General features: G+C 40.0%; 6 protein-coding genes across 9 annotated transcripts; 3 read left to right on the top strand and 3 right to left on the bottom strand.

Moving 5' to 3' along the window:
- Positions 1-8,166: 8,166 nt before the first annotated feature.
- Positions 8,167-11,479, top strand: LOC147857008 (delta(12) fatty acid desaturase FAD2-like). Of its 2 annotated transcripts, none has more exons than XM_087328422.1 (2): positions 8,167-8,233; positions 10,124-11,479. In XM_087328422.1, exon 2 carries the CDS (start codon positions 10,141-10,143, stop codon positions 11,278-11,280), a length of 1,140 nt encoding a protein of 379 aa, XP_087184548.1. In that variant the 5' UTR covers positions 8,167-8,233; positions 10,124-10,140; the 3' UTR covers positions 11,281-11,479. The 2 variants fall into 2 exon arrangements, with proteins under 2 accessions (XP_087184548.1, XP_087184549.1); XM_087328423.1 differs by lacking the exon at positions 8,167-8,233 and adding an exon at positions 8,357-8,381.
- Positions 11,480-15,554: 4,075 nt separating this feature from the next.
- LOC147857007 (endonuclease 4-like) lies at positions 15,555-19,422 on the bottom strand. Its single transcript, XM_087328813.1, has 9 exons — positions 19,215-19,422; positions 18,109-18,283; positions 17,375-17,476; positions 17,204-17,259; positions 17,009-17,092; positions 16,818-16,910; positions 16,653-16,723; positions 16,356-16,429; positions 15,555-15,855 (listed from the first exon to the last, which is right to left on the bottom strand). Exons 1-9 carry the CDS (start codon positions 19,341-19,343, stop codon positions 15,740-15,742), a joined length of 900 nt encoding a protein of 299 aa, XP_087184939.1. The 5' UTR covers positions 19,344-19,422; the 3' UTR covers positions 15,555-15,739.
- A 24,913-nt stretch (positions 19,423-44,335) lies between these two features.
- Positions 44,336-48,328, top strand: LOC147857006 (acetyl-coenzyme A carboxylase carboxyl transferase subunit alpha, chloroplastic-like). 2 transcript variants are annotated; one of them, XM_087328765.1, is made up of 10 exons: positions 44,336-45,133; positions 45,696-45,770; positions 45,880-45,987; positions 46,400-46,560; positions 46,822-46,936; positions 47,037-47,191; positions 47,306-47,357; positions 47,465-47,533; positions 47,697-47,774; positions 47,865-48,328. In XM_087328765.1, the coding sequence occupies exons 1-10, from the start codon at positions 44,690-44,692 to the stop codon at positions 48,084-48,086; spliced, it is 1,479 nt and encodes a 492-aa protein (XP_087184891.1). In that variant the 5' UTR covers positions 44,336-44,689; the 3' UTR covers positions 48,087-48,328. The 2 variants fall into 2 exon arrangements, with proteins under 2 accessions (XP_087184891.1, XP_087184892.1); XM_087328766.1 differs by lacking the exon at positions 44,336-45,133 and adding an exon at positions 45,553-45,597.
- Positions 48,329-59,532: 11,204 nt separating this feature from the next.
- Positions 59,533-61,235, bottom strand: LOC147857005 (uncharacterized). The gene is made up of 3 exons (XM_087328519.1): positions 60,725-61,235; positions 60,322-60,437; positions 59,533-59,989 (listed from the first exon to the last, which is right to left on the bottom strand). The coding sequence occupies exons 1-3, from the start codon at positions 60,803-60,805 to the stop codon at positions 59,872-59,874; spliced, it is 315 nt and encodes a 104-aa protein (XP_087184645.1). The 5' UTR covers positions 60,806-61,235; the 3' UTR covers positions 59,533-59,871.
- A 1,003-nt stretch (positions 61,236-62,238) lies between these two features.
- LOC147857004 (uncharacterized) lies at positions 62,239-63,640 on the bottom strand. Of its 2 annotated transcripts, none has more exons than XM_087328518.1 (2): positions 63,466-63,640; positions 62,239-62,798 (listed from the first exon to the last, which is right to left on the bottom strand). In XM_087328518.1, the coding sequence occupies exon 2, from the start codon at positions 62,662-62,664 to the stop codon at positions 62,257-62,259; it is 408 nt and encodes a 135-aa protein (XP_087184644.1). In that variant the 5' UTR covers positions 62,665-62,798; positions 63,466-63,640; the 3' UTR covers positions 62,239-62,256. The 2 variants fall into 2 exon arrangements, with proteins under 2 accessions (XP_087184644.1, XP_087184643.1); XM_087328517.1 differs by lacking the exon at positions 63,466-63,640 and adding an exon at positions 62,887-63,415.
- A 303-nt stretch (positions 63,641-63,943) lies between these two features.
- LOC147857003 (putative pentatricopeptide repeat-containing protein At3g01580) lies at positions 63,944-70,885 on the top strand. Its single transcript, XM_087328507.1, has 2 exons — positions 63,944-64,096; positions 67,602-70,885. The coding sequence occupies exons 1-2, from the start codon at positions 63,989-63,991 to the stop codon at positions 69,933-69,935; spliced, it is 2,442 nt and encodes an 813-aa protein (XP_087184633.1). The 5' UTR covers positions 63,944-63,988; the 3' UTR covers positions 69,936-70,885.
- The last annotated feature ends 609 nt before the right edge of the window (positions 70,886-71,494 follow it).

Here is a 71,494-nt window from a genome sequence, read left to right as displayed (position 1 = left end):
GGTCATATTTGAACTCGAGACCTCGAGAACAAATACATTAAACACTTGAGCCAACCAAGTAGGTTGCTCTTCTTAAATGTTTAATATTTAATGCGTATAAGAGATATCCGAGGCATTTGCCCATATATGTTTTTTTAAAAGAAACATATATGTCAAGAGTCCTTATTTCCCCCTCATTTACCACAAACTTTGTTGGTATGTTACCTAACCTCAAGTCTCATCATTACGATGGCATACGCCAAAGTGCAACCTAATGGTCAAGCCAAATGAGCCCTCTTTTCGTAGTAGACCCACGTGGCCCATCACATGGTTATGTCATTACAAATGCCTTTCGTAAGAATGATCTCACATTGGCATCGTATCCATGTAATGAGGGAGGGATGTTGGATATGTGTGTCATAAGAGCAACCTTACATCAAGTGGGTCAAGCCCTACGTTCTCAACACCATTGTGGCTAAGATTGTTTCATTATGTAACGAAATCGAAGTCACCAACGGGGATGTCAACAATAAAAATTTGTTGAAAAGGGATGCTCACAAAAATGTGAGGACGGCCACCAAGATCCTTTCCCCGAAAAGGAAAACATTCGATATTGAAATCATGTAATAACTTATATACACATATGTATATTATCACATATATACGATCAAATACGTATACACATGACCATATATGCATATATAAAAGAAATTGTAATATAAAATAGCCAAAAATTATGTAATCGAGGCATATACCCTCTACGCACACGAAACATCTAAAAATAAGGGTTAATCGTAATATGCAATTGAAGTATTGACCTCATACGCATACGACACCAAACACATATCATTTACATACAAATCAAGGTAATGACCTCATACGCAAACATAGCATATGTTTGTGAACGTAATACGTAATTGAGGTATTAACCTCGTACGCATACGACACTAATGACATATTAAATATATGTCAAATGAGGTATTGACCTCGTGCATATATGTACACATTTTATATAATCAATTAATTACCACTACAACATCATTGAATTAATAATAAAAAAATTACATATGACCATATACATGATTAGAAGTGAGAAGAAAAAATAGAAAAAAAAAACAAGAAAGATTACCGAAGTTCCTTTGTTGATCGTTGTCTGGATCAAGGTTGACCGCACATCGATCGATCACCATCGAACAAGAAGACAAAAGACAACAAAAGAAACATTAAAACATGAGCTCTGAAACTAACTAGAGATATGATCTAATGTAAGTGTATGATAAGGAGAAAAGATAGATAGATAGAAAGGAGAGAGAGAGAGAGAGAAAGAAGGGTGCCAATCCACCCTACCACCCCCGAGCGAAGGGATCGAGACGGACTCAAGCCTCGATTAGCGTCCCATACCACCGTGTCGTGTCGAGTCATACCTGGTGCTGGCGCGCTTGCTACAAGAGTTGAACCACCACGAAACAGAGTCTCGACTTAGTCAAAAGATGATGAAATGAGGGTAGCTAGGCCTCTTATTTATAGCGATATCCAAGGCTCCCAGGGCAAGTTCACATTTGGCCTAATGGGTTGTCTCAATCCCGAGGATTAAAAGTAATCCTCCCCTTCTTTACACTCTCGTTTAACCCTCACACTTATCCACGTGTATAAAATACTACGGTAAATTCTCACCACGGGATATTATATGGTCATGCCCGTAACATATCAGGAGGGAGATTCAGACAAAATGCAATGCCATTGATATGGTTAATGATAATGTATGGATCAAAATGTTGATAATCCAATGGGATGCAAGTTCAAGTGGTTTTTATGTTACTTCATAAGAGCCACACATGATCTCCCACTCAAAACTTAGGTTTTTTTGTTGATGAGTTGAGACAATTACAATATGAAAATTTCTTATGTGTGGCTTTACAATCATCTAAATGGTGAAAAAGAATAGTTCGAACTTATTGGAGGTGAAGTACACGAGTTTCTACATCACGGTTTTTTGAGATTTCTAGATGTTCAAGTATTGTCTAACAGGGATGACATCCTGTGCTGGCAAAACATGGAATATATCTAGTAGAAGAATGAATGGAATTGTTGTAAGCAAAATTGCAAAATGTAAAAAGTCAACCAAACCATCCTATTGGTGGTATTTGATAAAACAAAAAGGTATTGCTCCAATGTTTGAATATTGGTGTGTTTAGATGACTGCCATGGAACATAGGGAACTAGTAAGGGTTGGAGTGATCCATATTGTTGTTGGTTAGGACACTTTGACTGACAAGATGCATCACAACTATGAATATAGTCCTCGACAAAGTTATGAAGCTACAGTCAAGTCACTAGTAGCTTAGAGAAATTAAGTCCAAACTCTCGCAGACTCTAAAATGTCCAGTCATTAGCAAGTCATGGTAGTGTTGTAAGATTCATAATCGAGAACGACCATTAGGGACATATATCTTAGATTATTCCAAGATAGCAAATTGTTATGCCAATTGAACTAATTATAATCTTTACAAGAACCCTTAGACTCAAACAAGAAGCATGATTTGGAATAATATGATTCCAAATATTCCACGCGAATTTATATGCATTATTACAAATGAAATCAATAATAATTGAATTTGGTGTGCTTTAATTCATATCTCAAGCTATGGTAATGGAGTCAATAATACATGATCGTTTTGATGGCACAACCTCTCTTGAAAATCTACTTCATATTAATTTGTAAGACCATGTACGCTTAAGAGCACACTCACTCCTAACACCATGACTTTAAAAAGAACTTTCCGTGCCATTAAATGTTGGAAAACAATACCAATATCGCTTGTAAATACCTTAACAAGAATAATTATATGTTGGTAATAGAAGGGTATTTACCAAAATGTATATTGAACCCTTATTGGACAACATAGTTTGCCAAGCATTTTAAGTGGTGTTTTATGTCTATATAATCATTTCTATAGCAAGTTAAAGCACCAAAGCTTTGACTCATTTATACCTATGAATTGCCAATCGATTTCCACATATCGTCGATCAACATATGTAAGGGCGATTAAATTTGTTTATGAATACTTGTGCCCAACAGAGAAACATTTGAAAGTATGGTTTAATTTCGCGCCAATATACACACTACTAGGTCATGATAACTATATTGACATTAGCCTTTGACGTCCAAGATGCAACTCTTGGAGGAGGAGAGAAGTGGAGTGAAGTTGGGGTTTAAATAATGTATCACTTCTAGTTGAACTAGTTATATCTCCATCATTTCCATCACACATTAATTCGTCTCCATTTCTAGTTGTTGAAATATGATGATGATGATGATCCATGTTATGTGTGTCCTCACAACATGACATGTAAGGATTACCAGCATTGTTGTTAAGGAGTAAGGATTGGAACCTCTTGGACCATCCCCCATTCGAATGCTTGTTAAGGCGGGCATAGCATCGCCGAGCGGACAAATGCAGGGGGGTCGGCCATTCGCCACGCCGTGACAATGCCAAGACGGGGATGGCCGTTAGCCTCTCCCCGGTGTCCGGCTTACTACTCGTGCCGGCCGGACATAACATGCACGCGGTGGCCGCCTTGTAATGGCCATCCCGATGGGCACTACTACTATACTTCTTACCACGACCGCAGCCCGTCGTTGTCGTGATGCGAGCTCGTGATTCCTTGGTTCTTCTTATTATTGTATCCGCGTGGGATCCTCGTCGGGGACATGGAGATGCTGGGCGGACGGCATGGTCCGGCTCCACGGGAGGCTCGGCCACCGCCCGGGCATGGGCCGATGGGCCGGCCACATGTGGCATCGAGGAATAGGGCTCCGCCGGCTCCATCACAGTACAGTAGGGTTCCGCAGATGCGGTCCATGGCTCCGCGATCGGCTCCGAATTGTAGGGCTCGATGACGACGATCCCAGGAGTATCATGAGATGGCATTGAATCCAAGGGCTCCACTGGCAGATCACTGGCCCGCCATGGATCTTTGGATTCTGCATTCCAGCTTCCATTAGCTTCTTCCCTCACTATTAGCTCTACTGGTTCATGATCTTTGGATCCTGTATCGGTGGTGGTAGCGGCAGCACATGGTGATCGTAGATGCTCCGACAGTAGGCATACATTTCTGTGTGATTCGCCATGGCGGCTGCGTTGGCCATGGCTCACATCCACATGAGGGTGTCGAGAATCAGAAGTACAAAATACAAGATTGTCGCTGGAGCCGAAGGAGCATCCATTCAACATGATGCTACAGAATGGGGCATTCCTGTCATCCTTCTTGTTGCAGACATTCCCTAGGCATCTGAACAACCGACCACAATTGGATTTACATGACGATCGAGAACGCCGCCTGCCATTATGCTTCGGCTTGGCCACATCATGATTCGGAGGAGGATTGGCATGAGTCCGTGCAGATCTATTGACCGATCCATGGCTTCCGTATAAAGATGCGTAGTGGTTATGATCCGGGTAGAGCTTCACATGATTCCAGGGGCCTGCACACCATTCCATGTTCATGTTCATGTTCATCTTCTTCTTCGTCATGATCATCGTCATTTTATCCTTCTGCTTTAAGAATGATGCTGGTGGATATGGTGATGGAGATGTGGATGATGATGATGATGATGATGATGATGATGATGATGATGATGATGATGATGATGATGGAGATGGTGATGGTGATGGTGATGGTGATGGTGATGGTGATGGTGATGGTGATGGTGATGGTGATGGTGATGGTGATGGTGATGGTGATGGTGATGGTGATGATACGCTTTTGTGCCTGCAATCGCCATGGATGCTGCTTCCTTTCTTCTTCTTCTCCTGAATCTTCCTCCTCCTCCTCAGAAACAACACATCCGACGACATATTTTGACTCTGCTTAACTTTGTTAATTTGTGGGCTGTGTCTCCATGATCGTTAAACACGGATTAGGAATGTGCAACCAGGAATTAATGGCGCCCTAAACATGATTAATTGATCGATTAATCACTTCATATCTTATTTTCATGTTTCTGGTAGCGGAAGTAACCATCGCGGGGTGGGGGAAGGGGTGGCAACTCTTTTCTTTTTTTTGCTTTTTTGCTTTTTTATTTCTATTTATATTCAATATTGTTATTTTATTTATTCCATAAGTTTTAATTATTTATGTATTTATTCCATAAGTTTTAATTATTTACTAATTTATTTCCGTAACTTTTAATTATTTACTAATTTATTCCATAAGTTCTATTTTACTGTACAAAGTGTCTTTGGGTAGTAGCCATTAGGACTTAGAAAGTAGTAAAGGATAGTTCCCCACGAATTATATAATATGATTCATATTGTTATAACTTATACTATAACTTAACTATTCCAACCTTTATAATCCATTTATATCCTTTGGGCCCCCTCATGTGACAATGTCCATATGGTCATTGCCTCTCTTTTTTGCTTATTGGGCCCCCTCCCCCATTTTCCTTACATCTAGACTTTGTCCCCTTGGTACAATTGTCATTGTCGATGTAGTTCACAAAGTCACGGAACGCGAAATGTACAACATGTACTTATCGCTACATGATAATAATGGTTTTTAATAACGGAGCAATGCCTTTTTTATTATACTTCTTCCATAAACATCAAAATGGACGGTTGTTCAACAAACACTCGACCAACCAATGCAATAGATTTATGACGTCCCTCAGAATATATTTTGATCCAGCGTTCTATTCACAACTTTTATGTTGTGTTTGATATTAATATCACGCGGCATTAGGAATGTCTCATTCGTTATACTAGCATGTTACGTTCTTACAAGATATGCAAGGATTCATAAAAGTAAATCCCATGGGTTTAAAATGCCTTACTATCCGAGCACTTGGCGTAAATATGGGAGATTTAGTCATATTTATGATCATTTTTATTGTTCGGTCACTTTGTCCAAGAGAATATGCAACAATATTCAATGTTAGAATGCAACTAATCAAAGCATCATTGTTTGTTGGCATGCATTCAAATCTATTTACCCTCTTCTCTCTATTGTCATATATGTATGTGAATTGTTTAATGATGTGAATTGCAATTTAGACTCGAGTACCGATGAACTTGAACACACCTCTCTTGCAAAGGCTAGAAACTGCTTAAAATTTATTGTATTGTAATACGACAATTACTCTCCAACTTTTCTACAAAATATAACGAATAGATTCGAGAATCTTCAAAAATTTATATATGTTTTTCTTCTTCCTCCTCCTCTAATTGGAATGCTGGCAACATGCAATTCAAAATCTTGTATGTTTCAACATCGCGACAATGTAACAATATAACAACAATTGGTATTGCAAGTTATAGACCCATTGTGCAAAAACTAGAAATAACATAACATTTATTTGTGGAAATAAAACAATGGTTACACACAATCTTAGTCATATTACTAATGAAATTAGGTTAATAACCCTATTTCCATGTCACCATAAAAAGTTTTACATGGAAAGCATAATGGTGGAAATGTTTGTTTTGTATAAAGAAAGTGTCTTGACATGGCGGGCATGAAGATGGTGCTTGTCCCACTTGGAATCAATGGTGTACCCTTAAATTTCTATAATCAAAGTGCACATTGTTCAATACAAAAGTGGCATGCTAAAAATGATTTTAATACAAACATATTGTAGACGAAAGTTCACAAATAAAACATGCATACTCAACTCCGTGTCATATAGTCTAAACATAGTCAATTAATTAAGGACCCACTTCTACAATATGTTTTCCTATTGCTTATACGCGAAATACGACATTTGGAGCAAAGCACAATGCGACTCTTATTCCTTGATTCACTCAAGGGACGTGCTTGGCTCTTAAAATGTTAGCTTTGATCGTATTGGACAATTTTCCTTGCAAAAGTTATGCAACCACGCAATGCAATTCATATTTTTTGGGGGCGCCTGTTGTAAAATATAAATAGGTTGAACATTGGTTTGAATAGCAAATTATTTAACATTATAATCATTCAAGTGAGTGCTTGATAATTTCAAGAACTCCAACAAATATCTTGGACCAAGTTGCCATGGCAAACCAAAAAAGTACAATTAAAATGACATAATAATGGAACACCTGTCTTCTTTATGGCCACAGGGATGAATTAACTTTAGAACCAATAAGAGAGGCTAACAATTATAAGAGGGGTACTTTAGTGCTAATCAATGAGGTAATATATGTGACATGGTTGTCATTAACAAAGAGGGGTAAGAATAAGAGGGACAAATTTGGAAGATTAAAAATGACACATGAACATCATACTTCTAAGGATTTTCAAAGTAGACTCTAAAAACATGAGGGGTCTCAAAGGATACATGCTATATATCTCCTAGACGCATGTTGCATCTTATACCATTTATAAATAAATGACTCGTACACATTTGTCAAACATGGTTGAAGAGCTAACATGGATTCCACATATGTGCATACCTTGATAACATTGTTGAAGGTGGGTCATGGCATGTAATGTTTTAGCAGTTTCATGGATGAATTACAAACAACTCCATTTCGTCTTATATCTTTGTCTCACCATATCACTCAAGCATTGGCCGATGAAATGGTTCACATTGCATGCTCGTCATGAGCACAAAGCACGCCAATGTCCGAATGCCATATCCATTGGAGTAAAGAGGAAGGAAAGTTCGAACAACGGCTCATGGGAAGGTCAAGAAGAGACGAGTGAGAATGGGCAGGACAGGTACAAAGGGGCTTGCTTCTCCAACGGAATCATGGACTCTCAGATCAATGGTGTGGGTGGTGGCAATAATGGGAGTGTGTGATGATATATATATATATATATACACATATAGGATACCATAGCATAGATTGATAGATTGAGAGCCATATACCATAGCATAGATTGATAGATTGAGAGCCAGATAGATATAGATAGATATGTATAGATTGATACATGTATGATGTATCCTATACCATAGGAGAGATAGATTGATATACATAGATATGAATATATGTATTTAGAGAGACCGAGAGAGAGAGAGAGAGAGAGAGAGATATTTATGTATGTAGTTGGAGTTTGTGTGAAGGAGAGAGAGTCCTTTTTTCCTTTATATTTTTTAGTGTGATTTTGTATGGTCTTTGTTTCTTTGTGTGTGTGGTATTTTTTTTTGTCCGGTTTCACACTGCCCAACTCCTCCTCCTAAAACCTTTCTTTCTCTTCTCTTCTCCTCTCTCTCCAGACAGACAGACAGAGAGAGCTCGCCATAGCCATAGAGCTACCCCCCCACCCCAAGGTATGTCTTCCCTTACTTATTATTTGTAGCCACACAAAGTTATTCCTCCTCCTCCTCCTCCTCCTCCTCCTCTCTCTCTCTCTCTCTCTCTATGCATATGTATTTTCTTCTTGCTTTGAGCTCGCCATAGCCAAAGATCTTAAGCAAGGTATGCATTTGTTGTAGTTGTAGTTGTTGTTATTCTCCTCTCTCTCTCTCTCTATTCATGTATATACACGTTTATATATAGTTTCTTATGTCTTTGATCTCTCCATAACCAAACATCTTCAGCATGTTATGTGTTTTTTCCACATGATCATCTTCTCCCTCTCTCTCTCTGTCGATATATATTCATATATGTGTATACATTTAACATTTCCTTTTTTCAAGGAAGCTTTTTCCTCGTTTTCATTACAGAAATTCTCTCTCTTTTCTCTTCCTTCCTTCTTTCATGTCTCTGTGTAATCACTATTTTCTGTCTCATCCTCATTTTTTTAAATTTTTGATGTGTAAATCCAGACATTCCTGAGCGATTGTTTTCTCTTTCCTTACGATACTCATTTACGTTCTATTTTCTGCATTTCTTTTATTTTCGGTCCTTCCTCTTGTTTCTATCATAGAATATCGAGCATTCCTTTCCTTTACCATCAGCTTTCCTTTATTGACATACGATCTTCTTTCTTGTTGAGTTTCTTCTTGATGGTTTTGGTTTATGTTCAAAAGTCTTCTATTTGTGCCATTTTTCTCTCTGGCTTTTACCTCTTCCTTGTATTTCTCTGTGGAAATACATGGAATCTTGTTTCGCACCTATACCTATTCATATATATGTGATTTTTTGAGTGTAAATCTGAGTTGCTTCGTGTGTTGGTGTTCTTTTTAATATACACGTACCTTTTTCTTTTCAGTCCTGCCAAAATAACTTCCATCGATACTCAAGTAGATATAATTTCATTGACCACTTCATAGATCTGTTCGTTCCCATGGCTTGAATGGACTATATAGGGCCTCTTGTCTGATTTACGTACATAGTTATGATAAAAATATATTCATGCATGCTTATCGATTTGATAAAAGGATATTTGCCTCCGATCTGCTTCGTATTTCAAGATTTTGCATGCATGGCGAGATAAAAGAAGAATATGGTTATTGAATTGTTGTGGAATGTGTGCTGCTTGATTTTCGTTCTCTGTGACGGGCTGTTTGTTATTAGAAGCATCAACATGGCCGCAGATCTGTTTAGTTTATACGATTTTGTCCGTTTCCCTGGGTTCAAAGTTAAAGGTTTTGATTTTCCTTCATGTTACATGCATGTTTAAGAGAACCAAAATTGTTTGGCTGTATCAAACATAAAGCTTTTAGTTCCCCTCGATGCTAGATACATGTTGAAGGATCATGTTTTTAAGAGGACAATATGGTAGCTTTTTCGTAAAGCTCGTGTCTGAAATTATGTTATTTTTTCTGGGAGTTGTTTTTTTTTTATGTTAGATAGATGTATTCTCAGGGTATATTTGTGTAAGAGAACGTTATCACTATCTAATTATGTCATATGTAGGCATTTTACTTATAGAATCCATATTGATAAGAGAACAAAATGTTTTGATGCTATATTTTATATGGTGGTAGGACATCTGACATTGTCTGGTAGGAAAGTTTAAAATTCGATGATGTTAAGATGCATGCTTACAGTCCATTCTGTAAAGAGAGCAACATGATTTCTCATTTCAGGTGCATTCTTAGGATTTAGTTTGACCAGTTAACGGTGTGATTCTGTTGGTTTCAATTTCCTAATGTTTACATTCATGGATAGTGTCCATTCTCTATGATAAGAGACTGAAGTATATAAATAAAGTATTAGCTCACTCAAATTATGTTTATATAAGGTATATAAAGCCTTTCTTTTGTTTATGGTAGGAAGAAAGGGTTCAAACATGGGGGCAGGAGGGAGGATGATGACAGTTGAGAGCAGTCAAGAGAAATGGAGAGCACCATCGGCAAGGCCCCCATTCTCGGTTGGCCAGTTAAAGAGAGCTGTGCCACCACATTGCTTTCACCGATCAATGTTGAAATCTTTCTCCTACTTGTTTGTCGATCTCGTGGTGGCGAGTCTTCTCTTATATGCATCGAGCTTCATAACCTATGCACCAGGTATTCTTGGGCAGATTCTGTGGTCTCTATACTGGATTGCACAAGGATGTGTTTTAACTGGAATTTGGGTCATTGCGCACGAGTGTGGACACCATGCCTTTAGTGAGTATGCCCTATTAGATGACATTGTTGGCTTGGTTCTTCACTCATGGCTCCTTGTGCCATATTTCTCTTGGAAATATAGCCATCGAAGGCACCATAGCAATACCGGAAGCATGTCAAGGGATGAGGTTTTTGTGCCGAAAACTAAGGAGATGTTAGGGTTCACTGCCATATTGTTTGGAAACCCTATCGGAAGATTGCTGTCTATTGTTGTCACTTTGACACTTGGGTGGCCGTTATACCTAATGTTCAACGTGTCGGGTAGGCCCTATGATAGGTTTGCTTCACATTACTATCCGGATAGCCCCATCTTCAATAAACGAGAGAAGCTACAAGTCATCATTAGTGACATTGCACTTGCTGCCGTGGGGTTTTGCCTTTTCAAATTTGTATCAGTGTATGGTCTTATGTCAGTGTTGAAGGCCTATGCAGTGCCTCTCTTGATCACGAATGGCTTTTTGGTGCTCATCACGTTCTTACAACACACACACGTGGCTCTTCCTCACTATTCAGACGATGAATGGGAATGGCTTAGAGGAGCATTATCTACGGTTGACCGAGACTACGGAATTTTGAACCATATTTTTCATCATATAACCGATACCCATGTTGCCCATCATGTCTTCTCTACAATGCCACACTATAATGCTGGGGAAGCTACAAAGGCTTTGAAGCCCATCTTGGGAAGCTATTATCAATTTGATAGCACTCCTGTTCTAGAAGCACTTTGGAGAGAGTTCAAGGAGTGTGTCTTTGTTGAACCAGATTCGCCTCAAGAAAAGGGCATCTTTTGGTATACGAATAAATTAAGCTCCGATTAAGTAGTGGGGCATTATTGATATTATTATTACTATTATTATTAAGGAAAGGTCTAGGTTTCTCTATGATGTGTACCAAATCCAATTCGATGCCTCAATGTGGAATTGAAAGAATCTGTGATATGGTCATTATAAGTTGTGAAGACTCTTTTTGACATTATTGTCATATCTTTTGAATGTTCCAGTTGATGTACTTCCTTAATATTTTTATAAGAGTCAAAATGAGATGTCATTTCTCCAAATTATGGATCTCTTATGGTATTGACACGAGTATACACTACTATTATTGAAACTGATATGTTGTGTTTGCTAGTAAATTCTATTGGTTCTATTAGCCTTTATAAAACTAGCATAATTAAATATATGTGCTTAATATTATAAGTGAAGTGTCAACCATCCTTAAATAATTCTGCTACTGGTTTTATTAGCCTTTATAAAACCAGAATAACTAAATATATGTGCTTGATATTATAAGTGAAGTGTCAAACATTGCAAAATAATCCTGTTGCGTCCTAATCTTCACTTACTAGTGTGTTGAAATTTGAGAGCACCCGAGCCATTAGGAGAAAAGTCATGAGCACATGGAAGAAACTAAAAGCTTGGATTCTTCATAGTTTTTTTCTGTGATTTCAAATGTTGCTCACGAGTGTTCCATTCCCAACTTGTTCTTTAGAGGCACACCTAACTCATGATGGGACCCTAAGGAACAGTACCATGCTTCCATTATTGTATTTTGTAGACTTATTGACATGGTTGGTCCCTTGTGGACCAAAGAGTTCTACGCATCATCCATTTTGAACAACATTATAGTAGATTAACACTTTCTAGGCTATGGGACATGTAAAATGTTTTAAACAACTTTTGTACTAGTATATTACACATTAGCAGTTTTACTTCTGTAGGAGGAAGTGTGGTGAGCTTTTTGGTATCTAGTACTTGATAAACACCTACAATATCACTAGATGAATATATGCTTAGAGAAACAGGGCTAATCAAATTGTAATTGCTTACCATGAATCATTTTTGGCCATTCGACTTTGTGATTGCGTACTATGAATAACTTTTGGTCATTTGATTGTCACACTATGTTACAACATATTACAATCGCTATGCTTCTTCAAATTCTCCATAGTAGAGTAATGTGGATCTTCCTCTTACTTAACACTAGGCTAACATTTGTTTGAGCTCTTGCCTTGTTATGTTGATTACGAAGATCAATTTGAGAATCGCTTTGAAAGGGGTCATGTTTCTAGTAGAAGAAGACTCCCCACATTGATATCATTAATAAAAAGATACTTCGAAAGACATACTCATTCTAATAGGCTTGAGCAAATCCTTCATCGTTAAAGAATCCGAGTTAATTAAATAAAGACTCACGATGACCATGCACATACCTTTTGTTATGGGTTTAAAAAGAAAGTTGTATTGAATGCATTTGTATTTTATTTTGGGCTGTAGGGGCTGTAGGTTAGATAGATATCCATTCAGAAGTAATGATGAAATGTATCTATAAAATGAAAATACCTTGCAGTACTGTCCCAAGAAGACCCTCATCTAATCAAACCAGGTATACCAAATTGGATGCAAATCCAAACAATGCTAATTGATCAATTAACTCTCTTGCATTCTTACATCAAGTACATAACCACTTTTGACATCTCACGTTTATATGATGTAAAAAAACCAATTTCCATGAATAAATAACCATTTATGGCCTATATCAGAACATCTCTATGTTCATATGATGCAAATAAACCAATAAAATGATATCTTATAGCCATACAACACCCTATGTCCGAAATCGGTTGATTATGTTTTCATAGAATTCTGTTTTGACCTTGAATGCAGTAGTCTTTATTTACGAGTTTTATGGCTCTGATGCATTTATCTCCACTTGATGCTTATAGTGTCAAGATTTTGGTTACATTTAGCATAGTTAATATCTATAAGCAATTGGTTTAAATCATGCTAAATTGTATTTTGTGGCTCCTCAAATGTCTCCATATATATATGTATATATATATATATTATATCCAATTTTAAAATAATTAGGTCATATATATCAATAACATAACAAGTTAGGAGAGCAATGCGCATAGGAGGATTTGTTCCACAAACTTGAGAGGAAATGTTATAGCAGTATGTATAGAGTGTACATACCCCCTTTATAACAAATCAAATACTAATGATAAGCAATGAATACAGAATGGTTCAAGGATGTTGATCATACCACCCTCAAGTGAAGGACAAGAGATTATTTTGAAATACCATTGGTGTCCCATCGATATTGATGGAAATGGATCCGAGAGAGAGAGAGAGAGAGAGAGAGAGAGAGAGAGAGAGAGAGAGAGAGAGCTTTCCCTCAACAATGGAGACTTGACAATGTCTCAAGATGCTGTAAGGAAGGGGAGTAGCTAGTCTCCTTTATATAGCCCAACACATAAGGCTCCCAGGCCACCAACATAGGTCCTTATGGGTCTCATTTGTCATATCTAACGAGAATTAGTTTCTACCTTATCCTACCATTAAACCCTTAAAATTAAATGTGGTATTGGTCCTTATGATTATACTATAACACCACTATCCATGATCCTCTTTTTTCTCTAAAAACATATGAAAAGATGACCATTTGAACATTAACGAACTAAATAATCTGAGCATTGAATCCCCTCTACTCGATATATGGCGAGTTATCGATTGATTGACAAAAACCTTTTTGCTTAAGGAACCAAACTACGAAAGTAGTTCTAAAGAAAGGTCAAATGGCACTAGAAAAGTCTCTCTATTGTTCAAAAATGAAGGAAATGCAAACGAAAACCAATTTGAGAATGCTTTAAAATCAATAAATGAACATGCACTTCAGACAAGACAAAGGTACTTGAAGAAGTAAAAGAGGAGCACTTACCCATTGGGTGGAAGTGGTAAATGCAACAATGAAAGAAGAAACCAAAGGAAATTGCAAGTACAAGTTATGGAGTGGGCAAAAAAGATGAAGCCCACAAGAAGAGTTTGGGAATCCACTAACAAAAATCGGGGGCATCTTATATGGATAACAATATAATATGATATTACATGAACTAACATATATTCCAAGTTTTTTGGTTTTTCATCTGATGGACATTCTCATTTTTGTTGTTTACCTACATATAGCTTTGTTGCTTTCAATTTCTATTCATGCGGGCACATTAGTATTAGAAATTTAGACATTGACAAGGAATCCCCGTTCAACCCTTTGGGTTCTGTTAGACGTTTTACCCAAGGACCCCGAAGTTCCCAAATCCATAGTTTACCCCCCAAAACCGTAGTTTCCATGTTATTATCCAAGTGTTTGGGTTTTAGCTCACTATGGACCTTTTGAATTGAATACATCACTGATCAACTTAGTAATCTCTTACTCTAATTTTGTATTTAACATTTTGCATTCGGCGTTTCATTTTTGGACTTATCTTTTGGCTTGCTTTTTTCTCGAAAAGAGAGTTTCAAGTAGAGTTCTAATTTAATGCCCCCATGAAGAGCTCCAAGTAAAGGGAGGTAGATGATAGTGTGATATTCTGTAAATGGACACTCAAAAGCATCCTCAATAGGTGTACTACACATAGCGAAAAAAGAAGAAGAAATCATACATGGTGGGATAAGCAAATTAGGAGAATGCAGTTGACAGATTCAGAAATTTCCTGACCGAATCTCATATGAGACAACTGACCAAAAGTCAACTCACTACAATGTTTTGTTGACTTTGGCTCAAAACTACTTTTATGGCAGGGCCAAGAAACAGCCTTCGTGCTACCATTAGTCAATGCTGTTAATCTGGGTCGAACCGCTCAAACAAAAAAAGAAAGTGTTCCATTCCTGTTTGTTCAAGATAGCTTTATTTCTTTCCTGGACATTGCTTCAATTTTAGTGGATCAAGTGAGAATAGAAAGATAATAGTGTACATAGAGCAAATGTAGGCTTCACTTTAAGAGAAGGCAACACTTGCCCTGCAAACAATGACTTTCACATTAAGTATAAAATTCTATGGACTCTATGATCTTAACAACTTCTTGCATCACATGGTCTTAATGTAAAATTCTTGGTTACTCTTAACCCATTTGTTCATTTCAGAGGGGGAATCTTAGACCTCATGTTATTATTCAAGTCAACTTTAAAGATGGTAATCACATAATTCATATGACAATTTATTCCTTGAAAATACACAAAATTGTGCAATTACTCAACTTCTCCTATGTTTCGGAAACAAAGAAGCATTAATTAATTGTGTCTTTAAATTGGCTGTGTTCAATACCAAGATTTGATACATTCAAAAATAGCAATTGATGACTAGGCACATCCAATATTTCTATTGGCAAGTTCGGGCTTTCCATCTTTTATTGTACAATGAGGATGTTCATATTTACATGTTACATAGCATGTGAGAAAAAAAATGTACAATATACACAACATTTGATTGTACAGTCAGCAGTTAGTAAGTATGAATTTCAGATTGACCAAAGATTCTATTCAAAATAGATGCAAGTCTCACTCCACCTTGTGCAAGTCGAATCTCAACGATAGGCATTCTTGTGAGAAAATAATCATCTGACATCACAGCCAAACGCACCCATGAGAACCAACTAGTTAACATGAGAAACAACATGGCACTGTGCTGGACTGTATGTGTAGATATATGTATACGTACGCATGTATATATATATATTAGTTAACATGAAGATGGTGCTGGATACCACATTGTTGGACAGTATACTAAGGTTTGTTGAAGGTGTACACAAGAACGAGAATATTATCATCCTCAGATGACAAATATAGCCTATGGAACCAAAAGTGAGGCAATTTTGCGTAGTATGTGTGGGAATTGATTAGTGATTCTCGATTTCAAGAATTTGACTAATGAATGCTGCCATTGAGACTACACATTGTGAATGTGAGAGGAATGCATGTAGGGATTGGACCAGATTGTCAATGTGATGAACCTCGAATATGGTCAAAGGCAACAATTATATCAAAGACAAATTATGCAAAAATATGATAATCGGAAATTTATGCATATGATTCAAAATTTTCCCAAGGGAAAGATGTACCAGTTAAATATGATCCAGGAGTTGCGTTTCTGTATGCCCATTTGCATGCGGCATTGATGCTTTCAGCTGCATATCTGAATAAAATTCAAATGTGAGAAAAAAATAAATGCCCACATATTGATTCAAACCATTTCTAGTGTGTACGGTATTAAGATACAGAATCTCCATCTTTCATATTGATGATCTTCAACCAACAGGAAATATAAGACCAAGATACGTAGCCTATACCTTTTTAATGCCAACAATCGTCATAACATGAATGATAAAACCATAAGACTTTTTAAGAAGGAAACTTACATATCTGGACAAACTATATCACCATTACCACAGGTTCCCCATCCAGGCATATCAGTATTCCATTTTCCTTCCTAAATACAGATGGAGATACCAGCCCAAAAGTCACTTTAAGAAGCAGAAAACGGCTAGAAACAAGAAACTAACAAACGACATACAGAACCTCACCATAATGTTATTGCTAAGGTCTTCCACAAGCTTTGTGATCGAGGACTCATAAAATCTTTGGCTTGTCAATTCAATAATATCATCATCCCAAATCTTTTGATTCAAATTACAATTGCAATGAGGGAACAATGCACTTTGAAATATTCTTTAGCATTTAGCATCAATTTTATGGTAAAGGAGAACATACGTACATGATGAAGATTCCTCGCATGCTGATACCAATGAACCTTTATTGCATTTCCACCAAGATCAGATGTGAAACCAACATGCAACGGCTGATTGGACAAAACAATGTTTCAGACTTTGAAATTTTAAACCATCCCAACTGAGTTGAGTATCAGATATATTCTTAAGTTTTGATAGTGGTGTGTAAATGCATTGAGTACCTGATGAATATCTCCAACAAAGTGAGAGAGGAACAGCAGTGCTTCAGTCAAATTATCTGGCAAAATCGAGACAAAAAACAAAAAGGAAACAGAAGAAGTCAGGTAAATGTTGAATGGATAACCAGTTTAAGTCAAAGAAATTATCAAAGAATAAAGCAATTCTTGATATACATTGTTGCAAATTCGAAAAATATGTCGTTAGTTGGGAAGTGTAGTTGTTAATAGCACCAGCTACACACCTTCCCAAAATGCCACTTGAGTCATGGCAATCACCTGCATTCATATAGTTCGATCATGAGATTTAAATTATTTTTGAATTCCCGCGAAAGATTTTCTTTCCATTTATTAAATTTTTTTAGGAACATGTCAATTTCTTTCCATTTATTAAAGTTTTTTAGGAACACGAGTCCTAAAAGACTACAAATCCATAGAAGAATGAAAACATTATTTCACTAAGGGGACACTTGAAAAAACAGAGAAAAAACTTGGAGTATTTCAGAGTTTTTCTGTTTTATTTATCCACTAATTGGTTGGGATTTACCTTTTTGTGCACAATCTAATAGGAAATTTTGTATATGCATTTTTATCTTTGTTTCTTAAATGAGGAATACTATTTTGTCTCTTTCAATGCTTGTCATCATCATTGTCTGGGAATTTGTTTACTTAACTAGTGCACATAATTGCTCAAATAGCAAATATAATTTGATGAATTGTGCAATTTCTCAGATGCCACATATAACAGGTTGAGAAGAAGGTTGACAAAGGGAAAAACTCAGCAGTATTCCAAAGTTTTTTCCCCTAGAAAGATATTCACCAAATAATAATGTGAAAGCCATTGAGAAAAGAAAGAAAGAGATTTGTGCTTTTAGGATCATAAAAAGGATGAAATAAATATGAGTACTCACGATTATAGTCGTAATTGCAGAAAAAATCAGGTGTATCAATATAGTGAAGGGATCCACTCCACTTGTATCGGGATCGGATCTGATCTGGCCATGCACAAAGGCTTGGGAGACCTCCTTTTGCATATTCTGGAAGCAATGACTGCACAGCATCCCGGGTTGAATCACTGAAGAATTTCTGTAGGCGGAGAAAGGGTTGTTTTAAAACCACATTAAGAACGTAGTTCAAAAGGAACTTTTCACTGTTAATACTTCTGAAGAGAGATGAAAGGAGAACGACTCGTGTCCTTGGGGATGTTCCCTCCTTAGGACTTACTGAAAGCTATAACAACCTTGTACATATTCTTGAAAATTATGCCTAGCATCCTCATAAGGTACAGATTCCAAATTGGCACACTGCTTTATTTTGGTATGTGGAGGGAGCAAAATCCCTTCTTTTCTTAGTGAAAATTTGAAGATTTCATTTTTTCCTTGATACATTCTGTGACAGTGTGGTTATTTTTATTCTGTGAAACAATATGACCTTCCGTTTCCCATAGTTTTCAGTGCTCTAGATCTTTTCCTGAAGCGAAATGAAGAAATTCTCGTTTTCCTTCTGCTTATTATTTGAATATATTCACGTAATGACTTAAAATCTTCAGTCACTTGATATCCTCTCTCTACTAACAACAATTTCTACTTTTCTTGATTCAGTGTCCGTGTATTGATTATTTCGAACATTTAGATCTCTACATCAACGATGGCCTGCTATGAAATCTGTGTTTCGAAGCTTCTGTCTGTTTGTCTGCACAACAGAAAATCCTATCGCCCCCCTCCCCAATCTCCAATTTTTTTCTTCTCAATGTCAATAGAAATAGAGTGGCTGTCAATCATTCGATGAATTTGTTAAATTATCTTTCTCTTACTACAATAACTTTAAGGCAAACCATGTATAGCATGGTTTCCCGTATTATCTGCAGAAGTAGACCAAACACCTCCTTTTTATGGAGGAAAAAGAACGCATTTAACATCGACAAATATATGGAGACGCACAGAGACAGAGAGAGAGAGAGAGAGAGATAGAGAGAGAGAGAGAGAGAGAGAGAGAGATTAGGGTTTTAGCAGGTTACCTGTGCGATCAAGCAAGTCGCATAATGTCCTTGGACACCCCATGCGAGGGAAGAAGAAGGAAAGGAGGAGAAGAAGAAGAAGAAGAGGAAGAGGAAGAAGAAGGAAACAAAGTAGAACAGAGCGGCCATGGCTAGGGTTAAAAAAGAAAAGATACAAAAGAAAAGGCAGGGCAGAGCAGAGAAAGAAATCCTTCTTCTTCTTCTTCTTCTTCTTCGAACGATGAATGGGGTCTCGGTTCGGCTCAGCTCAGCTCGGCTCGGCTCGGCTCGGCTCGGTTCGGCTTGGCTTTGCTTTCCACAGTGCACACACAATACCGACGTGTCTATTAGCTAACCAAATCATATATAAATAGGCTTGACGAGGGAATCAAGGCCACGGACGGTGCAGGTCGCTCGGTTGTGTGTGTGTGTGTGTGTGATCTGCACCGTCCTATTTGGAATGTTTTTTTGTAAACGCACGATAAAAAAAAGCTGTCAGAGGTCGCCCAACTCTGAGTCCTCGATCACCCAACCTTTTGAGTCCTCGGTCGCCCAACCTTATCAGTAGTTCCCCAACTCTTGAGTCCTCAACTGTGTCAGTCGTCGCCCAACCCTGTCTGTAATCGTCCAATTTTGAGTCCTTGATCACCCAACCTACATAGCAAAACGTGGTCGCCCAACCTGCCACCCATGTTTGGTCGCCCAACCATGTTTAATTGTGTGGTCACCCAACCGACGTGTGATCGCCCAACCGCATGTATCCCCAACCAATTTTGGTCGCCCAATCGACGTGTATAAAACCATGAAACCTATCATTTTCTCTCATTTTTTCAAATCAGATTGTCAGGGTTTTTTGTCAAGAAAGGTTTTCAGGCGGCCAATCGTCGACTACATCCATTTGCCATATCTGCCATATCCACCCATATATTTCCCATGTATGTATTTGTGTATGTTTCTACTTTTTCTACAATTGTTTTTTTATGTGCAAGAATGTTTCATGTCGATGGTTTAAGGTTCGGGAAAAGGTTTAGGGTTTTACTCGATCACTTGATTTTAGAAAATTTTTAGGGTTTGGCTTGATCTAGTGATTATTGATTATTGATGATGGAGGGTTTTGGTTGTCTTGTGATTAATGTTTTTCGTGTAAATCCTATTTTTCAGAAAATGTTTAGGTTTTTGCTTCATTATTCTATATTGATTATTGATTATTTAGATTTTAGGGTTTAATTCTTTTTCTTGATTAAAGATAATATTGGGTGTCCTTGAGTATTAAATTCAGAAAATGTTTGGTTTCTTATTTACGATTTTGTGTCATTTCTATATGTTTTCTTTTACTTGAATTAGGGTTTAATTTGTTTGGCGTAAATCCTATTTTTCATGTCGAGGGTTTAGGGTTCAGGATTATGTTTAGGGTTTTGCTTGATTAGTGATTTCAAAAAATGTTTAGGTTTTTACTTATGCTTGATCGTGTAGATGGCTGCCAGGTCCAAGTACAAAGAGCGGTGGGATTCCGATAACGGTGGCATATATCCAACTAAAGGGAGGTATGTCATGAACCAATTTTTATTACTAGTGGTAATTATGTGTGATGCATGTATGTTGACCGATGATTTGTTAAAGGGTTTTCGTTAGAAGACATTGGAGAAGTTGTGCAGCCAACATGACATGTTTAAGGGTGGAGAGAGCATGGACCAAGCATTGGTGGGTTCTTGTCCTCAAATCGACCCCATACAAGGCATGGCATCATTTGATGAAGACGCTCCTTCGAATGGTATGTGGATTTGGTCTCATTTTATTATCTCAATCTTTATGTAACAAATGGTCTAGCATATCTAACACATACTCAAACAACAAATGGTGAGATCCCAAACTCGTTGTATAAGGTTGGAAGAGATGTACATGGGAACAAGGCTCATGCACGTATCATGGTTGATTATTGTCACCTCTCGCCAAGGTGGTATCGCAAAAAATGCGACATGGAAACACACTTATGCATGGCACATGGAATTGACATAATGTTGCCACAAGGGATGCGGATAGAGGAGGAGGAGGGTACTCCGAGGGCATGCTTCAATAGCGATGAGCACCACAGGTCGCTCACACCTTTCATGGACCCCAAAATCAAGTACCACAGAAATCAACAATCATACATCCAGAAGTTGAAGGTTAGGGCTATTTCAAGGTTCAACTCCACTCCAGTTGAACTCCGATTCGACACGGAGGCAGAGTTCATGGCGAGATTTATGGAGCACGAGATGGCCATCTACGATGCCAAAAAGGATGACCGGTTGGAAATGTTGAAGAAGAAGATTGTATCCGGATTGGAATCTTATATAAGTATGAGCAAGCCTTTCATGTCATGCTTTTTTAGTGTTGGAGGGTTTAATCTTTGGATTCAGATAATAACATGTGTCTATTCGTGGTGAAACAATGTAAAAAGGCGGGGATATCCACCGAAGAGGGTGGTGTGACCACTGATACACCAAATATTATATGGTAAGGCTCAACACCCATTCCATGTGTCCATGCCATCGAGACGGAGATGACCGAAAATGCAAGTTAGACGGAAGGAGGTCAAGTCAAACACAGTTGTTGTCCCATTAACATCAAATTCAGATGATGCCGAACCAAATGTGGCCACGATAAAAATTGAGTTCAGCAAGGTCGTCAGATTGTGGATCCAAACACCGAACAAACAGATTTGTGTATTACAATTTGTATCCTACTATAGATCATTAAGTGTGGCTCAATTCATGATGCATGCATGTTTCTTTGTATATAGGTACTGGTTGACCATCGCACGACTCGATCTCGTCGTTGACGTTAGTGAGTCAGAACTTGAGACGATGTGCACAGATGGAGAAATGGCATCCACATCAACCATGACATTATTCACCATGTGGATGGAGTACTCGTTGCCACATGAGGTGACAGAATGCTTCACCATAGTCGACCCACTTTGGGTGTAGTTACACAATTAAACAAGGAAGGGGCAAGTCATCCTCGGGAAAGTAGTCGAGCGTGATTTCATCTTCATTCTAATCGTGGTGGAGAGCCATTGGGTGTTGTGGACAAAGATGTGACACAAAGTTTCTAAGTTGATCAGTGCAAGAGTCTTCTGCGATCCACTAACAACAAGGCGATTGGCACTGTATGGAGTCTTATAGATATCGCAATTTGGACCATTTCTAGCGTAATGCAGACCACCATTGTGTGTTGTGGCTTTTACGTGATGAAGACTATATAGATGTTGGTCGAAGAGTTCTTACGAGGATGGATATCTTTAGATTTTGTAAGTGTGACCTCAAATGGATGTCTCATGTGGATTTTATACATTGTGTTCTTATACATATTTGGTGATAGGGCACATAAATGTGGGTGGGTCACCAAATATGAAGTGGATTCCCTTCAGATTCAAGTCGCAGGGTGGGCATGAAGGGTAAGTATTGGAATTTCCAGCTGCGCAAGGTGGGCCGATATTGTAAATTTTGTATAGTAGTCAAAGATTGTGAAATTTTGTATACGACGGATATTGTAAATATGGTCTTATATTTTGTATCTGGGCGGATATTGTAAATGTGGTCTTATATTTTGTATCTAACCGGATATTGTAAATGTGGTCTTATATTTTGTATACGATGGATATTTTGAATACGGCAAAAATGTCACTCATTGTATATCGAACTACTTTATTAATGGAATAGCTACCAAAAAGATTGATTTAGAAAAAGTTTATTTCAAGTTTTGGTTCTATTGACAAAATGTTGTCTATTGATCTTGTCCCTTTTTTTATTTTTCTTTTTTTTCGTAAATCAATGTTTTGTTATTAAAACAAGATGATAATACAACCCTTGTTGTCTTCACTACATCATGAGTAGTGATAATGCATGGGAAACCCTCTCAAGTGTTGCAAAACTAGATGGTATACCTCTATCTCCTCTCATGACAACGTCCCCAAACAACATAGTTGCGAAAATTGCCACATCAATTTCCCTTTCATCCTATGGAGTTGTTGTTACCGGCCGGCAAAGGAGTTCAGAGTGGGAAACGGAGAGCTAATTAAGTAGTAGGAATGTGGTTGTAATTAAGCTATGAGTGTGGACGGACGGACCGGAAACGGTATGCCGTTCCGGATCCGAACCGATCCCGAACAGGTGCGGATGGCACCGTTTTGTAATACAGACCGGAAACCTATTTAAAGGCCCGGATACAATGTAATAGGGAGCGGTTAATTAATGAAAGCTTAAGCGTTGTTATCTCTCTGTGTTAATTGCTGTTCTGTCTTAATTGTTATATCTTACGCGTGTTATGAAGACGATCCTAATAAGTAACTTAATTAAGTCGGATTAAGCGTTGAAGTCTAATCCGGTTGCCGTAACACCCTTTGGTGAAGTGTCTCCCGTAGACACCCTGTGTTAGGCCATTGTCCGGCCCAAAGAGTTAACATAGTTTTTGGCGACCACGATTCCTGTTTTTGCAGCAAACGACGGCACGGATGGATGTCTAGATCAACGCACGACCTGGTTACAGATCAAACTCGACGCCTTGCCGAAAGGCAAAGGAGACGCGAGGCTTTCCAGCAAGCGGCGCATGAAATTAGAGCGGATCGCTCGTTTTCCAACGTAATCCGGAGAGTAGCGAAGGACTCCCTCTGGTTACAACAAACATCGCACCCGGACGACAGCAGCAACCTAAGCAGCCTCTGGGAAACCGAATCCCTTCTCCACGCGTTGGCAAACGGAGAAGGCGAAGCAGAGGCCTTTTCAGCATATGAATCGGACTCCGAAGGGGAATACAGCGTGCACACGAACTACCGTAGCAACAACGAAACCCCGGGCGGACCGGAGGACGAAGGATCAGATACCTTACCGACACCGGGACCGGAACCGGAAGTGATAACGCTGGAACCCCCGGAACCAGCAGAGGAAGAACGACCTCCGACACCGGAAGTCGAAGAGGAGAGGCCTCCATCACCAAAGGAAGAGAAACAACCAACACCGGAATCAAATCGGGAAAGACCACCGACACCGGAGAAAATTCCGGAACGAGCACCAACACTACCAGCCCGCGCACTGATACCGGACAACGACATGCCGTTCCAGTACTCCAAGTATAGAGATGATCCGGACGCAGAAGCTCATGTGCACGCCTTTGAACAGACATGGGAAGCCAACCATGTGTCCCAGCGATTGACCCCTGAAGAAGAAGAACGCTCTAAGATAGCGGAATTTGGCGTCACATTGGAGGGACCAGCAGCAAGATGGCGCCGGACGCAGGACCCGTCTACCATCAACACCTTTGCAGATTTAAAAGCTAAATTCATGCATTTTTTTTCAAAAGGAGGTGGAACACCGGGTCATTTGAAACAGGTAATATGTCGCATTATGAGAACACTACGTCGAAAAAGGGCACAAAAGCACGCAGTTTTCAAAAAGACACGACGCATGCGTAAAGCTTTTAAGAAAAGGTGGCAAAATATATTGAATTTCAACATGACTACCACTTTGAGTCATAAGTAAAATGCCTCCAAAAATACATCACCAAAATTACAAAATAATGTACAACATGTCTACCAGTTACAATTATACATATTCGTGAGTTTACATCCAAAACAAATTTACAAAGTTTCCGATCATGTAGTAAAACAATCCCCAGCTTGAACCAAACCAATATATTCAGACATGTCTGATGGACTAGAAGAGCCTTCTGACGTCTCATCCTCATCATCAGTGGCAATCAAAGCATTATCCTCATCCAATTCCAACCCAACATCTTTGTGGTTATGAGAATTGCTTCTGGTTATTCTCTGTATTTCGTTTGACACCATGTTTGGGATTTTCTCCTTTATTATCTTGATAGTTGCTTGTCTTAGATGACCTGATTTTGTCAATGAGAAGTCATATACTAGTATGTCAACACGGTCTAGTGCGAGAGTAGTCGTGCTCGGTATATTCTTTCTTCTTCTCTTTCTGCTTGAACATCCGACATCCTTAACCATCTCTAAAGAATACTTTCCTGTAAATGCATCAGTTGAATTTGTCTGATACCAATGGACTACTATTGACTTTGTCTGACTACTTTCTTCATCCCTTACTAATTCAATAATTTTTGCAATCCAAAATGGATGGCCCAAGGTATCATCCCCTGCTAATGTTGCAACCAACATTCCCACTTGTAGTTCTTGCAAATTACCTTGCCATCTTGCCTCAACAGTACGTGACTTTCTTGGTCCCACATAAATATCTCTTTGCAGTGGCCGAACTAAATCATGAAGCTCCATATTATTCGATTGTTGGTGATGAGTCTGCGATATCGTTGATGTCATCCCAATGTTCCATGTGAATGGGATACGGATTGGCCATCAACCGGCGATGTAATTATCTAAAATGGTGCGTTGATGGGTGAAGAAAATCTCCCACCATTCAACATCCTCATCACCGGCATACTTCTTAGTCCGATCAATATTATTTTGTTTCTCTACTAGACATCTCAACCAATATGCCCTTTGTTCATCAATAGTACTATTTGGTGCTACATTTTTACGATCATCATATGGCATTTGTTGTGCACCATGTAGAGGTTCATCTGGGATATGAAGAAGGAGCCTACAACCTTCTTGGGGCTCCCATTGTGCACTAGATGAGTATTGTTTCGCAAACAACACCGTCATCTTCAGGTGGGCCGATCTTTGTTTTATGAGGAAGACATGGTTGAAACTTATATTATTAAGAGGTGCAAGCACCCTACCTTTAGTCCCGTCACTATCCATGCATAAACGTTTAAAGTCGTATACTTCTTCCAAGTGTTGTACTTCAGGCTTTGGTGTATATGCTTCACTAATCAATTTGGATAGCATGGGAAGTGTGAAAGCATTACAGCGAACAAGTTTCTTTGAGAACCTACTGAACATTTGATCTATGTGATCATGGGTATGACCAACCAACAAGAAGTTAACCTTTATCTTTTTAAATATGCCCCTCTCTACTAGCATGCTTAGATAGCCGAAGACAGTTGAGTTCTTATTCTCTCTTGCTGTGTTGTCTAGTTGCACATATAGAACTGGCGGGAGTATACCTGATCATGATTGCAATACCCTGTGCATGACAGTGACAATAAGATTAGGGTCGTTGTGGATATTGGGATAAGTTAAGAACACTTGCGGTCTTATAGTTTGACAGTATGTCAAACAACCCACTAGATGCATTTGCACGAGACACTCATCTCCAATATCCTTGGGGAGTCTTTGAAAATGCGGCAAACAAGTTTTCTTTTGATCCATGCCGTCAATAATCATGCACATATACTTTTCGGGAGATTGAAACGCTTTTTGTCGGTGATGCATAGCCTTAGTACGTTCCAATGCCTGACTTTCACGATGTTCTTTTAACAGGTTCTTGTAATTCTTGATCTCTACATCTGATTTTCCACCCTTGGCCATACTTTTTAAACTCGCACATATTGAGCAGACTCCCATTCGCACCTTTTGTGGGATAACCACGTTATTAAATTGTAACCTCCATAGTCGATTAAAATGCCTGTACTGTATGTAAGGCTCAACATCGGAAGACATGTCGTCCTTGTACGATTGGTAAACTTCCCTTCGAGTAAAGTTATCTGACAAATGAAGTCTTCCTGTGGTTGGCATAACTTTGCACTGTTTTGAAAAATATACCTCCATCCACCTAATTGCATGTTGCCCAATTTGACCCTTACATCCAGAACCATTTTGATCGAACTGTACCCAGGAGCCCTTCACAAGTCGCTCTTGAACTCATTGCAGCCGCATATTTCCAATGCTATGAGTGATTTTAAAAGCTGCTCGACAACACTTGGTATATAGTCCAAGGAAATATTCAACTTGCGTTGAATTAGGCCCTGCTTTGTGATCAAATTTAAGTTGCATATGCGCAAGAAGAAATGTATCTTGCTCTTCCCCATTAAGCGACAAGTATTTTTGTCGTGTTTCACGTAACCTTGACTTTCCATAAGTTGATAGACAGAGATTCGCACAACACGATTTGTTCAAGTCGCATAGAAGTTGACGATCAGAACATAAGAAATTAAATCTCTTTTCACTAACTTGTCGAGGAACTCTTTTAAATGCTAGAGGTTTAGTAATGCTATTGTTATCTAGCGACGAAGAATCGTCCGCTTGTAAGCTTGCATGAAGAGGGCCATCAACAGGATCAATTGAAAACAGAGAATTCGAAGTACTAGGAGCCACACTTTTCTGTTTAAGCCGCGAATGTTTTTTGTGGTCGTACTCTTCTATTGAGAAATACGAGTTATCTGACAATGAAAAGGGGGCAATAGAAAAAAGAGATGTTCTACTTGTAGAAGAAGACATTTGAGGGACTCTAACTGTATTCTAAAACCTTCTTTTGAGAAAATTAAGGAATGCTAAAGCCTAACTATATAACTACCCGAACACTTAGATTAACTATATTATTTTCCGAAATTTTCCTAAAAAACAAATAATTAAAAATTATTTTTTATTTTAAAAAGAATGCTAAAGTCTTCTATATAAGGAGGTTAGAAATTTCATTTTCATTATCACGTGAAAGAATCCATTGAGCTTAGAGCACAGGCCAATTTTCGAGCACTCAGAAGCACATTGTGGACAGCACTACCTCCGGCACGAACCATGAACAAGGGAAAGAAAATCGTCAGGTTAGTAATATTCATTACATTTTTTAAGATTCCTAAAGATTCCTTAAAGATTCCTTTCCTCAACACATAGAAATTTTATTTTATTTTGTACAACGAACTTGGAAAGCAATTCTGAAAGCCAGGACCTTCAACCAAAATCCGGTGCAGTGTATCGGATTTTGGTTGAAAAAAATGTTGTTTTTGCGATAAAAAACTATCGCATGGAACCATAAAATTGACGTAATTTAAATGATAATTTGCGTGATTTAGATGAAATTGTACGTTGTTTCTATGTTTTCACCAACGTTTTTAATTTCAGTGAACCCAGACAAAAAGTTCCTTCATTTAGATTGAAGATTCGATCTCCGACAAAACGAGATTCTGGCTCCTTCATGAAGGACACGAGTAAAAAGAATTTATTTGACTCAACGGGGGAAGGAGGATCCAAGTCATCTGTGGCTACTACCAAAATCAACAAAGGTTGTACGCAAGAGGAGAAAACGGTTGAGGTGAAATATAAGGATTACCCCGAACTTGAATGGTGTCTCTCTTATGTCGAGGAGGATGGGGTGTTGTTATTGATAACGGCAAAATCGGACGGGGAAGGGAAACTTCAGCTTGGAAAAACATTTAATTACGGGCATGTAACCAAGCTAGAGTACGAAGACATTGATTCTACATGTATTTTAATCGACGTCTCGAGCTCAGTTGGCGACAGGCGATTGCGACTTGATGAGGGAAACTTAGTACCCGAATCTTGCAATCCCAAGGCTTTGCGTAAAGACCTGCAAACGAAAAATAACTTGTTGGTAGCTCTTCGGCCGTATGTGACAGGAGAGATGAAGCAGAAACTCCACCGAAAAAGTCTAGGAAGACAAATCCTGTTCAAAAGAAATATACTAAACGACCACGACCCGAAGAAGAAGAAGAAGAAATATTAGAGTTCGTGGAAGAAGAAGACGACCAACAAGTCGATGTTGTGGCTCCAGGCGGACAACTATCTTCTGGTGTCCTGACGTCATAACAAAATAAAATAAGAGAAAATATTGTGAAGACTAAACTTGTGCGCAGGGGCCAGCTATTTCATTTGCCCATTACTTCTATCCAAAGGCCCCCCATTGACCCCGTGACTGGAAGACGTCCCTTGGAAATTAGGGAGCCGCACTCTGTCCATGTGCAAAACCTAAAAAGCAAAATGAAAATCAATCCTCACACTACTGTGGTGCCATTTTTGGTAATGGTTGATCAAGAACAATGCCCAACAGTAGCAGATTTCAAGTATAGCTCTGCAGACGATTACACATACTATGTAATCGGAGGATCACATTCGGCCGAAGCTCGACGACAGCTTGTCAAAGAATATCCTCTCACGCTGTTCTTCAAATACGCCGAATGTAAGGTATATGCAGGACTAACTCACGAGGAGGCGAAGCTGCTCGCATGGGACCATAACAATGACAACGATTATAGGCAAAAGATGTCATGAATACCTCGATGCCTTGAATCGTTTTGGTCCAAGATTGTGGCCTGGATTGCGACGTCAGTGTTTATTGGAAGTAGGGATTGCAGTGGATGAGAGTACGAAATCCGAAGGTCTTCGAAAATATGATTCTTGGTTTCAACTAGCTTTTTGGACCGGAGAGGTGTGGGATCTCCAAGACAAAATATTCTCTATGTGGGAGCGGAAAGAAGTCAAGGGGCAAAGATAAAAAAAGGGAAGAATTGATCCACAAGTTGAGATGAAATCAAAGACCAAGGGAAAAAGCGACTTGGTAATCGAGGAGTTACCAGAGGACATGAAACTTTTACCTTGGAGATCATTACAAGGTATCAAAGATGATAGATTGTTAATATCGGTGCTATCTCGAGTGGTCGCCAAGGAATTTAGTTTGGACGAGATGGTAACAGACTTGCAAAAGTAAGTGTTTATAGTATACCTTTTCATGAAAGTCTTCAATTATTTTGAATATCTTATTTCTAATTTCATATTGATTGTGCAGTCACAAGGTATACATGAAGATTCAGGAGTTGATGATGCAAAAACTGAGTTTACCGACATGGGAAGAAGTTGAACAAGCCTGCCCGATAACTTCTTCCTACAAGGCATTGGAGGAATATTTTATTGTATTTAGAGAATGGGTATGTGTCTTTTGAATGTTGATATGTTAGAAAGTAATGTTCCCTGCTAACAACAATGACATTTGCAGAAACCATCAAAATCGAAAAAGAACAACGACAATAATGACGGTATTCCAGCGGCCTTCATCACGCACTTAGAACGTGCGAAATATGAGAAGAGAATGACCAAAGGGAAGGAAATGGAACTGCCCGAGGATTCGGAGACTGTAAAGAGTTTTTTGCATAGGTCCGATCCTTTCAAACAGCTTCATTATAGTGTTTTCAATGGCGAAGTATCCCAGATGCTCGAACTGTTATTGAGAAGGCACTACACTTTGTTGATAGCTGACATACCATATGGTTTCCGTATTGCGGGATCAACATATGATGATGTGCCTTTCAAGTACCCTCAGATCGAGAAAATGGTAAAGGATTTCGCAGAACTGACATTGGCCCCCTTGTGGAGGATAGTCATATTTCATAGCATGGGGCAATCACTGTCAGTCACAACAACTTTGAAGTCCCGTTGTCATGCCACTGAACACATGCATTGGTGCGTTATAGTTCGCTTTTACTCATTATAGTACTTCTTATTATATGTACACATTTACACCTCTAATACTTGATTTTCTTTCTCTATAGGATCAAAACAAATATTACACGTAGCCCTGGCGATCGAATGGTTAGTGCGGTCAAACATTTTTGTGTGGGCTACTATGATTCAATTACAAAGAAGAAGGCTAGAGCACATGTCAATGAGCGTAACGTGGTTAACTACATCATGTGCCCAGCTATAACCAAAAAATTAAGACATGTGTCAGGGGATAAAAGTATGGTGAACCCTTATCAAAAACCTCAAAGATTGATCAACCGCCTCATAGAGCTCTTCTTGAATCCAGATGATTGGGTCCTAGACTTGTTCTCTGGCACAGGTATAATATATATATTTAATTTCAATCTTGTCTATCAAGTTTAAGACGTTACTTCTTATATATACTTGTTTGTGTTCATGCGACCATTAGGTACAACGACAGCTTGTGCATTGAAGATGTTTAGAAACTGTGTTGCATTGGAGAAGGACCCTGCTCAAGTTAACTTCATCAAAATGAGGATCACAGGAATCTTGGACTGTCCAGATCAGGATCAAGAAGTCGGAGCAAAACACATCAACGAGACAGAGATGTTCCAGATGACTTCACGAGAACCAATGGAACCAATTGATGAAGAAGCAGGGGAGCTGGTGGACCTGGAAGATGTAGCACAATTTGACCATACATCAGATTCGGGAGAGCTTGGAGATGACACGAATGAAAACAGTCTAGAACAATCAGCGCCAGAGGAGCCTGCTCTGCCTGATTTGCTTATAGATTGATGTAGATGGCGTAATGTAAAAATTGAGGATTTTGAGGCATAATGTTCACCATCACTTCATATTATATTTGTATATGAGAACATCTGTAATTGTTTATCGTTTAATTAAATTCACCTGTTCATAATTTCCCTTTTTAATCATTATTGGAACCGTTGTTTGTATTTACATATAATTGGTCACTATGCTCTTCTTCAGTTTGAGATATTAACATGATATTGTAATTTCTCATTTCCGTTAGCATGACTGTATATGAAAAGGCGAATGTTTTTGATAATAAGAGGTTTTTAGTTACCTACGGTTCAAGTCTACTGGTTCCACATAGTATAAATGAATGTCGTACGTAATTGTTACTCTTACCAATTACATTGTCATGAACTATATGACATTATACAATGAAACTATCGATATACCCGTCCAACAAGTGGGGTACTACTTTATTCCTAAACCCAAAACCACATATTTATAATTACGGTTTATGTAGTTTTACTCTACAATTTGAATATGGATACCAATTTTAGAACTTTATATTGAACCAAGTCTTCAATTGTGCTCCATGATATGCAAATTGACACGAATGTGGACACATATACAATTTAGTAATTGCTAGGTTTTTTTTGTTCTATATTTAACCATCAAGTCGCAAAAGGGGTACGCATGCATCGTATATTTTCGATATCAGGCTAAAATAGGGTACTTTTCTACATCTGGCCAACTATGCCAAAAGAGAATACGACATATTACCTGTTTCAAATGACCCGGTGTTGTGGACCAGACCGTAATGGTAGGCTTATTTTATACCATCCGGCAAGAGGCAGGGGAGAGCATTCCCCAATTTGTCATCCGGTTTCAACGGATGCATAGTCAGCTTGCCCGTGCACCCCCGGAGGAGGAATTACGAACGATATTCCTAAACGCGCTCTGGGAACCCCTACGCACGGTTTGCACGGTAATCGATTTCTGCACAAGTACCATCGACCAGGTCATTGACCGGGTGAAAGAGATGGAAAAGACAAGCTCCTAGCTCACATAGGGCGCACTTCAACGGGCGTTACCGTCCGATGAAGACCTCCGGTTTCGGCAAGCAATACAGTGCACAACCTGCTTGAATTTCGGACACTCGGCTCTAGAATGCACTATGAGGACGCAATGTGTAATCTGTCAATCCAAGAGCCATACGACGAATAGGTGCGAGTATAATCTGTTGAATCGGCAAGCACCGCCCGTCCGACAAATTGAGCCACGCAGCAGCCGGGATGAAGAAGACGAACGCTGGCGGCGAATGGACCGTGACCGACCGGCACAGGATGTCCGGTATGGCGAGCGACGGGAAAATGATGTCTGGTACGGTGATCGGCGAGATAACTACGACCGGCATGATCGGTACCAGGATTACAATAGACGATACGAACAGTACGACCGGGAGCACTCCCCCGGGTATCGTCAGCAATGGGAGGAATACGGCAGATATAACGGGCAACCCCGTCAAGAGTACCGTAATAAGAAGAGCTATAACAAAAAACGGCATTTTAAAAAAGGAGGCTACCCCCGAGATCTGGAACAAGGAGCTCCAAGTAGCCAACTGGTACAAAACCCCGCGCGTACCATAGGACCTGCCCTGGGTACAACAGACAATGCCGAATCTAGCAATGCCCGGAAAGCCTACTGCTACTACTACCGACAGGAAGGCAATTATAGTAACCAATGCCCGGTGAAGAGCTATGAAAAACGACCGGCGGTAAATATGGTAGTCCCTGAGGTGGCAGACCTGCAGCAGGTGACCACAAGGTCGAAGGGCATGGCCAAAGAATGGGAGACACAGGAGACCATCCGGAAACAAGCAACGGAATGGGTAAAGAAAGCAAACGAGCAGAATGTCACAGACTTACAGCAGTAAAGGAGAACACCGCAGGGCTTGCCGGCGGTAGTCACTCCGAGAACGAGACATGGCAGGCGTTGCAAGAATGCCAGATTACGTTACCACTAGGAAGACTTCTACAACTCGTGCCAAGATTCACGGAAGGACTGAAGACGGCCATGACGGCAGGAGAACCATCACCGGCACTGGTACTCTTCTCGAATCCAGAGGAGGGACCAACGGTGGTAGACACTAGCAGTCCAGTAATCACTGCCATTGTAAAAGGGAAAGAACTCCCCGACACAGTTATAGACGGAGGCTCTGGGGTAAATGTAATAAGCCTCCGGACGTGTGAGGACCTAGGAATCCACGAGTGGGAGCCGTGTCCGTTCTGGTTGCGGATGGCCGATACAAGCTCAGTGCGGCCGACAGGATTAATACGGAAATTAGAAGTCACTGTCGGCGGGCATACATTTCACATCTCAGCCGTAGTGCTACAATTACAGGCACAAGGCGCATACCCGCTATTGCTGGGGCGGCCATGGTTGAAAATGGCACATATCAAACAGAATTGGCGAAAAAATATAATTACCTTCCGGCGTGGAAAAGCCAAGGTACGGGTACCAACACAGCCAAGGACGAGCACTGGCAAGGAATGTACACCGTTGTATGCGAAATGCGTCAACATGCTAGAAGGGTTAGCAGACGAAGAAGAAGCTCAATACCTGTAGGAAAACCCGAAGATCATACCCCTCTTCGAGATTGACATTGCCGAAGCCGTAGCACCGTACTTACCGCAACCGGAAGAGGCGGAAGCAGAACCGGATAAAGACGCAATCCGGGAGTTACGGCAAGCGCAGGAAGCGTTGGAACGGGAAATGGCCGTTTCACAGCACGTAAAAGCATCACAACTGGAAGAGGTGAATTTAGGCACCACAGACGAAGCAAAACCGGTGCACATCGCCAAGGAGATGAAGTCCGAAGACAAAACGGCGATGATAACACTTCTCACGGAATTCCGGGATGTGTTCACCTGGTCATACGAAGATATGCGAGGACTCGACCCTCAGTTATACCAACATCAAGTGCACTTGAGCAAGGACGCAAAACCAGTGGCACAAAGACGGTACGGGATGAATCCCAATTATGCTGCCAAGGTCAAGGAAGAAATCGACAAACTGCTAAGAGTTGGCTTTATCCGTCCGGTAAAGAAAGCGACATGGCTGAGCCCGATCGTAGTCGTACCAAAGAAGAACGGAAAAATTCGAGTTTGCGTGGACTACCGGAAACTCAATGCAGCTACGGTAACGGATGCGTTTCCACTTCCGTTCACAGATGGAGTGTTGGATGCCGTCGCCGGCCACGAGGTCTATAGCTTCCTAGACGGATTCAGCGGGTATAATCAGATCCGGATGCACCCCGACGACCAAGAGAAAACGGCATTCGTCACCGAATGGGGGGTGTTTGTGGCCGTGGTGATGATGTTCGGACTCAAAACGGCACTGGCAACATTTCAACGAATCATCATGGAAATCTTTGGTGAATATATTCCGGCTTTTATGCAGGTTTTCCTTGACGATTTCGCCGTCTATAGCCGGGAGGAGGACCATTTTCAGCACCTCCGTCTTTGTCTAGAAAAGTGTAGAGCGTACCGGCTAAGCTTGAATCCGGCAAAGTGTGTATTTGGCGTGTCCAGTGGAACCTTATTAGGACATATTGTGAGCCAGGAAGGTATTGCAGTCGACCCGGACAAAGTGAAAGCCATATTAGAAGCACCGGCGCCGGTAACGGCGAAGGCTAGCCGGTTCTTAGGCCAGATCCGGTGGCACAGCCGGATGCTCCGATACTTGGCCGACCTGGCTACACCGTTGCATGCCGTCGTACATCGGACACCATTCCAGTGGACCGACACTGAGGATGGGGCGTATAAGGCCCTCAAGGTACTATTGTCGCAGGCACCGGTAGTGCAGCCTCCGGATTGGAGTAAAGAATTTCACGTGTTCGTGGACGCCTCCGACATCGCAATCGGAAGCGTACTGATGCAGCTTACGGAACCAAAGTGATACCGGCTAGTGTACTATGCCAGCCGGAAGCTATCCCAAGCAGAGCGGAACTACTCTACTACGGAACGGGAAGCTCTAGGGATGATCTACAGTGTGACAAAGTTTCGGCACTATTTATTGGGAAGGAAGTTTTCCTTCCATGTAGATCATTCGGCACTCCTTTACCTAGTGTCCAAGGCGTCACTCACCGGCAAATTGGCCCGGTGGACCTTATTGTTACAGGAGTTCGAGTTTGAAATATTCCACCGACCCGGTATACAGCATGCCGTAGCGGATTACTTAAGCCGATTGGAGTCCGGAGAGACGGGTGACGGAGTACCGGATGAGTTTCCGAATGCGGAGCTGTTTCGAGTCACTACGGAGACGGCAACAGATGAGACAGTGGCCCAGGAAGACAAGTGGCTCACAAATATGCACCAGTTTCTGAGCACAGGATTGCCTCCGGAAGAGCTGAACCGGGACGAACGGAAACGCCTGGCGGTACAAAGCCGACATTTCTGCTTACTGCAAGACACACTGTACCACAAGGGCGCTGACGGCATATGGAGACGGGCGGTGCGCAGCGATGAAAAGGAACTGATACTGAGGGAAGCCCACTGCGGAGTTGCCGGAGGTCACTATGCCGGAGATGCGACGGCCAGAAAAATATGGCAAAGTGGCCTATGGTGGCCAACGACATTAAGAGATGCGGTACGGTACGCAAAAGAATGTGACCTATGCTAGAGAATGGGCTAGCCAACGGAGCAGGCTTGTATGCCACACCAACTGGTACTAGCACTCGAGCCATTCCAAAAGTGGGGGCTGGACTTTGTAGGACAGTTCAAGCCACCGGCAATGAGAACGGGTAATCGGTACGTTATCGTTGCTACGGATTACTGCACGAAATGGGTGGAGGCCAAAGCTTTACAGGATAACACCGCTGCGTCAACTGCAAAGTTTCTATATGAGTACATCTGGTGCCGTTACGGATGCCCCATTGAATAGATAAGTGACCAAGGGGGGCACTTTCTCGGACAAGTAGTGGAAAGCCTAACGACCTTCTATGCCGTGGTCCACAAACGAAGCACACCTTACTATCCACAGGCGAACGGATTAGCGGAATCAACAAACAAGACGCTCCAGAATATCCTTCGGAAGATTGTCAACGAGAACCAGACGGATTGGGACACAAAGCTACATAGCGCGCTTTGGGCATACCGGACGGCATACAAAACGAGCATCCGAACAACACCGTTCCGGTTGGCATTCGGACTCGAGGCGGTCATGCTGGTAGAATTCCAAGTACCTAGCTTACGGATCCAGCTACGAGAACGGTTGAACGAGAAGGAGTCGGAGACAATAAGGTTGACAGCGCTGTGTGAGCTGGAGGAACAACGGTTGGCTAGCATCCTACATTTAGAATTGGAGCAACGGCGACGGAAAGCATTCGTCGACCGGCATAGGAAAGGTAACGAAAAAATGTTCTCAATCGGCAAACTGGTGTTAGTATTCCAAACCCGGATGGGCAAGATGCCGGGTAAACTAAGGTTTAGATGGACCGGACCATATTGGCTAACACGGGAGTATAATGGGTCCTACCAGTTGGGGACACTTGCCGGCGAAGTGCTAGGCAAATGGGTCAACAGATTCCGGTTAAAGGCATATAGAGGACCGATGCCTAAGAACCCATTTGAGCAGAGGACCGACACCAGTGAGGGCAACAACAACCACCAAGACGGCAGAGAAGGCGAGCCGGTAACTGGGGAGAACGACGTCGGTAAGGGTCCGAGAGGACCAACGAACAAGTGACGTCACAATAATAATAATAATAACTGGAAAAAAAACAATCATGCAAAAGCGAGGAATGAATGGAGGAAAGGGCGAGGAGCGAAAAGGTACGTAGTGGGCATTTAAAGCGCCACCACAGGACATAATGCTATTTTATGTACGCGACATGCACACACTCGAAAAGGGCGCCAGAATGCACAGACAAAAACCACTGCGCGTAGAGACCCTCTACTTTCGCGAACCCAGGAGCACAGAAGCACCAAGACGCTGCAAGATCATCAGACGAGAACCTGCGCACAGAGAACCCCCGCCTTCTGAACTCTCTCTTTCTCAACCCCACTCTCATCACCATCCATCCTCGCCACCGCAATCCGACCCCGACACAGAAATGGACCCGCAAACACTGTCGGAAGCCGCCAAGACATGGCTGAAGCAACACGGGCTCGAGGGCTTCTTGATGATGATGGAAGTACCGCCACACAAAGAAGCCGACAAAGTGATCAAGGAAATCGATACAGAGGTCATAACGGCAGAGGCGATTCGAGCGTTAATAGGCCTTCCGGAGGGAGGCATACTCACGATCGACAATCCAACCCCGGAGCAACTCATTAGGTATTTTGGTGAGTACTCTCTAGCCATCAAGGGCTACCGGACACAGGGCGGCGGAGATATGTTGTTCCGCGAAATTGCTCGTGTGCTCCATGAATACGACCACGTGTACCCTAGACCCCCTGTCATGCCGCAGAACCGGGCAGGGATGATCATCGCCACCTATGAAGGGATCAAGGTGGATTGGCCGGTATTGATCGCAGACGGGTTGTGTGCGGCGATCGAGATCGTCAGAGGCAAAGACGGCAAAGAAGGCCGAGACGGACGAAGGATATGGCACGCCGTAACGCAGTGGCTCATCTTGTTGGTGCCACCCGTTCAGACCGTCCAGCCCAAGAAGCGAGGAAGAGTGGCGGACGACACCCCAAGGACGACTTCCAAATGGCAACAGTTGTTGGCCTCTAAGGCCAGTAAGGGAAAGGTGGCGGATGCAGAACATGCGGCAGCAGGAAGTGACAGCCGGAAGTGCCCAACGGAGGCGCAGGAGGAACCACTGGCACGGCCCGTAAAGGTCACACTCCGCCGACTGGTGAATCGAGAAGTGGACCCCTTGGCGGCAAAACTCAATGCCGGAGCTCAGGAGGAGGAAATAGAGGAGGAGCCTACGGAGCACCTCCAGTGACGGTCGTCGGCAAGGACCGTTGAGACAGTCGTGAAACGTTCGGACCCTCAGACAGAGGGAACACCGGCTCCCCATACTGAGACTCCCACGCCAAGGAAGGAACCGGAACCGGTGCAGATGGCACCAGAAACAGAAGCCCCGGCACCACCGGCAACACCGGCAAGTCCCATCCCGCCAGAGTCGGAAAGGTCACTGCAGCCTCCCTCGGTCAGCCAAGAAGAAGCGCAAGGGGAACCAGGACAGTAGGATGGTCCACAGGCAGAAACGGAACTGCAACTTGGCGCAACCAGGCGGGACCACCCCTCTACAAGTGAGCCCATCTGTCAAACCTCCGTGCAAGCACAACAAGGCACCGGTAGCCTGTGGCTCCGGTGGATAGGCGAACAGATAGCCGGAGCAGTGGGGTATATAGAGGCGGAAGAAAGAGTGCAAAGCGAACGGTTGCTCGTCACAACCGAACAACTAGAGACGGCCCGGTCCAGAATCCGGTGCCTTGAAAAAGACTTGGATCAGGTCACGACAGAGATGGCCAAAATACGGATCCAATCACCGGTGACTCCGGTAAGTGTACAGAATAAAGAAACGGAACGACCTGTACATAGCAATAAGACCCCGGCAACGGAAACCGTTCCGGCGAGAGATGCGGCGCAAGCTCAAGAGCTTGCGGAATTGAGAGAGGAACTTGCCGCACAAGAAGTGCTAAGGAGCCGTGAACGAGAATTGAAGACGGCGGCCGAAGCCGAATTAAAGAAGACTGCTGAGAACCTCCGCCGGGCAGAGGAGAGCCTCCAGAAAGGCCATCAAGCGTACGACCGGCTAAAGGAGGAGAAAGACAAAGTGTTGCAGGAAAAGGACAAGCTGCGAAAAACGGCGGAAACAGAGATTGAACGGCCAAAGGAAGAGCTCCGCCAGCAGAAGGACCACGAGGACCGGGCCCGTCGTCAGATCAACGCACGGCTCAAGAAAAAGACGGATGATTTTGAGCACCTGCACCGGGACTACAAACGGCTGGAAACGGAGCATAAAGAACGGATGGCCGAGCTCCAGCGGCAGTTGATCGGGCCGCGACGGCGATCACCGACGAACGGGTGGAAAATACAAGACGCTTGGAAGAGGCGGAGAAGGTCCAGATGGAGCTCCAGAGGCAGCAGCAGGAAGACAAAGAGAGAGCGTCAACAGTATTGCAAAAATTACAAAGCACATATCAAAGGCAATTGACGCATTACAAGGCGCAGGCGGAGGACAACGTCAAAATCATCAAACAACTGAAGGAGGAACGGCAAGCGGCGGAAACCAAATCGCAATTGGGAACGAGCCGGATTCAGTCCATCCTCCGGGCATGGCTGAATAAGACGAAACACTTGATTGATGAAAGCTCCGTAAAATGGTGGACAAAGTGGGCACAAAACGCGGCGGAACTCCAGTTGCTACGGGCGGATGTGGCAAATCGGCGGAAGGAAGGAGATGACTGTTATACGTTGACTTCTGAGGACTTCACCGCCATACAGGACGAGCTGGCCGACGACTTCCAAGTCCTGGCAGATGAACAGCTGGCGCAGGTCAGGCAGCTTGTAGCTCAGCTGGACGATGATAGGCTAGACGCTCAAATCCAGTTTGAAAGCTACGAGCGGTCCCGGGTGCGGGAAGAAAAAGCACGGGAAGCGACAACGGTTAACCTTAGTGATGAGGAACCGTCGCAGGCTGAGGGCCAGCCGGGAACCAGTCAACCGAAGACCACTACGACGCAGGGAGCAACGACGGAGACGCCGGTGTCAGAGCCACAAACGGAGGAGCAGCCGCAACAACCACCAACGGACTCGCCGCAGCAGACAGCAACAGAGCAACAACAGTAGCAACAACAACAACCACTTCCAGATGAACCATTGGAGCCTCTCGAACAAAGCATTCTGGACATTTTGGACGAAGAATAGCAAGGGTCGGTTGTGGATTCGACGTACAAGGTACTGTCCCACGGGCGTGCCATGTGTTACCGGCCGACAAAGGAGTCCAGAGTGGGAAATGGAGAGCTAATTAAGTAGTAGGAATGTGGTTGTAATTAAGCTATGAGTGTGGACGGACGGATCGGAAACGGTATGCCGTTCCGGATCCGGACCGATCCCGAATAGGTGCGGATGGCACCATTTTGTAATACAGACCGGAAACCTATTTAAAGGCCCGGATACAATGTAATAGGGAGCGGTTAATTAATGAAAGCTTAAGCGTTGTTATCTCTCTGTGTTAATTGCCGTTCTGTCTTAATTGTTATATCTTACGCGTGTTATGAAGACGATCCTAATAAGTAACTTAATTAAGTCGGATTAAGCGTTGAAGTCTAATCCGGTTGCCGTAACACCCTTTGGTGAAGTGTCTCCCGTAGACACCCTGTGTTAGGCCATTGTCCGGCCCGAAGAGTTAACAGTTGTTGTGTTACCCCATGAAGTCCATCAAACAATAACCCATTTCTCATGGTCCAATTAAACCACATCCCCCAATACCTAAGGTAGTCAAACATGACCTTATATGATAGTGCAGGCATGCCGTTATCGTCATCAATAAAAATCCAGTTAAAAGGTGACAAAATATGCCTATTATCGATGCCCAATTTTGTGATATAACAACCCAAATGGCTTTAGCAACCGGACATGTAATGAACCTGTGTATGGCATCTTCCTCAACCACTGTGCAAAAAAACATCTAGTTTTGCAACAGTTGAGAGGGTTTCCCTTGCAGTATCACTATTTATGAAGCAGTGAAGATAGCAAGGGTTGTATTATAATCTTGTTTTAATAACAAACATTGATTTACGAGAAAAAGAGAGAGAGAGAAAGAGAGATATCATCATTATCCAATATGATTTGTAGGACCAAACTTGAAATGTTTTTACATAAAGTTTGTGGAGTTGATTAGTGGCTCTCTATGTTCAAGAAGCTTATTATTAACCATTGCAATTTAGATGGCACATTGTGATTGTGAGAGGAATGTATGTGTGGAGTGGACCATATTAACAATGTGTGGAAAGGAAATTTGAGTGTGGTAAGAAGTTTACCATAAACGTTGCTCTTTAGAGTGCACATTATCATTGTGAGAGGAATATGTGTAAGGAGTGGACTGGATTGACAATTTATGAAAAGGGAATTTGAGTATAGCAGAATGCAACAAATTGTATCATAGTGTGATACTTTGACTCTTGAACTTGTTCAAGCCAAAATATACACATTTGATTTCATATCAAAGATAATGTGAATGAATTCATGTGGAAATAGTGTACAAATTATAGATGGACTCTAATATAATTTGTGAAATATTAGCTCTTACATCTTCCCAACGTATGATACATTTGTGTTTCATAAAAGGCTCATTCATAAGAGAATTTTGTTGATGCACAATGATACAAATATTACGATACATTGCACTTTCCAAACCATTTGTTTACATCTTTCATCCATTCTAAACTTGTTTCGAATATTTTTACTTTTTGTGTCCTTCGAATATTTTCACTGCTCCCCATCTACTCCTAAGAAACCTTTGTAAGAGATTTTTTGAATCATATTTATGTGCATGATAACCCTTTTCATGGCCGTAATGCCAATGAGAAGTGATATTATCATTCAAAAGATAGTGAGTTGAGGGATAATAAGTAATTATGGTAAATCTAATTATTCAACCCAAATGTCATGCATATGGCTGTAGTAGCAGCAAAGGGGTGGCATCTAAATTAGATGGATGTAAAGAATGTGTTCATGGAAGGCAAACTTGAGGAACAGGTGTACATGGTACAACCCCCTGGATTTCTATCGGCATTAAACACATCAGCAATTTGCCGACAGACGAAGTACCTCTACAGACTGAAACAAGCCCCCTAAGCATGGAATGCAAAGATCACACAACGATTGCATTAGATGGGGCTTGCGCCCGGTTTGTGCTGTCCAAATCAGACTCTTCCTTGTTCGTTCGGCAAACTCGGACCGGACCGATTAGCATACTCCTATATATCGATGATTTAGTCATCGCTGGCACCAACCTGGAGGAAATCGGCCGACTCAAGACTCGAGTAACGACATCGTTCAAGATGAAGGATCTGGGAGACCTTCATTACTTCCTTGGGATCGAAGTGATCCGAACTCCTGAAGGCATATTGATCATTATGTGTTGAATATGCTCTTCAAATTCGGCATGGCAGATTGTAAATCTGTCTTGACTTCTCTTGACAAGAACGTCAAGCTTCGCCTCAGATCGTGGTCGACTTTTGATGCGACTTAGTTCCGACAAATTGTCAGATTTAGCATTATATATTTGACCATCACCCAACTGGACCTTAACTATCTGGTTGGTCTGATTAGTCAATTTATGTTGCAACCGACATTTGACCGCCTTTAGTGTGCACATCAAATCTTGCAACATGTGAGTGGCACAAGAGAGTTGCTATATTGGGCATGTGTAGTCGGACAACTAGTCGGCTACACAGATGTCAACTAGGCCAGAAGCGCGGATGATCGTCGATCGACGTTGGGATATGCATTCTTCTTGGGCAGTGCGGCGGTTATCTGGTGTAGCAAGAAGCAACCAATAGTGGCACTATCGAGCATTGAGGCCGAATATAGAGGAGTGGCTTTCGCTACATGTGAAGCCATTTGGCTCAAGAGGCTATTGAAAGATCTGCAAGTTGAGATGTTTGATCCAATGGTGATCTACTGTGACAACCTCAACAATATCCAATTGACGAAGAACCTTGTCTTCCACGCTCGGACAAAGAACATCGAAGGGCCTTACCAATTCATGCGCGAGCAAGTTCTCGTTGGTGAAGTGGAACTGGTGTATGTTCCAACTGATCGGCAGGTGGCCGACATCTTCACCAAACCTCTCAATCTTGACAAGTTATGGCAATTCTCGGGTATGATTGGTCGACAACACCTCAATGTGTCGAACTTGAGGGGGAGAGTAAGATCGGCTGGAAAAGCCGTATTAGAATTGGCTAAAGAAGCCGAATCCGACGCAAACAAGAGAATGACTGGAAGAAAATTGACTAAAGGAAGAGTAGCCAACTGTAGGGGGAGTAGAACGAGCAAGCTAGAGCCAACCAAATGAAGGAGAGTAGGAAAAGAGAAGAAAGTCGAGGAGACTTGGGCTGAGAGAGTCAAAGGCCAGACTGAAGACGAACCCGAGACAACTGATTCGGTTAGCGGTGGAGACGAATCAGAGACAACTGATTTGGACGAGCCAAATCACGTGAAGGCCAAATGGATCGAGGGGCACCGAAGTCACCGAGGCAAAAAAAAGGCCATGGGGAGCCTTAGGAGCAGACAAGCCAACTAGATGGGTCAAAGAGCGCAGGACCGAACGGGTTGTGGAGCACGGGCAAGAAGGCAAGCAGCTAGGAGATGCTGGAGCAATGGACCAGTTGGAGTTGGTGAGGAACCTCAAGTTGAGCTCGAGGGGGAGTGTTGAGAGACAAGCTTAATATGAGTCAAACGACTAAAGGCCAGTAGGTAGGTCGGCTGAAGAAGTCGACAACCGCGTCGACTGAAGAAGCCGACAACTGGGTCGACCGAGGGACAAGTCAATGGGCTGTTAGGGTATATATTCCTATTCTTAGTAATAGGAATATTTTAGGAGTCACTCTCAGTAGCTTATTTATGAGCATTGAAGTACCTGTCAATACTTCTGTTAGTCCTTGTGAGGACTTGTATAAAGAGCGCTCACTAAGCACGACATTTTTGATGTACAGAGTGTTCTCATTTTTTAATTAAGGTTTGTTGTCTGCTCTCTCTCTCTCTCTCACACACACAATACATACTGTGTATTTCCATTCTCTGTGTTCGCCTAACTGTTGCCACTGCTCAATCGACTGTGTCAGCGTACAACAAGCTTCCGCATACGTAACCTTTCTACACATCACCATCACCATCACCATCACCATCACCATCACCACCACCACCACCACCATCATCATCATCATCATCATCATCATCATCATCATCATCATCAGCATCATCATCATCGTCATATTACATTATTGTTATGATTATGATTATGATTAAGATTATGATTATGATTATGGTTATGGTTATGGTTATTGCATGGCAAGGAATAGAGCAGCCTTATGTGCTTTCTTCTTGTCTGCAGTTCCAATGGCTTTTTCATGACATGGAGATGGAGATGGAGATGGAGATGGAGATGGAAGAAAGTGGAACTGTGAGTTGGGCGGCCCTGACGCTTCCATGCAGCCATCCATCTCTACTCTTTCTTCCTTTTTCTTCTTCATCCCCATCTCTCTCATCCTTCTTCTTCTTCTTCTTAAGCAGGGTCTCCCCACCTGTTTTCCTCAGAATCCGACGCTTCTGGAAGCCCTGCGGGTCTAGGGTTTTCATATCCCTATTCTTCGTAGTCGCCTTCATTCTTTCCTATCCCTAATTGCTCCATTTCTTTCTGTTCTCATCTGCCATGGCCTCAGCTGCAGCTGCACCAAATTACAGAGTACTTTGTGTAGACTCACTAGCTTCTGGAAAGTTAGAATCTCCAGGAACAAGAAGATTAGGGTTTCCAAGCGCTTCAAGATTAGGTTTTCCAAGATCAGCAGGACTTGGGTTCTCAAGGTCTGCAGGATTAGGCCTTTCTGAAGGATTGGGGGTTTCAGAAGAATTAGGGTTTGGGAGGAGGACAAGGGAAATGGTGATAACGACGGCCAAGCTGAACATGAAGAAGAAGAAGAAGAAGAAAGAGGTTGTGTATCCATGGCCCAAGAAAATGAACTCTGAGGATTTGTCCAAACATAATCCTCTGCTGTTGAGTTACATGTGCCGGTTCAAACCTCTGTCTACTCCGCCAAAGCTTGTTCCTTTGCCCTTCGAGCTCCCGCTCATCCAAATTCAAAACAAGATCCAAGAGGTATTTTTTGTCTCCCTACTCATATCTATCAGATACGAAAGCCACAGCATGCATTAAAATCATTATGATGGATCTTTGGGGAACCGTCAACTTTTACTTTGTTGCAGGATGGATTGTTTAAACTCACAGATATTTTTAATCATGTTGTTCCATAAGCTGATAGATCAGCCTCTTGTTGGCATTAATCTCTCTCTGTCTCTCTCTCTGTCTCTCTCTCTGTCTCTCTCTCTGTGTTTTATTGTTTGATTGTTGCAGGGAAGGGGAATATAGAAAGGGTCCTCCTTGTAGGGAAAGTTATAGTTAATCTATGGTATTGGGTGATCAGTTTTTTTCCAGAGAAGGAGAATCTAAGTTGTTATAAGGGAATCTAGGGTTTTTTAAGGGTTTAGTCTATTCAGGGTTTTACAAAGCGAACCTTTGTTTGGGTCTATTGCATGTATGAACAAATCTCACTTGAATCAAAGGTTGGGTGTTCTGTCCTACACAGTGTTGAGCAATCGTTGCAGATAAATCAGTCATAGTGTATGATGACCTTTTTTCTCTGGTTTGATATTTTGTGCAGGTTCAGCAATTAGCAAATAAGACTGGAATGGATTTCTCTTTGCAATTAGGTGAATTACAAGAAAAGTATGATGAGGTAGCTACTCTGTTTACTACGATGTCTGAGTTATATATGTGTAGATCATTGTCATTTCCAGTCTTATTATGTTATTGGCATTTCTTTTGATGAATCCTTACTTGATCAGGTTCTCAAAGATCTATATGGTCACCTATCTCCTGTACAACGTCTAAGTGTAGCGAGACATCCTAATAGGCCCACATGTCTAGACCATGTTCTAAGCATCACAGATAAGGTTTGAACTTGAAAACCTTCCCAAGTTTTCAGATGCATGTAATCTGGAATATTTTTGAAGCAATCATATTGGACAACTTGCAAATATAATTAAGAAGGCTTGTTTGGTATATTCTTGAATTAATAATGCTGGAAATGTTGCAAAAAGGGATGTTTGATATATCCTTGGATCAATTTTGTTAGCTTGTTTAATATATTCTTGGATCAGGACTGTTGGAAATATTGCAACAAGGGCGGCTTAATATATACTTGAATCAAATTCTGCAATGGTTTGGTGAAATTTGTATGCATCTTGTTATCCAAGTTGTATGTATTGTCACGAGGATTCTTCAACTTGTATGTTCATCAGTAGACCTCAGCATTTGGTGGAAATTATTTCATTGTTTCACAAAACCCTTTTTTCTTCCTTGCAGTGGTTGGAACTTCATGGAGACAGAGCTGGATATGATGACCCAGCACTTATTACAGGTATTGGGAAAATCGACGATATGAGCTTCATGTTTGTCGGCCATCAAAAGGGAAGGAACACAAAGGAAAACATACAAAGGAACTTCGCCATGCCAACACCAAATGGGTACATATTTATAAACATTTAACGTATCTAGTTTTATTTGGATTTTAGCATTGATCTAGATCTCAGACAAACTTCCCTGAATTTCTAAGAATGCATTTATTATGTATTTTTCTCGAACTAATCATGACAGTATGATTTAAATTGGATCTATATCTGGACAAACTTCGTTACTAATTTTATCATTCTTTAAAAACTAAACCACAGTATGGAATATGGTGTGTATTTTCTAAAATTTTCCTGCATTGTTTGAAATGTGTTTAGCTATCGTAAGGCCTTGAGGATGATGCAAAGTGCAGAACGCCATGGCTTCCCTATTCTTACATTCGTAGACACACCAGGAGCTTATGCCGGAATTCAAGCCGAAGAACGAGGACAGGTATAATAATAGTTTATTCAACCTATTACCATAAAAAAGAAATAAATTTAAAGCATCCAACAGTGTATTTGGTGCGTTGATAATAAAATGTTGTGTTTAGGGTGAGGCAATAGCAAGAAATCTCCGAGAAATGTTTGGTCTAAAAGTTCCTATTATCTCAACGGTAATCGGAGAAGGAGGATCGGGCGGTGCACTCGGTATAGGCTGTTGCAATAAGATGCTCATGCTTGAGAACTCAGTATATTATGTTGCTAGGTTGGTTTGTAGTACATGAGTGTTTTCTTGTCTATGGATCTATCTATATGTAATGTGTTGCTGTGATTAAACCTATTTATAGTGAATAAATATCATGGCTTGATCTGAATGCAGCCCTGAAGCTTGTGCAGCAATTCTATGGAAAAATGCCGCATGTGCTCCACAGGTAAAATACCAAACCAAAGTATCATGTACATCATTCCATATATATATATATATATTAGTTAGTTAGAAATATGAATCATATTCCTGACTTCAGACTTTCTTTTGTAGGCAACGGAGGCATTAAAGATAACAGCTCATGAGCTTAAGAAGCTAGATATAGTGGATGAAGTGATTCCGGTGTGCATTTTCTTGTCCTCCTAAACTAAGAGAGAGAGTATTTTATCTAGAGACATTTTCCTATGATATGCAACAATAGGTTGAACTTCTGGTGGAGATTTTCTTCAGCATTTTTAATTTGGGCCACCATTAGTGTTAAAGAAGACCTTGTGGTGCTTTTTAGGAACCCATTGGAGGTGCTCACACTGATCCATATACTACGTCGAAGGCCATGAAAGAGGCTATAATGAAGCATATGCGGGTGAATATATCATTTTGCTACATCTTTTTCTCAGTTTAAGTTTACCAAGGTTCTCTATCCTTTTTAACATGCTACGATGAACGGATGCAGGAACTTCTAAAGCTTGGTCCGGAGTCCTTGCTAGAACAACGTGCCGCAAAGTTTCGCAAAATCGGTGCTTTCCGAGAGGGAGTGAGTTTGAATCCACGTGTGAAAAGAAACATGAAACCACGAGATGCACCCTTAGCTAACGATGATAAACCCATGTTGCTTCCTTCACGTGTGCGTCAAGGTTTGGAGTTGAGCTTCAGCGCATCCTCCAAACCATCATAATAAATAACTATCTCTAATTCATTTAGATGGAAACTTGTAGAAGGTACAGTATGGGGGGCAAGAGTTGCATTGACAACATGAACCAATCCACCATATATGGACAATTGATGCCCGACGGGCCATTAGTTTATATACTTACACAACCATAAACACAGGTCAATGTCAGTCTCATAGATTCCAATACCCTAATATTGAAAGATTTTGGAATACAAACACAAATTATTGGAATCTCTCTCTCTCTCTCTCTCTCTCTCTCATATGTGGTCTGTGAATCATGTGTTCATGTCATTATTTCTTTTGCGCTCTCATTTGAAGTACCGACTATTGGGCTGAAGCACTAAATCTAGTTAAAGATATAACCACCTTGATATAGTAATAATGAGATGTAATAACTCTGATACCGATGGCATAAAACATTAAAATCAAGCTTTGCTCCACTATGTGAAACTAAAGCACTCCTGGGTTTGTATTATCTTGCATTACTAAGGGATTGCCAGATTGGATGCATGTGAACATCAGTCCTCTTGATCATGAAGCAGCAGCTATTGCTAACGCATAATATAATATTGGAGGATTAAAAAATCGAGGGCAAAAATATGTTTTGCCTCTTCAAGCCTTTCAGATTTAATCTCCCAAATATTTAGGTGTATAATTTAATCTTCCAAAATATGTTGTAGTCATTTGTGTCTCTTGATTCTTAATCCAAGATATTGATGGATTTGGTTATGTATTTAATTTAGTAGTAATGTGTGATCCACAATGTGAATGAAAGAGCAAGAGATTATTGTTGTCAGTGGTCACTATGGGTTAATGCTCACGAAAGCTTGTGGATTATGGGGACATGATGAGCTTTAGTTTGTTGAATATTTTACCAAAATGCCTCTAAATGTTCCCTAAGCTACTGACCCACTTGCATATAAATCATAGGAACGTTTACCAAAGTATCCTTGTATAGTAGAAACATTGGTAATTAATGGTACAAATGTGTATTTTGGATATTTTTGAAATTCATAACAGATTAATGCATGTCTTGGTGTTTTGCCTCTAGATTACTAGTTTTGCTAGCATCCATGTAGTAGGGTGTATATGGATTATGTTGCTAGTGGCATGGTGTAGAATATTATGTTGGTGGCTATGGGCTTTAGAAAATCCGATCGTTATAAATAAATGTGAATGAAGTATCATTATATGTGGCCGATTTATCTAATATTATTGATGCACTCATCATGTTTATTGTGTAGTTTTGGAAGTGAACATGACTAGAACCTATGGAAGTTCCGATTATTGAAGTATACCATCCCATCAATGTTCATCAAGTTCCATCATGGGTACCTCTCCATATTTGTCTTGCACCTTTTGTGCTTCTTGTGTACATTGTGTGGAGGGGAGTTTAATATTGTTGAGAGAGAAGTTGTGTCAAATTCTACCCATTAGAAAGGGGAAATTTGAGAAAGCAGTAGATGCCGAGAGAGGAACCCATTGCATTGGAAGATGTGTGGATGAGGTTGATCCTAACACATTATTATATATGTACACATATGCGAAGTACTTTTTGTAAGGATCAAGGAGAACGTAGTTGCCTAGAAAATGTTTAAAGAGGACTAAATGTCTATTCAATTTAATAAGCATATGAGTCCTTATGATCATGAACATGAATGATCATGCAAATGTACCCTTGGCACTAGACAAAACTTGGTGAATATGTTATGCAACAGTAGGATCACAAACATTCAAGAATTGCTCGCTACCAAAGGGCTCACATTCACAATTTTTAATAAATAAACTCAATTCTATCTATATACTAGTCATCAACTTTTCATATTGTAGAAAAAAGTAGAATCTATTTTCATTCTTATGGCATTTATGGGAATTTTCGAACTTGGCTTCTCAAAATGAGTAATGCAAAAAGTCACATTTGTGTTGTACATTAAAGGGACATGTAATTACTCGCCCTTGTGGTTCAAGATCCAATTGCAAGTCTTGTTTGGTCAATGTATCTCCTACTTTTGCAAGCTTAGTAGCTTCCTAAAGAAAAGGTTTTCCAAGCTTTTTCCTTGACTAAATCAAACAATGTAAACGCGTTAATGCTACATAAGAAAAATGGTCATGAGAATGATGACTAGGTTGGATGTAGGTCAAAACCTAGTAGCGTAATCTAGGTAAGACTTTAATGTAAGTTGATAATATATTTAACCATGTGACTTTCTAAGAATTACTACAATATCATGGCAAGATATTGTAATACACGTGGATTCCAATTATGTAAATGTAATTGTGTGATGTTATATTTCATTATGCTACATCCACCGATTGGGCATGAACCCCCCTGATTAATTTCCATAGGAATCTGTACATGAGTGTAGATGGCATCTTGCTGACAAAAGATTTTAATGCTCATAATAAGAAATTTTGACATTCTATGAAAAAACCTAAGTTATTCCATGAGTGATCAATGTAAGCAAGAGATTTCGCTATTAAGATAAACAATACCTCACAATGTATGGAAAACATTTGCTCATGCTTGGGAATGCACATGGCCTTGCCGTACTAAGCTACCCCAGTGGCTATACCATAAAAAACGTATAAATTGATTAACTAATAGGCACTGGAGATTTTTTATGTTTAAGATCTCAAAAATATCCCAAATTCTTCATAATTCCCTTGAGTTGTTTTACATTGATAAATATGCTATCACTCAACAAATCATGTGGCCCACATGTTTCCAACTTTGAGATATTGAGGTCAACATGAGGGAATGTTTGAGCAATGAGTGTGAGACTAAAGAAGATACATTTTGAACTTGCAACAATGATTCTATTGATTTACAAGGAGATTGTGGTCTCCATTTACCAAATAAAGACAATTACAAAGGAATGTAACGTTCTCATGACAATTGCATATTTTATATATTAAATGACACACTTAACTATCAATATTTGATATTGAATGTCCCTCCTTCAGCACACAAATTTTAGTATGGGTGACTAACAAGGGCCCATGGTGCTTATTGAGGTTCGAGGTATGTACTCATGTGGCATGTCCTAGTCTCATTGTTAGTGCATATATTAGTATGTACTAGAGTAAAAACTCATTAACATTAAGCAAATAAAGGTAAGGTGGAAATAAAGAAGCGTGTTAAACCACTTCATCACCCCATAGCGAAGGCAAAAGACAAATCGGAGCCTCTCGTCAATGTCCTAAGGAAATAGAAGGAATCAAAAGAGGTCACTATGGGTTTTGCATCCTATAATGCATAAAGAAAAGGAATAAAGAAACAATGCTTTCTTTCTCGTAAACTGCTTGGATATTAGTTCCTAAAAGTAGTAGATTACGTCAATAATTTAAGGTGACCACGGCCTTCCGTATCGTTGCTTTATATTTCAGGTTTAAATGATATATGTCACTATAAATAAATAAAAGTACTTTTCATAACTACTTATTTCCAAAAGAAAGATATTTGAGTTCATAATTGTGCATGTGAATATTCATAGACATTAAGGTGTACCCAAAGAATTTGAAAGATGTTATAGGTTTAACAAAACCCAAAGTCTTATTTTGGAAAGAAAGATATACTTCTTCAGAGTGTAAAGCTCAAAATACATTGCACTCACTAGATCTTTGGGATGTTGTCGTGAAAGATGATGAATAGTTGATGTATACCAAAGTTTAAGTTTGAAAAATGTGCTAAAACATGTATCAAGCTAACGAAGTTCGTTGAGCTGAAGGTATGGTACGAGTAGAAGAATTATGATAGTAGGATACTTATTTCCAATGCACTAATTGCCTACATGATTCCACATGTTAAAAAGCAAACAACAATAAAAGCACTCGCGATATTCTAATGTTCATCAATATAGCATCGACAATGAAAGTGCAATTATAAATGGAATCGAAAATGGTTGGCCATGAGACTCGAGAGTGTGGGAATTTGTTTAAAAGGATTACATGTAAAGCATTTGTCTATGTCTTTAAAGCTTCTAAGCATTTGCTTAGCACTTCTATTTTACTTTTAGTCTCTACTATGATATTATTGCAAGAAGAGACAAATTCCAAATTTGGCTCGCATTTTTTGAACGATTGAAGTGAGAACAATACATTGAGCCAAATCCCATGCCTAGTCCACATATTACTAATGTTTGAAGTGAAAACAGGCATGTTAGATCAACTATTTAATTCTAATTGGAATTAAAGTTGGCAACAACAAATTTCTAATCAGGATCAAGATAACACACAAACTAGATATATAGATAGATAGGTAGATACTATTTAACATCTATAAAGAGACCAATATATTGACCCATAACACTAGAGTAAACTTTTCTTGATGTGTCTCTCATTCCTAAGACATGATACTTATTCTTTGAGCACAAAGTCTTGTTGTATGAAAAGGCATATACATATGAGCTCAACTTCTAGGATGTGTCTTGACTCTTAAGTATGACCCTCAATTTACCACCCCTTCTTACTATGTATTATAGGCTATAGCATTCACAAATTGCATCATTTGTTGGGCATGTAAAAAGCAAGTGACATTCATCCTATACTATGTATTTATCACATACATTTGACGCCCTAATGAAACTTCAATACCTAGTTTGTGTGGTCAATTGCAAAGGAGTACGAGGACTCTACGAGAGTCATTTCTCATGTTGGTAATCAATAGGCATTCTTGCCTTGAACCCACCCAACATTCAAGGTTGACATGTGTAATGTAATATTCTAAATTTGTCCTTCTAGCATCTCCAATATATAGTAACTTTTCCAGCCATAAGCATAACCGTACATACAATGAAGATGAGAATATATTAATTGCAACTATATCCAAAATTTGTCAATAATACATGATACATCGTATCAAGATGTTCTAATGATATGTTTGGAAATAATAATACATTTCAACAAACAACTAAATTAATTGGATTTAAGCAAATAAGCATGGGAATTGGTCCACAATTATGAGAAATTTGCTTGGATTTGACAAGAAGTCAAAGTAATCAATACATGTGAAGCATGTTCTAAAGCTAAACTCACATAAAAATATGAAGTCGTTAAAAAGTTACATTTGCAAAACATTCTCTTGAGCATGTGCATACACATATTTGATACCCATCACGAGAACTTGAGTATTTGCAAGATCCAGGTGTTTTGCTACATATTGAAAATATTTCTTGCGTGATTTCTATATGTGCTTCAGGAGAAATAAAGGTGTCATGTTTCAAACAGTTTCTTTATTTAGAATCCATAGCAAAAAAATTGACGGATGCAGAAAATTTGAAGGGTTTGAGAAGTGATGTTAATGGTGAAAATGTCCCAAATGGATAAATTTGCATTTATTTGAAAATGAACGAAATAATAACACCAACGTATACTCCTCATATGGATAGAGTCGACAAACAAAACAAATTCACATATCTTAGAGTGTGTGAGAGCCACAATATGGTGAATGTAAAAAAGGTGTTTCTTGGGCATATACATAACTTTATGCATTGAATGTAGGCTGGGGTAACAAAATGCCAACTATAATCATTAAGAATGATGCTCAATGTAAGTAATGAAGAAAGTTTTGACCTCATGGTTAAAAAGAGTTTGAATGTGTATGTCATGTGCATGTGCATTGGTCATGTTAGGAAATAAGCTCCATGGAAAAACATAAATTGTATTTATACTTTTGGGATTTGATAATATAGAAATGCATGTCAGTGCTATGATCTAGAAGGAAATGGTGTTATGTCTTTCGTGATGTCGCTTCCAAGACATGAATGAAGTATAAGTTGAAAGTACACCAAACATAAGAAGAAGCTATGAAAGGAATTCAGAAGCTAAACAAGAAAAAAACAAAGGCCTAAAAACAAAAGTTGTTGACCTTGATAACAATCGTGAAGTGGTCCTTGAGCCACATGTGTAGATCACAACAATCAAGAAAACATGTGGATACGTTTAGTGCTCATTTATGCAAACGTTTGGATATTGCATAAAACTAAGTTCTAATGAGGTTCCATTTAGTAAAAATAAATACAAATGACAAGAAGAAGTGCATGAAGAAATTCATTTATTGTAAGCACATATGAATTCGTGTTTAGAAATCATGGTCCAAAACAAAGGTTGCATATAGTTTATAAAGCTTGAATGGAATATAATTACAAATATGCGTCTAGAGCTGTTTGCAAACGGCTATCCTCAAACTTATGGTTTTGGATTACAAGGAAACATTTCATATGCTAATGAATTGTCTAGTATAATAATTACTTATAGTTACTGAAATTAGAAGTCCATCAAATGCATTTCAGCATCGCATTTTAAAATGATAGCTTGAATGAAAATATAAACTAACAAAATCCAGCAGGATATGTATGTGGTGTTGATAATCTTATGTGCAAGCTAAAAAAAAAGCTTTATATGGATCGAAACAAGTACTGTGCACCAAGTATTTATAATACCATTTTAAGTGAAGTGTATTCGATATGTCGTGCTTGATGGTGTTGTAAAGTTATGAGAGGATACATGCATTGTAATTTGCAAGTATAAATGAGGGTCATCTCAAATAGATTAATGTTAGCCATTAGATGTCAAGCCATTGTCTTAATCATCATTGTTTTGACATTTTTCTAGTCATTTTGTCTAGTTCTCTGTATCTCCATTGCATCCCTCTCAACTCTCACCTCATGCCCGTGGGTTCTGGCTACTTGGGCATCTTATCTTTCCTAGTTTTCCTCATTTATTTGATCATGCTCAATTCCTCACACCTAAACCCTAAGATTGTGTCTCGATTGTTCACCCCCTTATATATATACCCTACCTGTCTATCTTCTCATTTGCTCATTTACAACTCCATTCTCTCATCTAATTCCTTAGTTATTCACCCACCCAATCTCTCACACATTCATTCATTCCATTCCCCTATCTACACATTAGCACACCCTCCTGGAGAAATAAGGTATTTTCTTGGTTTGGAAGTTACAAAATGTCTGAAGTGTCTCATGTTATGTTACAAAAAGTATGTGTTGATTATGTTGAAGCAATTTGGTATGCATGATTCTAAACCTATTAAAATGCATGAATCTTCATGGCAAAGAAGAATTTTTATCAGAATACACAAAAAATATATCATCAAATGGTACGGGAGTTTACTTTTCTTACCATTTCAAGACCAAAATTGGATATGTTGTTAGCATTGTCAATAAAGTTATGCAAGCACGTAAATATGCACACATGGTTACACTTAAGAGAATCTTTTGGTATATAAAAATATACTAAATTTTGTGTTGATGTATGTTAACAATAAATTATTGCTTGAGTTACATAAATGTTCCTATTGATTGGGTATGAGGTAAAGCATTAAAAAAAAACATTTGTCAACTAGTTTACTCATTCAGTAATGCAACAGTGAATGAGTGTCGACGAAGCAACCAATGCAACCAACAGTGAGTGAGTGTCGAAGAAGCATAATGTAAATACAAATTCAATGCACAAGGAATTTGCAAAGTTTTGTGGATGGAGAAGTTGCTTGGAGATTGTGGAGTTGCTATGGAAAGCCCCACTCAAACATGTTGAGATAATACAAGCTCTAATGTGTTGGCAAATTTTGTTTTTTACATGAAGACGAAAAACATAGAAGTTCCATGTAATTATGTCCATGAAAAGGTGATTGAATAGGTCATAGATCTAAAGTATATAAAAATTGAAGACTATTAAAAAGTGATTATATATCCTCACAAAAGCTTTTGCGGAAAATAGGTTTAAGAAATTTGGAAACGCAAAATATGAGAGCCGATAAAAGAATCAAATATGTATATATAACGAGTTCAAGAGTCTAGGAACATGGCATACGGGTCACGGAAATGGAGAGTGAAGGACAATATTTGAGAGAAGCAGAGTTTCTAAGAGAGACTGAGGTCAAGGCTCAGCTCTCACTTTATTGACCAAATAGACGCACTCGGTTTTTCGAAAAGACTAAACATACTTTTCAATGGCTTAAAAAATTGACTCAAGTATCTGGGGGATTCCGATAATACCCGAATATATAAATAAATAAATAAATAATAAAATGATTTTTAAAAAGAATATTTACTATCTAACTATTATGATTCTCGATAGTTTTGGCCTTCATGTATTTGTGGAAGTTTCCAAGAGCTTGTGACGAAGTTTTGCGAATGTCAACGATGATTGCCTAGAAAGGCAATAACGTTCAACGAATCAACTGAAATACGAAGATAAAAGCAAACGCAATGTTTTATATCGTTTTGTGGAGACAATGTTATAACTTATACTTTTGGAGGGAGTGCTTTATTCCCTTTCGCGATTGGTCATTTAAGCTTTTGTGACACTCTTTCGGAGCATTTTCCCGATTTCCACTAACGATGATGATGAGAGCAGTCAAACAATCAAGTCACTTCATCAACTCTCCACAGGCAGCACACCATAATGACATTCAAAATGTTTCCTTCCTCTTTTTGGTCCCAATGGTCATATTGGACTTTTGTAGAGACGACACTATTTTATCGCCCGATTCTCTCTCTCGTGTGTGTGTGTGTCTCGATCAAACGATCGATAAAGTAATGACAAATAATAATAAGAAGATTTGCTATTGGCTTCTTTTCTTAGGTTTCGTGGTCATGGCACGAGATTTGAAAAGAAAAAAAGAAGCTCTCCTTTGTGCTGAACTTCCTCCTCTTTTCCTTTTTGTTTTTTTTTTTCTTATTTATTTATGGGGGGGGGGGTAATCTAATAATAAAATCTTAAAAAAGGGGGCTTGAAAATGGAAATAAGACCAAAATGTTTTGTGAGGGATTTTATCTCTCAAAGGCTTTTTGTTTTTCCAAATTTTATTATTATTAATTTATAGAAAATTGAATTTATTTATTTATTTTCCCCTTCTTTCTTTTTCATTTTTTTGAAAATGTGTGTGTATACATACATATATAAAGGCATTAACAAAGTTGTGGGTTGTTATTACATACATACATACATACATACATACTTCCATCTCAAAACACATATTAGCAAAATCAATATATATACATTCATTCATTCATTCATTCATTATACAATTCAAAAAGGAAATACAACACACAAGAAGGAAGGAAGAGGGTTTCTCAGGAGATACAAATCACAAAACACACAAAAAAACATACATACTCATTTAAATAATTCTACCCATTTATTTGCCAATGGAAAACTCAGCCTTCTCCTTCTCCTCCTCCTCCTCCTCCTCAAATTCTTCTTCAAATCCTTCATCAAATCCTTCATCAAATCCTTCATCCAATTCTTCTTCCTCCTTCTCCGCCATGGATGGCGCTGGCGCTGGCGCTGGCGCTGGCACTGGCGTGTCCGCGGACATTGCGAGCCTCCTCCTCCTCCTCGTCCCGGCCTTCGATTCTTCTGAATCCAATCTCCTCGGAGGAGGAGGAATGCCCCCGATGGTGCTCGCCAATACCGACAATGATGATGACAATGACAATGATAGTGCCCCCGCCATTACGCCCCCTTTGCATTCCATTACTACTCCCGGCTCCGGCTCCGGCTCCGATGACATAATGCCCGAATCGAGCCTCGAGGAACCCCATAATCTCCCCCATCTTGATTCTCCCACCTTCCCCGTACCCGTACCCGTACCCATCCCACATCCCCATCTCGTCCTCGGATCTTCTACTTCCTTGACTTCTTCTTCTTCTTGGATGATCGAAGACTATTACAGGGATTTACTGAATTTCCATCACCATGATTCGGGATCCGCCTCCTCGCCCGATGAAATGCTCATATATTATGTCGATAACATGCAATCGTTAGTTACTGTAGACGGTGAAGGCATCGAATGTCAACAATCGAGCGTGGGTTCATCTCTTCCAGGACAATCTCTTCTTGATTTGGATGCACTGGAGTGAGTGAGATTCCTTCAACAAACCCACAAAAACAAAAAATAATTGTTGTTTGATCAAGACTTTCTTTTCTTTTCTTTTCTTTTCCAAGAGCCAGTTTCATATCTAGATACATATAAAACTAGACTTTTATAGGTATATATAAAACTATACAAATTGTTGTTTGATCAAGACTTTCTTTTCTTTTCCATTAGCTAGTTTTACCATAGGTTAAGCAGGGATATCGATATAGGACCTATTGTTAAATGTGCGATAGATGATTAATCGATATGCATGAGTTCGAATTTGCTTAATCGCGGATGGATTGACCTCCTATTGTTAATGATCGATTGATTAATCGATGCATAATGCTCGAATTTGGTTTTATAGGGTGAATGGTGACCACATGCATTCTGAGGCTACAAATGTGGAAGAAAATTCAGCCGTATGCTTCACTATGAAACTTGAGGATTCAATCTATGATGGCTATATATGGCGGAAATATGGTCAGAAAGTCATCAAGGATAGGAAATTCCCAAGGTGAGGGATTCTTCTCAATAATATCACTCATCCAAAAATTGAATTTAAGGGAAAGATATATGAAAGTATCCATCATCCACTACACCATGAATCCATGCTCGGCAATATTGGGTTTCAAATTTCAATTGCTGTTTAGTATTATTTAGTGCATTCTAGGATGGATTAAGCCGAAAATTAGCATTCTCGAATGGATTCAGCCGAAAATGAGTGCCGCATTTTCGAGACATTTCTCAAAGCTTTCTTTCTTGTTTTTTTTTTGAAATTTTGACAGGAGCTATTACCGATGTGCTCAATTGGGGTGCCCCATCAAGAAGCAAATCGAGTTCTCCTCCGAGAAAGAAGGTTATGTGACGATCACCTACTTTGGGAGGCACAACCATCACTCGTGAAAATGCGTATCGGATTTCATGATATCATGACTTGTAAGTGATTATCTGTTGTTCCATCAACGCTCCCCCAATGACTACATATGTTAAGTAAGTTCCTTGTTATGGTTGAAGCATTGTTCCCCATGAAAGCTTTTGTTCCGCATTTCATTGTATATTGCAAGTTCCATCTTTGTGCAAACTCTTGCCATGAGGTGGGCAAGAGTTCTTTTCTTAAATCTAATCTATATTCATTGTCTCAGGCATCTGTCTTACATGTCTAAACCTCGGCTCAGCATCACATCTTTTGTGTTATGGTGTCCACCCCTTTTGAAAATTTGGATTGTTTTTGAGCAATTTAAAGATTTGTGCATATGGGATACAAAGTGGGTCTTCTACTCTCTTTTTAGGCAAATGAAAGAGCCATTTTGACTTTCTTCTCTATTCTTTATGTGGATCTTTACTTTGTCTTTGACACAATCCAACCACATGAGATCCCAAAAAGGCTAAAAAACATCTTTGAGAAAGGAATTAAATGGAATAGATAAGGCTCACTTTGTGACGTGAGGAGTCCAAATAAGGGTCCCAAAAAGCAATTCTATAATATAAAATACATATATATATACATATACATGTGTGAGAGAGTAATAAGATATTGCGATGGCTTACAAACATAATTTCGTTCGCCTTATTGTTGTGGCAATATGATATGATGATGACACATGCAGTTTGGTTGACGAAATTTATGCATCCAATGCAACACATTTCATAGAAGCGAAGAAAAATCTTGAAACTATTGTAAATCTTATAGCAACTTCATATGGCCAATCATCAAGAAAAGGCTTGTTTACTTGATATTCCTTTAATCTTAGGCTCAAGAGAATTTTATTGATCTTTAACACATAGCATTTATATTCTCCAATCATTTGCTATATAAAACCATGGGTGTTTCTTGATGCTTTCCGATTCCAACAAAAAGACTTCTGAAAACACCACTACGGTTCGGTGTGTTTTAAAGCTCTCTATTTATGTGCATTGAGAGTGATCTCCATGCTTATATGCTTTTGTGCTACAACAACATCGATTATACTCGGCCAAGCTTGCCATAGTCATATCATTGTCATTTGAGAGCACTCTCACAAATCTGCAAAAGAAAGTGCTCAAAAAAACCCAAATTCACTTGTTGTGCGATGCGCTCGTATGCTTCTACGTTTTCATTATTTTCCAATGTGTCCCTGGCGAATCCCCCCTTACGGAAGAAAAAGGAGATGAATCGATTACATGATTTGATATAATTGAGGAAAAGAGGAGGATGGATTAAGCATGTATAATTTGCTCAAAACATAGAGCATATCATTGCTTAAAACAAGGTCGACCAAGGGCATTTGGGGTAATAACGAAAACATAAGGGACATTTGCAGAGATAATGGAAAAACATGGGGAACTTCGGAGTTTTTCCATTAACAAACTTTTTACCTTCTCGGAAGAGATACCTGTGCTTGCAAAGTGGACTCAGACCCCACTACTAAATGCCCATCTTCAAATGTTCTCTTCGACACCCGCCTGGTCCAAGTTGTGTCAAACATCGCATGGTTCCCTTGAGAAACTCACATTTTCGATGCCTTCTCTCAAAAATCTCGCTATCGGAATCCAGTGCTTCAGACCTTGACACAAGCCACATGAACCTCACCACCCACCTCCACCATGTGCAATCTATCATTCGGTACAAGAGGATACGGAAACAAGTGTCTTCCGATCCCATGTATTCTCAGTCGAGGGGTGGAATGACCTTCTTGCCCTGTAGAACCAACCCCAATGATTGTTTTGTGCTTAGGACACATAGATTTCTGCAAACAATCTCTCAAAAACGTTTTCCATGATGAAAGTATGTCACTCTACACAATGTCCCAACTTCATATGCATCATCAATAGGAGAAAATTCTCCACTGTGTATATCCATGTCTTATCTCATCTATCTGCTCTTTGAATTTTGATCTCCATCCTTAATCCATGGATCTACACTACTACTAGTAGTACTTGTTGTAATCTTTGTTTCCCATGGACTGTAAAACAAAGAATGAGTTTCTTCGTGTGGCTCGATAAATTTTCATCCTTTTGCCAAAGGTCCTATAGCTCTTCTTCCAATATCATAAGTGTTGGATGAATTGCATTTCCTTGTTATCAGTGGAGAATATACACCCCAATCCATGTCTACCTAATTCAAGAAGCTCATTATTCAATGGATACTCATCGGCCCACACTATATTCGAGCCTTTGTTATCATCCAGAGAAATCTCTTGCAACAGTTATTTGCTTCTCTGCTTAATATTGGTGAAGTCAGTCCAAGTGTTCAACGGGAAACCTTCTCTAATGGGCTGCCTCTGTAGTTGATAGCCAAGGTGAAATTCCACATCCTAGCTGGACTGCTGATTGTACTAATGCAAGGTTTTCATGATCTCAAGCTCATGTTCAAACTAATTTGACAAAATTGGTGGTTCAGCAGTGTGTTCCCCTAGTATCAGCTTGGTCAGTGACAAATAGCATTTCTCCATAGAGCTCCTCCACCTATTTGGAGGCAAATTTGTCCCTCTCAATTTTAAACAGAAAATTTCTCCTTCAAAAGCTCCATCAGTAACATTCTTCAGATAAACTTCTTGGTTTGAATGCTCCCCATCAAAAAACCATTCTTCTGATGCACTTGCTTTGCATTTCCCCCATGGATAACATCAGCTTCAGTATTGGATCGGAATACATGGCTTGGTATATTAATACCTTGGTCTTGACCTTCTTGACCTTCAAGTTGCTGGAAAACATTATTTGTTAATGAACTCGCTCTAGAAGATTTGTTCTCCACCATCACTCTGAATATAAATTTCCAAACTAGAAATATTCTTCTTTGACATCTCGCAATGGTTCCAGTTTACAAAGCCAAACGTCCATAATTGTCTATACTAGTTGTTTCAGTAAATTTGGATCATGAGTATTCCCTTTAACACTTCTGAAGCCCCCTTACAGTTCATTAATGGTTGTCTATGAATTAGGACCTCTTCATATAGGGTAGATAATGAAGATGAATGTTATTCTTTCTTTAATGTATTATCCGTTAATCATTCACTAGTAGTCATTTCCATCTTTTCATGTATGCTGGACAAAGATGCATTTTGTTCTATTTTTGCATTATCCATTAATTGTTCTGTACACATTGTCAGCTGTTCACATAGGGCGGAGGTTGGACAAAGAGGGATGCCATATACTTTCCTTTTCCGAAGCCTTCATTTTCAGCAAGGTCATTGAGAATACATGATCTATTTATCCATGGAACCTTGTAATTGTGCTTCTATATTATCTGCAATTGCCTCATATGACATCATTTCCATGCCAATATCTCCATCATTATCTCCTGCTATCACCTCACATCGAGAGCGTACCGTTTATCGTCTTCAATATATTCCATCTTTGCTTGAAAGATGGGTTAGAGCCATGATGATCTTCATCAGAGATGCTGCTAATTTCAGAGGCTGACCTTGCAGAGAACAAAGGAAGATTAAATTCATCCAGTGGCCCATCATTGTCGGGAGGCAGATCATCCAGAATCACATTAGGGTACCACCAATCTTGGTTTCTGTAGTAAGCACCACTCCAATGATCCTCTTGACATGTATGATGATATCGCCTTCCCATATTAAATTCATCCAGTGGCCCATCATTGTCGGGAGGCAGATCATCCAGAATCACATTAGGGTACCACCAATCTTGGTTTCTGTAGTAAGCACCACTCCAATGATCCTCTTGACATGTATGATGATATCGCCTTCCCATATTAAATTCATCCAGTGGCCCATCATTGTCGGGAGGCAGATCATCCAGAATCACATTAGGGTACCACCAATCTTGGTTTCTGTAGTAAGCACCACTCCGATGATCCTCTTGACATGTATGATGATATCGCCTTCCTATATTAACATGAATACCATCATACATACCATGGTTAGCATCTGAGTTCACTCGTATCATGAACAACATGACTAGCATCATTTATACCATTCTCTGAAGCAAGAGTATGGTGACCCCATCATGCCCAACTATGTGCCATTCATGTGATGATCCAACTTAAGAGAATTTCCTTCTACTTCTTCACCATCTTTATCTTTTAAGAAAAGTAATGGCTTTCATGGGCACACCTTCTAGACCCAGAACAAAGATGGGTTGAACATCCCATTGTGTGTGTACATTTATACAATAAGAGGGTTGTAAACTAACGGAATGTATAAGCATAAGCATAGAACAACACAGAGCCATTAGAGCAAAGATAAAAGGAATGTATAATCTTGCAGTGAGGAAGGCAATGGCAGCAGATAAGAGCATAAGCATAGAACAACACAGAGCCATTAGAGCGAGATAATAGCAGAAACTCTCCATGGATCTTTATCCAACGAAACATCACATTCCCCCCATATAGCATTATCAGAGTTTGAAATTTTAGGGTATACGTTTTTAGGAATTGGGTTTTCGGATTTTGTGTTTTAGGGTTTAGCGATTTGTATTTTTAGGGTTTTGAAGGGGAAGCAAAGTGGAAGATACAAAAACAGAACATTATATAATACATGGTGAGAAGCGAACCTGCAAAGAGACGACTTTGCAAGGGATGTAAGGATGTAGGGTATGTCCGAATGCAAGCATGGCGCAGCCATTCTCTGCGACTGAGTTTTTGATAGAAAAATGTGAAGATTTCTTTTGATCTTAACTAGGAACTCGGATTCCACCCATCGCTGCAGAAGTTATGATGAAGTTTTCCCTGCTCCGACTAGGGCTGTCCATATATTTCTCCGGTTGGATTAAAAGAGAGCGAGAGCAGCAGCAAATCTGTAAACACAGAGATCGGTGCGCTTTTTGCCGATCTCTGCACCAACGCATTCCGATGTTTACTTGTATAGTATAGTACTTTGGAATGGGAGGGACACAAGAAAGGGTAGGTCTGAGAAATTTCACAAACCGAAAGGGTATGCTTTCGGAATTCTGACAATTTTAAAATGCGAGGGGTGATTTTAGCTTTTTATGCTTTTTATGCTTTTGAATCTTGATACTCTTGCTGTGTATGCCCTTGGTCCCTTGTTCGTCAGGCATATCAACCGGCTATGATTCCATGGCGAGATCACAGCGAAGCAGAGAGATGGACCTCCTGTGGAAGCACTACTTCAGAGACCCTTCCCTCTGGCACACCATCAATTCTAGCAAGAAGAAGACGAAGAAGGTAAGAACTATGTGCTCAGAGAGAGAGAGAGAGAGAGAGAGAGAGAGAGAGAGAGAGAGGCATAAGAGAAGAAGAAGAAGAAGATGATGATGATGATCCTGATGCTAATGGTGATGAAACCAATCAATCACGCTCTTCCCAGCCTTGTAATGTCAGAATCTCAAACAAGTGGAGCCAAAGAAGAAACATATGTACTTACTGCCTGAAAACAGAATGAAAAAAAACTAACCTAGTTCTCGAAAATGTCTGTGTTTGAATGGACAAGCCAAAAAGAGCATGATCATGCCTAGTCTTTCCAGTAATGGATCTGTCTTCATAATAATTAAGAGTTCACGAACGTTAGGGCAACCTTGTGTTTTTTGAGGAAATCATTCCTACTGTCCTCATATGTGAGCAGCACATCATCCAGTGTGACATGCTCTTATATTTCTGGTTTGCAAATGAAGCAACATATAGGTCAAGCAAAATCTCTCTTTTTTTTCACACAAATGTTCAGCTACCCCATGATTCCTATTTTTTTTCCATGTGTGTTAGCGTTAGAGTGATGGCACATCTCGCTGCCCTCTTGGGTATGGATGTCCGGATGCTAGCTATGGATATCCTCTTGTGCATTGGCCAACTAGCTTCTGTAAATTTCCCAAATTTGTATTCAAATTTACAGCGAGGTTGGGCTATTCCCCACTTCATGTGGAGAGCTTAACTTGTCTTGAACCATTCAGAAATTAATCATCTGTGCTGAGTAAAAACATGGACTCATGTTTCCCCTGTTCCTTTCCTCTCTTCTACATGCACATTCAAGCATTCTTCCACATGCTATTTTGCAGACCGTTTCTGGATGTCTTGAACCCAGCTAGATAAAAGAAATTTGCTTCTGTGGTTTTTTCGTTGTAAGCATCTAATTTCAGATGCGGCCTTGAGGAGGTGATTTTGGGTCATTGTTCCTCCTTTCAATATGTGCTTGTAAACTCTGTGAAGTGCGTAAAAGTGTATTGGCTCTCTTCCATTTTCTTGAGCATTATGGTGAACAGTGTTGTGCTACCCATGAATGGTGGCTTAGAAAAACTTTTTTTTTGTTTTTTCCATTGCATGCCTTGAGCTTGATGAAATACTGTCTCACCCAAACCCTCAATTAGATATACAAGAGTTCTCCATCATCCGGTTGTGCGTGAGTGGCACATGTTCTCCAATACTTCTTGTAATGGGCTTTGCCGACTTCCATTCTTCTACTTAGTATTGGGAATGTGGTGAAAGCCTTGTTGAAATCCACAAAACACCAGTATAATGTTTGTACGTCAAACCAAATCTTCTCCATTATAACCTGCGAAAAGAGAACGAGAGATGAGCAATATAATACTTTTATTAATGAAAGAGAGAGACCTGAAAGGCTTTTTATAGGCTTTTGGTCTTGACTGTTGCCCAAGTTTTGATTAGATGAATTGACTGATTGCATGTACTTTAAGAATGGGATAGATTACAAAATACCTGGGTAACTAAGGATCTCATAGTTACACAATGTCCCAACTCCATTGGGAGAGTTGGTTGGATGGATAAGTCCTGATACGTTTGCGGGATAACTTCTTTGAAGCACTTGATCCCACAATTCCCTTGACACACCATCATGAGCCTTGCCCATTAGGCTAAGGGTGCATGTCAATCACACCTTCTCTGTATTTATATTATGATCCTTTCTTTATTCTCCATTGTCTCGCTCTTTATTCTCTCTTGATCCGTTCTTCACCCTCATCTTCACTCTCCTCTTTATGGTCATCCTCGATATTCATCTTCATACTCATCCTCCATCGCTCGTCCGGAATCCTCAGCCTGTCTATCGGCAAAAATAGTTGTTCCTTCATTCGCTCATCCGGAATTCTGAGCCTGACTATTGGCCATCACTCGGCTCTTTGTTATTGGCTTTTTTCTCATATTGGTAATTGACCATTGACCATCGACCCGATTATCACTTGGCCTGGCTCGACTGGATGACCACACGGTTCTCGCCTGATGGCTATCAATCATTGGCATGGTTATCATGTGCCTCAAATCTCGTCCACAGCCCAATGGCAATGGCACCATTGGCAGTATTAGGATATCGACAATGGCAATATGGTGGCATCTCTTACTGTGGGCATAGATACGTGGCGGTGGAACTGTGCTCTATTAATGTCAGTGGAGATTTCTTAATACAATATCAAAAGGTGAGAAAAAATCAACTCATTGTCTTTCATTGGTTCTCACCATGGTTGCCAAGTGATGACCCTAATGGGACGGCTCATGGGACCTGGAGTAGAAAATACTTACATGGTAGAATTCTCTTTTTGATGGACAAGAAGGGGAGCATTTGACTTAGATATGTAGTTCATGGGTGATTTTTTCTGCGCATAGATCAGTTCCTATGTTTGTGACACTAGAATTTCCATGTCAATCAGGTCTGTGATCTATTGCAGGAGACAGTTTCCTCTTGCTGACTGCCAAAAAAATTGAAGATTGTTGCATTGTGTATCGGTTAGTGGAACTGTGCCCCTATATCAACAGATGTGGTGCATTTGATCTTGAAATGTTCCTCACCCTCAACCACATGGATCTGGTATGGTGTCCATATGAGATACAATCCCTTTTTGTAGGTCATACTGGTTTGTTTTTTTATCTCCTTAGATTTCAGCTAGGTGGCAGAACTGGTGTGCACTCAATTTGTTCTTTTCCTACGCTCACTATGGTTGAGTATATTATGCCCCTGCATGAAATTGCAAGTGTTACATGCTGATGAAATAGAGGTGTGGGAACACAAATATTTGACAAATGATTTCTCCATCTGTTTTGAACGTTCTACATGTGTCATTATCAATTTGTTTTATGTGGATGATCTTCCACATTGCATTTCTGATTGATACGTAGATGTTGCACTCCTTATTGCTTGTTGAATTCAGAATTTTGACCATGATCCCACTTGTGGCAATACCTTAAGGTAAGAGCTCTACACCTCCGAAACACAAGTATATTAGCATGAGAGCAAGATAACTATTATGTAATTGAATAGGGCTGATGCAACCAATTGTCCAAATGGAGGCTAATATATTTCTGGTAAAGGGTTGCCTCCAGTAAGACTTCAGGTGCACCATAGGTTGTTAGAATCAATGACCAACCCCAAGCTGTAAGTTTATCCCCACATACATGTATTCTTAGAGTGTACATTTTGCAATAGCAAATTATGAGTAGCTATTCTGCAACCCTACCATATGGATTGATGAGGTGTCAGTGCTTAATATAATTCAACAAACCCAGTGTAACATCCAAGTAGTAATGCAGATAGGATGGATAATTATCTGAATAAGCTTGCCCCACAAGTGTGTTAAACATGAATTATAAAAACTTTGTTCCACGCTTTGAGCTATAACATTTGGTATCAGACATAGCATAGCTGCCTCCCTAACTAAAATAAAGCCATCCGCATGTGAGGAAAACCTCGAAATGGACTCTCATTCAACCTCTCTTTTGCTCTTTGTATTAGTGCACGAAATTCCCAGATTTTGGGCACAAAATTATTGACGAGTCTTTGTACCTTGGGGAATGGTACAATCCTTCATGGGTTTATGAAGAGTTGAGGAGAACAACAATTGTGATGTCCAAGGTGAATAAAAATCATGAAAAGGTGATTAGAATTGAAAATTATAAGGAGGATTTTGCTATTGTGACCTTACTCAAAGCATGTGCCAAAAACAAGGATCTTTGCAAAGGCACTAATCTACATGCTGATATTTTGAGAAAAGGTTTACTGGAAAGGAGTCGTTATGTAGCAAGCAGTTTAATCCATATGTATGCCAAATGTGGGGCTCTTTCAAAAGCACAAGAAGTCATTGAAGGACTTCCTTATCAGGATGTAGTTTCATGGTCTGCTTTGATTGCAGGGTTCGTACAGCATGGAAAAGGGGAGGAAGCATTGAATTGTTATTATCAAATGCAAAGTAAGGGTTTCTCCCCAAATGCAATCACTTTTACTTGCATTTTAAAGGCATGTGGCAACATTGGAGCGCTGAGTGAGGGCAAGAAAATTCACAAACAGATCGTATCTAGGGGCTTTCTGGAGACGGATTGTATGCTTGGAACTGCTTTGGTGGATATGTATGCCAAGTGCGGTATGCTTGTTAAGGCACAAGAGGTTCTTGAAGAGCTTCCAAAACGAGATGTAGTCTCTTGGTCTGCACTAATAGCAGGGTATGCTCAACAAGGAGAAGGATATCAAGCCCTCATATGCTTTGAACAAATGAAAAACGAGGGCTTCTCTCCAGACACAATCACCTTCATTTGCATCTTGAAGGCTTGCGGGACCATAGGAGCTCTCAGCAAGGGCAAAGAAGTTCATGAAAAGATTATACAGAGTGGTCTTTTGAAAACAGATACTATGCTTGGCAACGCTTTGGTGTATATGTATGTCAAATGTGGCATGCTTGTGAATGCACGAAGAGTGATTGACGAGCTTCCTGACCGGAATGAAGTCACATGGAACACTCTTATTGCAGGATATGCTGAACATGAGCAATTCTATGAGGTAGTGAAAACTTTTGAGGAAATGCAAAGTGAGGGTTTTTCACCAGACGCAATCACCTTAATCTGCATCTTGAAGGCTTGTGGTAATATAGGAGCCATAGACAAAGGCAAAAAAATTCATGATGAGATTGTGAGGAATGGCTTTATGAAGAACAAAGATATCGTCCTAGGTACTGCTTTGGTGGATATGTATGGGAAATGTGGTTTGGTTGCCAAAGCACAACAGGTGCTTGAAGAGCTTCCTATTCGGGATGCAATCACATGGAATGTTCTAATTGCAGCCTATGCCGAACAAGGGCAATGCGATGCAGCATTGAACTGTTTCGAGCAAATGCAAAGTGAGGGAATACCTCCTGATGAGGTCATTTTCTCTTGTATCTTGAAGGCGTGTGGCACTATAGGTGCTATAGACAGGGGCCAACAAATTCATGAGGAAATTGAGGTGCGAGCTTTGCTGAAGAAAGATCTTGTTCTCGGCAATGCTTTGGTGGATATGTATGCCAAATGTGGTGTGCTTGTAAAAGCACAAGAGGTAGTTGATGGGCTTCCTACTCGAGATACAGTTACTTGGTCCACATTAATTACAGGATACTCACAGCAAGAGAAGTTTCATGAATCACTGAACTGCTTTGAGAGAATGCAAAGAGAGGGTCACTCTCCAGATGCTGTCACCTTCATTTGTATCTTAAAGGCATGTGGGAACATAGGAGCTATAGACAAGGGAAAGGAAATTCATGAGGAAATTTTGACTAGGGGCTTGTTTGAGGAGAATATTGCACTTTGCAATGCGTTAGTGGATATGTATTCTAAATGTGGTATGGTTCAGAAAGCACATGAATTGCTTGATGGACTTCTTTTCCGGGATGTCATAGTGTGGACCTCACTAATCACAGGGCATGCTCAACAAGGACAAGGGGCAAATGCATTGGCGTGTTTTGAATGCCTACAAAATGAGGGAATCTTACCGAATGAAGTTGCTTTCCTATGCGTTTTGAATGCCTGTTGTCACTCAGGTCTGTTGATTGAAACTCAAATTCTTTTTGAGAATATGATCAAGAAATACAATATTACTCCAAAATTAGAGCACTACACTTGCATGGTGGTGGGTTTAGGATCTGCTGGGCAGTTTGGCGCAGCATTTTCGATTATCAACATGATGCCATCTTGTGATCTTCAGCTTGCATTGTTGAGTGCTTGTAGAAAATGGCTGAATGTGGAGCTTGGAAGAATGACTTTTGATCAGATACTTCAGCTTGATAACCCCTTGTGCTGCAGTGTATATCCTTCTTCTGGTTGATATCGTTGAAACGATTTTCATGTAAAAGATTGCAAAACATATATAGGTGCCATGAAATTGAATCACAGGACCCATCTAATACTACTGGGTGTCAATACCTTCTTATTAGTGTTCAAAACATTTCATTTCAGAGGGTCGTATGATACATGGGCACCCAGAGGCAGGGGCAGGGACATGAGAAATACTACCGACCCTATGACCTGATATGCATTGATAGTCTATGACTTGGTGTGCATTGAACTCCTAACACATACCAAACTGATACTAAAGGTCACAGAACTGGGAAATTTGGTCGACACTTTCTGTAATTTCTAATTTGGAGGTTTTTTATGATACATGGGCAGGAACGTGACAAAAATGACCAAACCTACAACTTCCTATGCGTTGGCCTCCTAATACATACCAAATCAATGCTAGGTCATATAACTGGGATAATTGGGATAGTTGTAACTTCTATTGGGGAGGTTTGTATTATATATAAACAGGCATCCAAGGGCAGAGACATGAGACATATTCAAGCCATGGGCATCCAAGGGCAGGGACGAGAGAAATATTACTGAATGCTACGACCTGCAATGCATTGGCCTCCTAATGCAATACAAAGTGAATGCTAGGTTACATTTGAGAAAATATGTTAATGGACATTGTTGCAACCCTATTTTGGAGGTTTGTATTTTGGGTGGGTCGAGGATGTGAGAAATATTTTAAATCCTATTGACTTTCTATTGGTTGGCCTCCCAATGTACCAAGTCTGCTAGGTCACATAATGGGAAAACAGGTTAGCTTACTGATGCTGCAACTAATGAAACTGAAAAGAAGCTCTGGCTGATCTTTATACAGAGATGAAAAGCATCCTCAAATGTAAAAGATGATGTCTAAAAATTTTAAAATTTTAAAATTATGACTGTTTGGAAAACTGTTCACATATTAAAACATCGACAAATTGTAAAATCCATCAAAGTTACCCAGAAAATTTCAGTTCAGAAATCTTGGTACAATGACACAAAACTTTACCTTACTCTTATGTGTGATTTTGCTGACTTTTCATTTTTAATTAAATTTTTAACGATTATGTAACCAAACAATCAAGCAAATACAAGCTCTTATGTGAGATTTTGCTGACTTTTCATTTTTAATTAAATTTTTAACAAATTATGTAACCAAACAATCAAGCAAATACAAGCTCTTACGTGAGATTTTGCTGACTTTTCATTTTTAATTAAATTTTTAACGAATTATGTAACTAAACAATCAAGCAAATACAAGCTCTTATGTGAGATTTTGCTGACTTTTCATTTTTAATTAAATTTTTAACGAATTATGTAACTAAACAATCAAGCAAATACAAGCTCTTATGTGAGATTTTGCTGACTTTTCATTTTTAATTAAATTTTTAACGAACTATGTAACCAAACAATCAAGCAAATACAAACTCTTATGTGAGATTTTGCTGACTTTTCATTTTTAATTAAATTTTTAACGAATTATGTAACCAAACAATCAAGCAAATACAAGCATCACTCCATTTAGACGTTTCAGAAGGTATGCATTGATGTATT

The sequence above is a fragment of the Azolla caroliniana genome, unplaced genomic scaffold (assembly GCF_043228905.1).
Source record: "Azolla caroliniana isolate FFs.n. ecotype wild unplaced genomic scaffold, voAzoCaro1.0.p SCAF_12, whole genome shotgun sequence".
In the NCBI taxonomy this organism is placed as follows: Eukaryota; Viridiplantae; Streptophyta; class Polypodiopsida; order Salviniales; family Salviniaceae; genus Azolla; species Azolla caroliniana.
This window is presented reverse-complemented; position numbering and strand designations above follow the sequence as displayed.

Bases quoted from the DNA above. Each gene is read 5' to 3' on its own strand.
- LOC147857004 (XM_087328518.1), bottom strand. From the start codon at position 62,664: ATGGGAAGGCGATATCATCATACATGTCAAGAGGATCATTGGAGTGGT.
- LOC147857008 (XM_087328422.1), top strand. From the start codon at position 10,141: ATGGGGGCAGGAGGGAGGATGATGACAGTTGAGAGCAGTCAAGAGAAA.
- LOC147857006 (XM_087328765.1), top strand. From the start codon at position 44,690: ATGGCCTCAGCTGCAGCTGCACCAAATTACAGAGTACTTTGTGTAGAC. The intron at 45,771-45,879 runs GTAGCTACTCTG...TTACTTGATCAG, and splicing joins TACAAGAAAAGTATGATGAG to GTTCTCAAAGATCTATATGG. The intron at 45,988-46,399 runs GTTTGAACTTGA...TCTTCCTTGCAG, and splicing joins TTCTAAGCATCACAGATAAG to TGGTTGGAACTTCATGGAGA.
- LOC147857007 (XM_087328813.1), bottom strand. From the start codon at position 19,343: ATGGCCGCTCTGTTCTACTTTGTTTCCTTCTTCTTCCTCTTCCTCTTC. The intron at 17,477-18,108 runs GTGAGTACTCAT...ATATGAATGCAG, and splicing joins CTGCAATTACGACTATAATC to GTGATTGCCATGACTCAAGT. The intron at 16,724-16,817 runs GTGAGGTTCTGT...ATCTGTATTTAG, and splicing joins ACCTTAGCAATAACATTATG to GAAGGAAAATGGAATACTGA.
- LOC147857005 (XM_087328519.1), bottom strand. From the start codon at position 60,805: ATGGATATACACAGTGGAGAATTTTCTCCTATTGATGATGCATATGAA. The intron at 60,438-60,724 runs CATGGAAAACGT...TCTCAAGGGAAC, and splicing joins GTAGAGTGACATACTTTCAT to CATGCGATGTTTGACACAAC. The intron at 59,990-60,321 runs GTAAAAAGTTTG...TTTCTTTTGCAG, and splicing joins CAGGTATCTCTTCCGAGAAG to ATTTGTGAGAGTGCTCTCAA.
- LOC147857003 (XM_087328507.1), top strand. From the start codon at position 63,989: ATGGCGAGATCACAGCGAAGCAGAGAGATGGACCTCCTGTGGAAGCAC. The intron at 64,097-67,601 runs GTAAGAACTATG...TCTTTGTATTAG, and splicing joins GCAAGAAGAAGACGAAGAAG to TGCACGAAATTCCCAGATTT.